Source organism: Eulemur rufifrons, chromosome 8 (assembly GCF_041146395.1).
Source record: "Eulemur rufifrons isolate Redbay chromosome 8, OSU_ERuf_1, whole genome shotgun sequence".
In the NCBI taxonomy this organism is placed as follows: Eukaryota; Metazoa; Chordata; class Mammalia; order Primates; family Lemuridae; genus Eulemur; species Eulemur rufifrons.
In genome coordinates, this window is record NC_090990.1 from 20,852,798 (window position 1) to 20,923,070 (window position 70,273).

General features: G+C 56.3%; 1 protein-coding gene across 1 annotated transcript; it reads right to left on the reverse strand.

Moving 5' to 3' along the window:
• Positions 1-2,414: 2,414 nt before the first annotated feature.
• LAPTM5 (lysosomal protein transmembrane 5) lies at positions 2,415-22,791 on the reverse strand. The gene is made up of 8 exons (XM_069477569.1): positions 22,668-22,791; positions 8,220-8,313; positions 7,433-7,509; positions 6,118-6,246; positions 5,319-5,441; positions 4,925-5,020; positions 4,074-4,166; positions 2,415-2,764 (listed from the first exon to the last, which is right to left on the reverse strand). Exons 1-8 carry the CDS (start codon positions 22,752-22,754, stop codon positions 2,675-2,677), a joined length of 789 nt encoding a protein of 262 aa, XP_069333670.1. The 5' UTR covers positions 22,755-22,791; the 3' UTR covers positions 2,415-2,674.
• Positions 22,792-70,273: the final 47,482 nt, after the last annotated feature.

Consider the following 70,273-nt stretch of genomic DNA (forward strand, 5'->3'; position numbering starts at 1 on the left):
AAAGGCGCTTGGTCTAATCTCTGAGTGCTGTGTGGCTTCAGGAAGGTAACTTGATGTCTCTGGGCCACAATTCCCTCATGTGAATGGGAGCTCACTTTCCATCTCTGTTAGAGTCACACTTGTCAATTGCCTGGGGGTCTAACAAAGAGAAGATAAAATCCTTGGAGAAATCTGCCATCCCCAAGAAAATCCGACAGCACCTCTCAAACCCATCTCCTTCCCTGCTTCCCCACGGGATGACTTCACCAGCCTTCTTACAGGTCCCTGAATTCGGTCTCTTCCCTCCTAAAACCCAAACCTGACCTTGTAATTCCTTTTCCCCAAACTCTCCAGAGACACTTGTCCCAGGATTAGTCCACACTCGTTGGCATGACCTTCAAGGCTCCATGAGGTCTCCTTTGGAACTGGTGGCAGATCCCGACCCAAACTGCCCTCGCTCTCTCCACTGACTTCCCTCAGGCAGGTGTCAGCAGCTCAGCAACCCCAGGGCAGAAAAAGTAAGAGATGGAGAAAGAGAAAGAGAGTTATTAAAGCGTTTGAGTCCTGGATCCAGCCATGCCTGAAGCCAAAAATCCCTGGATGTTTTATTTATGTGAGAGCCAAGTAATATCATGACCACCTTTTATTTTATGATAAACTTGGTTCACTAAAGGTTTCTGTTACTTGCAACCATGTCCTTCCCATAAATGCCCTTCCTCACTGAGGTTAGCCAGGGTGAGCTTGCAGGCAAAGAGCCCTGCTGCGTGCAACGGCTCTTCCTGATCCAGGCCCAGCACCTGGCAGCTTCCTCTGCCCCACCCGCCACCTGCAGCCACGCTGAGCCACTTCCCGCAGCTCCTCCCCCCGCCGCCCTTGCCCAATCTGCTACTGAGGCCTAGAACCTCCTTCCCACCACTTTGCTTACTGCTGCCTCCTACTTCAGACTCAGCTTGGTGACACCTCCTTCAAGAAGGCTTCTCTGGGCCCCAGGCCAAGTCTGAGGTCCTTCAGACTTTCCCTACTGTGGTGTTGGCCATGGGCCACTACAACTGTTTATGGATCTGTCCCCTCCCCAAGACTGCAGGTAATTGGAGGCACGTTGGACCCATGAGGTCATCCCTGGTGCCCAGGGCAGGGCCCAGCTCTCAGTGGGGACTCTCCAAGTGGGTGTAGCTCACACCTGACTTGGGAGACATTGGGGCACTTAGTCATGGGCTGTAACTCATGATCTGAGTCACACTCACGGGCCGAGCTGGGCACGGCCCGTGGGAGCTTCTGGACAGAACCAACAGGTGTGTGTGTGTGTGTGTCCATGCTGGGGGTGACGGGTACAAAAGGCAGGTCCCCGGCCCTCCTCCTACTCCGCATCTCAGGAAACACAACTGCCAGAGAGAAGCTTGTTGCTGCTTTATTGAAACACAAAGCAATTACACAAAGGGGTGTCAGCGCAGTCTCCTGCACAGCCTCTCCCTCTGTGCCCCCCACGGACCCCAGACACCTGCCTCCACGGCCCTGTCCCCGCTTCTGGGTCAGCTCCCTCAGGAAGCCCGGCCACAGGGAAGCAGGCAATAGGGGGTGCTGGGGCCCAACCCTCGTGTCCTCCACCACCACCACGGCCCCAGTCGCAGGGTCTGCGCCCACAGGGGGTTGCCTGTTTTGACTGAAGTAACCTCTGGGTCTAGTGCCACAAACGGATGTGCCTGACTGCAGGCTGAACTGCTGCTTGGCCACAGCTTTGTGCAGACCTGACTCGCCCACGACTGACTGGATGGCAGTCGGTGGCCCGGCCTGCGGAATGCGCTGACAGCTGGTCAGTAAGGTGACGGGACGGAGGTGACCTCGCAGCACCCAGGGCTATGTGACCACAGAGGGACTGATCAGCAAGCATTTGACTGCATTTTGACGACTCCGCAGCCAGACAGTTGTGTGTTTGAAGGGACAGTTTCATGATCGAAACTACTGTCACTTCCTGCAGCTGATTGTGCAATGACAGTTTGACAACCGTTTAACCGAACGTCGATTTGCGTTGACAATTAGCCACTCAGAGGTGCCAAATTGACCAGAGAGGGCAGCCAGTTGTGGGGCTAATTTGAATTAAATGATTTGGGAGCTAACTTGATTGTTTAATTGAATTTTATCACTGTGCTATGTATTGCTATTCTAAATGACTTATGGTTGGCTAATTGATAATTGCTTAAGCAAGCTATTTGAAGAGAATTGATTATAAATATGTATGTGCTTATATATTTAAGGGCTGGCTCATTGATGAGGACAAAATCGCTGCATGAACTCTTACAAACCAATGCAATGGACCAAATTATTTTACTGAACTGACAAGTGAGTGTTTGACTTGTCAGTTGCTCGGTGGAACTGATCAAGTTGATAGTTGTTTAAGAAACTCACTGAATTTAGAATGACCAATCCTCTAAACAAGTGTTTGAGCTGATCGAAGCAGTCCAAGCATCTGTGGACTGAATTTTTGAGAGACCCGAGAAGTGATTCAGCCCTGAAGGGCTGACCCAGTTGTGAGCCTCTCACAGGCCCTGCAGGGGGAGCAGGCCAGCGAGGGAGACACAGCAGATCGTCCTGAAGTCAGCCGGGGGGTCCACCCAGGCCACAGGGGCCACCAAAGCAAAGAAGCGGATTACGAAGCAGCTCCGCCCCTCCCAGCACTAGGGCTGGGGCCTGGCGAGGGTCACACCTCTGAGTATGGGGGCGGCGCTGGGCCCCCCTCTGGAGCCTTGGATGGCAGAGATAGAGCTTCCTCGTAGGACGGCAGGACCACCTGAGAGAGACAGAGATGAGGGCTGAGTATCGTCAAGAAGACCCACAATGCCAACCTGGGGTCAAGGGACCTAAACCCCTACGTCTGGCAAAATGATGATGATGATGATGATGACCAGCATGTCTCGGGTACTTGCTATGTGCTAGACATCGCCTGCCTGAGACAGGTGCGGGATCTGTTCCTGCAGTGGACATGTCACCTGCCTGAGACAGGTGCGGGATCTGTTCCTGCAGTGGACATGCTTGCCTTTGCCCATTCAGCACCTCGAGGTCCCCTTGCTTTGACAACAGTGGGCCATTCTCCTTGTGACAACATGCTCAGTTCATGTGCCTTCAGAAGAACTGGTCCCGTCCCTCAGATCCAGGGGGTGGACATGTAATGGGGCTTGGCCACCCAAAGTAGAATTCCATCCCCCTGGCTATAGTCATTGGTTTAGGGATAAGTGTGTGACCCAAGCTGGTCCAATGAGACATAATCCTACGCCTTTCTTTTCCTGTTGGGGTTACTGAGAAGGTGCAATGTCAGCCTGTGGGGGTTGGCAGCCCTTTTGCCACCAGGAGGGAAGGGCTGTCTGAAAACAAAGCCGGCACTGAGGAAAGCAGAGTGAAGAGATAGGAGAATGAGATCACATCCTGATACCAGGACTCTACCAGGCCTGAGGCAGACCTACGCTGGACTTTGAAGTTCTGTGAGCTAGTAAATTTCTTTTGTTATTTAAGTCAGATTGAGTTGGGTTTCTGCCACTTGCAACCAAAACTCTCCTGCTTAATACAGTTCCACTTTACAGATGAAGAAAGTGAACCACCAATAATTTAAACCAGTTGCATTTTTCCCATCACTTCTCCAGTCAGCTGCTTCTAAGCGCACCCTCTCTGCCTGGAGAGCCTCCTCCCCCTTCCCAGCTATCTCAGATCCATTGACTCTCCAAGATTATGCCAAGTGTCACCTCCTCCAGGAAGCCCTCCCTGGTCCCCCAGATGAGGCCAGGTACTTCCTCTGTGCTCCCTGTCCCTGTGCTTCACTCCAAGTTGCAATCGTATGTCTGTGTCTGGGTTCAGTTTGGACTGTACACTCCCCTAATCTCATATCCCCAGGACTGGATGTGAGATTAACAGAGAGTGAGAGGCAGTAGATACTGAGTGAATGAATGGAATCTAGAATGTCAGAGCTGAAAGGGAGATCATATTTCTTCTGGTCCGACCCTCATCTTACAAGTGGAGAAACTGAGGCCTGGAGAGGGAACGGACCTGACCCGCATGGCACAGGGAGTGAGTGGCAGAGCTGGGATCTGACCCCGGGTCGAGCTCACCTTCTGCAGCACCTTGGAGTTGCTCCTGTCCTCGGCCGAGTTCGTGTACTTCATGAACTTGTAGCATCTCCACACGCACTTGAACATGTAGACCTGGAAAGAGGCCCAGGTCAGACTGTGCTCGCCGGCTGCCTTCCCACCGCCCCATCAGGCCTGGGACAGGTGCCAGCAGGAGCCACAACTCGCTCCAGGGGGCAGCTCCCAGCGGCTGCTAGTGCCTTGACTTCCTACAGTGGCAGGAAGTTCACTCTGCTGGCTGTACCACCACAAACACACTCCAATGTGTCACCGTCTCTCAGATCTGGGACCAGAAGCCGGACCCTATCCTCTGGGCCTGACCACCCCAGAGACAAAGACCACTCCCCTCCCCCCTTCTCATTATCAAACCTCCATTAATATGACCGCAGATCCCAACTATATTTTGGTGCCTGAATCACATGACACGGTAACATGGGTAATGCAAGACTCATTATACCCCTGATACAGGTGAGACCCAAGGCCCAGAGAGAAGTGACCTGCTGAAGACCAACCACGTGGCTGGCAAGGGTGCAGCTGGGATCCAAACCCAGGTCAGTCTGAAACTGATTCCAGACAGAGCAGCTTCCCTCTGGGTTACTCGTCAGGCCCCGACACCGGAACGCAGGTGGTCTTGGAAGATCAACACCCTCTAACGGGCTGTCCCCAAGGATCCCAAGTCAAGTCAGAGGAGCTGGCAGGGGCAGGCTGGAGAAAGGCGCTAATGGCAGGGCAGGGGGCAGTGAAGGACACACATCTCTGCTTTCTAACTGTCTGGGGTGGGTGGGCCTGGGCCACAGCCTGGCCTCGGCCGCTCCTGGGTGGCAGCCACTCACCTTCAGGACAAGGACAGTGATGAAGGCGATGGAAAAGATGATCATCATCTTGATGAACTGGTTATGCGTCATGTTGTCCTGGCTGGGGAGGTAATTCTGCAACAGATGCAGGGGCCACGTCAGCACCACCGGCTGTGAGGGACTCTAACAGCGCCACACGCCCAGGAAAACAAGCCCACTCTGCACGCACACGGGTGCACAGCGTGGCACACCGATGACCTCGGTCAGTGGCCACGACAGCCTCAGGAAGCAGGTGCTACATCAGCCCCATCTGATAGGTGGGCAAACCAACGGCAGCAGACATGGCCGCTGCCTTCCAGACCCCTGTCGGGGGGGCGCCCCCACCCCCAGCCCACGGGCCCCACCGGGGTGTGGCCCCCGGCCCCAGACTCACCATGTGGTTCATGGACTTGAAGTTGAGATAGGTGGGCACTTCCATGTAGGAGCTGCAGAGGGTCAGGATGCTCAGGCAGAAGTCCAGCAGCTGCAGGGTCATCAGGGGGACCTTGGAGGGGCCCTTCAGAGGACCAAGGTGAGGAGGAAGAGTAAAGACCAACAATCAAAGGCCCAGTTCCCGTGGGGCACGAAGTAGGCCCTCGCTTGAGAGGCTGTCTCGGCTGGAGACCTCAGTGCCTCTGTGGTGCCCGTGCACAGAGGGAAGCGGATGCCGGGTGTTCACAGCAAGGGCTGGTGGCCAGGCCGGGACTGGAACCAGGGTCTCCTGACTCCCGGGCCAAGGCGCCTCCACAATACAGCACCTCGGTCTCTTCAAGAACAGTACTCAGGGGACGTGTGAAAAGCAATTTTGGGGGACCACATCCTTGATTGGCAGCAGCCTCACACACGGGGGTGCTTGTCACTGGCTGTAACCATCTTTCTCTTCCTGCCTTCAGCTTGGCTCCAAAGGCGGGAGCAAACTGGGGCTGGGGACCGACAGGGAGCGCCCTCTCCCGTGTGTCCGTGCCACAGGGCCGGCACTCGCTGGGTGCTCACCACGTGCTGAGCCCTCTGCACACATTTCCCTCCCTTAACCCTCCCGAGATGTGCTGACCAGATGTGATTACAGATGCATTTCGCAGAGTAAAAGCTTGGGACGATTTGGAGGGGCTCAGGGACTTGCTGAGCTCCCACCCCCATCAGCCTGAGTCCCTCCCGTCTCCCAGGCCAGGGCAGGGACAGGGCTGGGCACTCACAGGGCGGCTCCGGGAGGCCAGCTTGAGGTAGGCGGGCAGCTCGATGTAGGAGCCCAGCAGGGTGAGCAGGCACAGGAGGAAGTCCATGATTTGCAGGGACAGGAAGGGCAGCAGGTACTTCTCCCGGTTCTGAAAGGCAGGCCCAGCACTGCCAGGGCGTCCTCCGCACGCAGCCAGTGCTCCCCCACCCGGCCAGGTGTCCCCACACGTCCCCTTCCCGCTCTCTGCCGGCTCAGCCCAGGGCGCCCCACGCAGATCCTCAGGCCCTCCTCTGAGTGACACTCTGGGGACAGGGGGAGAGTAAGACCCAGGCCCCTCGTGAGGAAAGCCTTGGTGTTGCAGGAGGCAAAATCACAGAAGCGGTGGTTTGGATGCCTCGCGTGCTTGTCTAAAATCACTCGGGAGGAACAACCCAGGCTGGTCGCAGAGTCGAGGGGCGACCCGCTCCGTTTTCCTGGCTGGCCCCTTTGGGTGTCCACACACGCACCTGGAACCAGCCTGCACAAAGTAACTGCACGCGGGTTCCCAGAGCGGGTGTGCCAGCGAGGGGAGCCGAGGGGGGCATTTCAGGCAGGTGGAGGCATTCCAAACCCGCACCAACTCACTGTCCCACCCTGCTGGGCCTGCAAGTGCCAGGACGCAAGTGTCCGCACACGGAGGACTCTCTTTCTGGATCCTGCTCCCGGGGCTGTGCGGGGAGGCCCTGGCTTCCTGCTCTCTGGGGCTCAGGGACAGGCAGGTTCCTCTTTGGCGGGAGGTTGGGCCACAGCCTGTCTCGACTCTCCCGCCAGCTTGGCCTCAGGCCTAGGAGCCCCTCAATTGTCACACTGGACTGTCCCTGTCTCGCTGAGGGTCGGCCTTCCCCAACCAGACCAGGAGCTCCCCAGGCGCGGGTCCCCTGGGTCCCCACTGCCGCGGGGCCGAGCTGGGTGTCTGTGCTCTGATTGGCTCGGGCCCTCCTCACTGATTCAGGACCCCGTGCTTGCTCCCCTCTCCCCACACCTCGGAACAACACTGTCTCTTCTCTCTGTCACAACCCCCTGCCTCCACCTGCAGTTTGAAACAATGTGGGTCACCAGCTAGTCCTCGCCAAAGTGCCAGCGATCAGCATGGCCCCACACGTGGACCCGTGGTGGCCGTATTTTAACAGGGAACTGAGACCACCAGCCCAGGGAGTCCCGGGGAAACGAGGCTCTCTCTCCACAAGGTAAGCGTGACGGTGTCTGCCATGCGGATGGGGCCTCCCACCCTCCCCGCGCTGCCCACCCGCGCATGTGCGAAGGGACCCCTCCCTGCTCCCTGAGCCAGGCCCCACCTTGACCACGCCGAGCAGCAGGCTCAGGCTGATGACGAAGAGCATGATGATGAGCAGGAAGCTGGAGACCAGGTCGGCTGAAAGGCAAGGGGGAGCCGTGAGGGGCCCAGAAGTGCCCCAGGGACCCCCAGCCGGGCTCCAAGGACCACACTTTGGGAACCCCAGCAGTGGGGACATGAACGTGAACAAGAAAGCCCAGGCCCTGCCCTCGCGCAGCCCTCAGTCTGGAGGGGACACAGAGACAGCGAACCGCACATTTCAGGTAACACGGGATGACGTGACAGGGCGCCATGCTGGGGTCTGCCGTAGCCAGGGTGAGGTCAGGGAAGGCGTCCCCGAGGAGTCGGCCACCAGCCGTGGGAGAGGGTGTTCCAGGCAGGGCCCGGGACAGGGACGGGCGTGGTGTGGGCAGTGTGGCCGAGCGAGGTGTGTAATGGGAAGTCCACGCCGCAGGGAGATGCGGACAGAGGTCACCAGTGGCTGGATCTCACGGTGAGGGGTTTCCATTTGACGTCAGTGTGATGGGCTTAAGCGGAACACTGGGACTGTCACCTTTACAAGCCAGCTGGGTGTCCAAAGCGCTACCCCATCTGCCCTGGAGATGTGGCAGGGCCAGGTGGGACGTTCCCACTTGCAGGTGGAACATCTGAGGCTCCAAGCAAGGGACTTGCCCGAGGTCGACCAGCGGGGAAGCAGGAGGCACCAACCCCAGCCCGGCTACCCCTGGCCAGGGCCCTCCCCGCCCTCCCCCTCCCCCCACAACCCCATCGGCGCCCCCTGGACCTACCCATCCTGAGGTAGCCCATCTTGGAGAACTTGCAAGAAGGCTTGCCGTGGGCCACCTCCACCGAGTGCTCGATGAACAACAAGACGCTCATGATCTGGGGACAGAAGACAGTGTCTGTCACTGGGCCTGCGCAGCTCGTCCCCCAGCCCCCTCCCACCCCATGGTGTGCAGCCGGGGGCCACGGGGTGGGGGTCCTAGAGCAGCTGGGATGCCGGGTCAGGAGGGCGCCCTGGATTGGAGAGTGGCCTTTACAGACAGACGCTCAGCGCATAAGCCTGGGTACCCCTCATCCCAGTCGTGTGACCTTGGGCACAACACTTGACGCCTGCGTGCTTTGGTTTCCCCGTCTGCAAAATGGGGATGGTGCTAGTAGCTCCCTTTGGAGGCTCTGTGAGGGGTCAACGAGACTGTCCCAGGAGAGCACGCAGAGCCACGCCCGGTTCTCAGTAAGTGGCACCTGTTCCTATGGACGGTCAGGCTTGAGGAAGGGGCGAGAGCTGAGGGCTCCTCCTCTGCACCCCCTTTTATAACGACAGGCTCTGGGCATCGCGAGGTCTTAGTCACGGCACCTGAGCGTCGCAGAGCCTCAGGTTCTCAGAATCATCAGCACAGGCTGGGAGAGCCCTGGACGGCATCTGAGCCCTGAATTCCGCAGTGCCCGTCGACCCCGTCCTAACAGCCCCTCGATTGCCCCGTCTTCAAAATGGGGACAATGACATCTGCCTCACAGGGCCGTGGTGGGGCCAGATGCTGGCAGATAGTAAGCACTCTCTCTATGCAAGCTGTTAATATTATTATTACCGTTGTCCCCACTGGACTGCAGGCTCCAGGCAGGGAAAGCCTGTGTCTCTCTTGTTCAGCTGCTCTAGTTCTTGTATTTGTTGAATGAATGAATGAACGGACGAACCTGACACCCTCAGGGGACCCTTGCTAATTATAATGGAGAAGGGGCATCTGACAGGCCTGAGTGTCAGGGTGGCCCCAGCAACAATTAAAGTCCAGCCACCAAACTGCAATTCGAAAGGAACTCGGAGGTCACCTTGTCCATGCGCCCCCACCATCCAGTGCAGGAGTCCTGTGTCACCGCCTCTACTTAAATGCTTCCTGCTGTGGGACCTCACAACCTTCTCTGTGTTCTTTCCTTGCAGCAGGCCCCCCAGCCCTCCCCCAACATACATACACAATTCCCCAAGCACCATCTGCCCACACTGAGAACAAGACCGTCCCCTCCCTTGTACTGGGTGCCCTAACTCTATTAATACGGCCTCAGCTTACACTGCTTTCTAGGCAGCCCTGCACTGGTAACTCATGCTCAGCTGACGGACAACCAGACACCCAACCATCTGTTTCCCCCTTGCTGACTCTGTGGGTTTTTTTAAGTTTAGACACAGGTCTCAACTTGTCTTCCTGCCATGTTGCATCATGTTCGGGGGGGAGGGGTGGAAACAGTCGGAAGACGGATGAGGAACTGGGCCCTGGAGTCAGATGGGGATGGATTTGAATCCAGGTCACTGTGTGGCCTTCACAAGTCAGTTCGCCTCTCTGAGTTTTCTCGTCTGGAAAATGGCAGTCGCTGGGCCAGGCGCGGTGGCTCACGCCTGTAATCCTAGCACTCTGGGAGGCCGAGGTAGGTGGATCGCTCGAGGTCAGGAGTTCGAGACCAGCCTGAGCAAGAGCGAGACCCCGTCTCTACTAAAAATAGAAAGAAGTTATCTGGCCAACTAAAATATATATATAGAAAAAATTAGCCGGGCATGGTGGCGCATGCCTGTAGTCCCAGCTACTCGGGAGGCTGAGGCAGAAGGATCGCTTGAGCCCAGGAGTTTGAGGTTGCTGTGAGCTAAGCTGACACCATGGCACTCACTCTAGCCCGGGCAACAGAGTGAGACTCTGTCTCAAAAAAAAAAAAAACAGAAAGAAAGAAAATGGCAGTCTCTGGATTTAGTGAGGACTAAGCTGTGTTGTATTTGCAAAGCACCAAGCTCGGGCCTGGCAGGGGCGCTTAGCAAACAGAATCTGCTTTGGGCTGGGGAGAGCTTCCAGGGAGCATGTGAGCAGCCTGCTCTAGCTGCCCCTCTCCCTAGCGCAGAGTGAACCAGAAAGGCTTTGTCTCACCAGGAAGGCTCAGAGCAGCTGAGGGGAAGGCAGGTGTGGTGGGGGCTGAGCCTGCAAACACAGGAAACAGCCCTGCCAGAGAAGAGCTGCTTCCTCAGCCCCTGAAGGCCAGAGCCTCAGGGTTTCGCCTCTGATGAGGGAAAGAGAAAGGGGAGGCAGGTGACAGCTCAGTCTAAGACAGAATGGGGTGCCCTGTGAAGTGGTGAGCTCCCCGTCCCTGGGGTTTTGTGAGCAGATCCCAATGAGTCACAGCTGCGCTTAGAAAGGGCATGTGAACATCTACCCGGTGTGGCACAAGAAGACTTTTAAAATCCCGAGAATTCAGAACTGTCTGAGATTTGGAATGAAGCTCAGAATCAGGCAATCCCAACCTCCAGTTGCTAGAAGGGGCCTCCATCCACTTGTTTTATAAATTCCCTCTTCTTGTTTTATAAGTTCAGAGAGGTCAGGTGGCTTGCCCAAGGACACACAGCAAGTTGAGGACAGATGGGAACTGGAGTCCACGTCTCCCAGTGCTGTCCTGGTGCCTTCCCATTCCCCGTGCCCCAAAACACCTCAGAGCCCTGCCAGCCTGAACCCCAGAGGGCTCAGATATTTTGACCATGCACCAGTGTCACTAAAACCTTTTGAACACACTCCTCTATATTTCTTTATTTCTAAATTATATGCATGTGCTACTGTCCTAGTTTATCAGGAACATCTTAAAACACTCCCCCAAAAGGTCCGGAAATTAGTAAAGGATAAAATCGAAAAATTTAGAAATTCTAACATTGTCATCCTGAGACCCTGAGGTCACCTTGGACATTACCCCACTTTGGAGACCCCTGCTAACCCACGGCTCCCCCAGCCCCAGCTCCCTGATCCTGGGCCTAAGCCTTTCTCACCGCCCTGCCCCATGCACAATCCTGCCATTAGCATCCCAACTGCCCCCTCCAGCCACCCCTTCCGAATGGCTGGGGACCCCAGGAAGGGGAAGCCAGGGGCACTGGCACAGCCCAGCTCCGTGCCAGGTGATCCTTCCCACAACCCGGCAAAGGGGCTGTTTTTAATACCTTCACCCCATTTCACAGATGAAGAAAGTGAGGCTCAGAGAGGTCCAGTGCCTTGCCCAAGGCCTCCCAGCTGGTCGTCTGTAGGTCCAGGATTCAAATCCTGGCCAAGTCCCTCCACCACCTGCCCAGCATCTCCCAGCCTCCTGGCCCCGTCTGAGGCCCGCCTGCTTCCCCGCACCCACGTGGGTGCCACGGTGGGGTCAGAGGCACCCCATTTGCTCTCCCCTCCACGGCCTCCTCTCCCTCCCCTCAGCGGGAGCACCAAGCAGCAGCAGGAACCAGAGTATTGCTACTTTTGCAAAAACCACCTGTGCTTAAAAACCAGGCTCGTCCTGCCCCATCGCACCTTCTCAACAACCCTTCAGCAGGGAGAGGAGACATGGTTTTGTCCCCATTTGCCAGATGACAGCCCTGAGGCTCATAGAGGGCAGGGACCAGCCCAATGTCACGGAGTGAGGCAACCTCAGAGCCTGACTGGACCCTCTGTGGGGCCCCAGCCGTCCACGGAAGATACCAGAAGATGCCAGGACCTGACCCAGGAGAAAGGGAGGAGGCTCAGCTCCCAGAGCCCGAGTGGCTCCCTAGGACATGGAATGGAGAGGAACTCACATTTATTGGGCACCTGCTGTGTGCTCAGACCTGTACACACAAGCTTGCATGGCAATCTCCCAAAACCCTGCGAGAGAGGCAACATCTCCCCGTTTCACAGTTGGGGAAATGAGGTTGAGAGGGGAGAACGCACATGTCCTGTGTCACATGGCCCAGCTGGGCAGTGAGCCCTGCTGCCTCGGCTCCTGGGGCCCAGGATCCCTCAGGGCTGGGCTGGCTGCTCTGGGGCTTGGCTCCTGATCTCTCCAGCCGTCCACCCCCCGCCCCAGCAGCCAAGCCCGGACACCCAGCACTCAGGCCTCCTCCACTGCCTCACTGCTGCGTGGCCCTGGCCAGGTCCTGGCTTCTCCCTGGCCTCGGTTTCCCGCTCTGGTCAGTGAGGAGAGTCACCCCCATTTGCGCTTGGGGCCATGGAGGGGGCTGAACACAGGAGGGTCAGGGGAGTGGAACCCCTGCACACTATGGGATTAGGATGTCACCCAGCCGCCCCAGGGCCTGCCCCCTGTCCCCAGAAGGCCCTCACTGCCCCACCCAAGTCCCTAACCGAGAATTGCTGGAAATCCCCGGGAAGCACCTGGCTTACCTACCGCGCACGCTGGGAGAGGCCGGGAAACTCTGAGAGTCTAGATTTCCAGGCCCCCAGCCCTGACCTCCCCCTCGTGCCCCCTGGTTTCCACCTGGACACAACGCTGTCCTCTCCCTGCGCTCTGAGAGCCCGGCTGGGCCATGACAGGCACACGATGCCCAGGCAGGCAGATCCGCTCGCCCCCCTGCCCCGCCGTGACAGCGTCTTTTCACCGTCCATTCTTAATGCTGCGCTGCTGAGGCCGTGAAGTAAGGGCAGGGGTGCTGCGGTCTGACTCAGGGCCCCACCGGGCTCTGTTCCCCAGAGCAAGCCACTAGCCTCTCTGGGCCTCGGCTCCTCATCTGAGGAAAGGGGCAACCGCTGGACCTGCCTCTCAGGGCTGCGGGGGCCAAAGGGCGTGCTGTGTGGCAGCCAGGCCCATGGCGGGGCGTGCTCCACGTGGCGTTCATTCCCACCCAGCAAATGCTCCCTGAGCGCCTCCCGCCTCCGGCCTCTGTCCAGACAAGGCACTGACCCCGGCCTGCAGACATCAGTCTCCGCCGAGACCCCACGGGTGGACAGCCACAACAGAGGACACGTGGAGGCTCTGGGTCCTCGATGAGGGAGAGAGCACCGCAAAGACTCGGGGAGGGGGCGTCACAACAGGAAAGCGCTGAGCGAGGCTCCGGCTCCAAAGGACAACAGAGCAGAGACAAAAGCACCCCAAGAGGAGGGGGCAGCGTGCAGGGAGGCCTGGCAGTGCAGGCGTCTTGCTGGGTGTCCCTCCAGGGGAATGCGGAGGGAGAGCTGATGTCTCTTCCCCCAGAGAGGGGCATTACCAGTAGGGAAGCGAGGCCCAGAGAGAGACCGTGACCGGCCCACAGTCACACAGCAAGACTGCTGCGGAGTCAGACCAGCTCTGTCCCCGAGTCCAGGCCGGCTCAGCCAACCGGTCCCACCTCCCTCCGCCGCCCCACTCCCGTCCCCACCCGGCCCTGCTTTCTTGGTAACAAACACAGTTTCGCCCCGGCACTGGGCAGTGGGCGCAGTGGCCAGAGAGGCAGGGGAGCTTCTGCTTCCTTTCCTGGTGTCTCTGAGGAGCACCCGACAGCTTGAGCTAAGAGAAGGGGGCTGGGGTCGCAGGAGGAGGGAGGCTGGGGAAGGTGGGGCGGTGGGGGAAATGTTGGCATGGCCGGCGATCACAGCGGCGATGCCGGGGCTGCCAAGGTGGCCTGTCATGAGGGGGTTGCTGCTCAGGAGGGACTGCAGCAGGACCACGCCGGGTGGGCGTGGCTGTCACGACGTTGCTGGAGTTGGCGAGGTGGTGACAGTGAGGCTCACGGGTGCCGGTGACAGTGGATGCGGCAGGGGTGCCGGTGGTGGAGGTAGCGCCAGCGGGCACGCTGGGAGGTGGGGATTTGCTGCCACGGCCCTGCAGCAGAGATGCCACTGCTGACACTGATGACATAGATGGGGTGAAGACAGCGGGGACATCCTGAAGGATGGTGACACCAGATCTCCCGATTCGAGGGTTCTAAGACCAGATCCCTCTGCAGGGGAGTGGCCCCACTGTCCCCATCCTTGAGGCTCAGGACACCCCATCCCAGAAGCAGGCAGGGAGAGACCCACTCTCTGTGAGTTTCAGGGGGTGAAAGTCACAGGGAAGGACCCAGCCCGCAGTGAGCACCCTGCTCTGTGCCGGACAGTGCATGGACGCCTTCCCGTCCATCCGTAAGCCACAAGTCGCTTCTCCTAACAACATGCCAGCTCAGGGCTGCCCGGGCCTGGCCTCAGCCCTTCCCCATCAGATAACGCGGTTTGCAAAGTGAGTCTCAAGTGCCACACCCCCCCGCCCTCTCGGGGCCGCTGCACACGGACCACACGCAGGCCACTGTTACTGCTGTTTCCACCCGGTCCCTGAAGCTCAGCCCCTCAACCTCACCTGCCCCCCTGTTTCCCCTGGGGTCCCAGGGTGGTCTGGAAGGAGGATGGCAGAGGGACTCAGATGCGTCAGCGGCCAGAGGAAGCTCCCCTCCCCCACCCTGTGCTTCCAGTCCCTGCTTATCAGGGGGCGGCTGCTGGGGGCCAGACCTCCCAGAGCACTATCTCCCCAGCCACCTCCCCAGCCAGCCCAGATACCACCGGGGTGCCCCCATCCCAGGGCCACACACTCAGTCCCCCCCCCCCCCCCCGCAGGCCCCTGCCTCTGCCTCCCAGAGCCTGGCTTCTCTCTCTACTCTCTGCGCCTGCCCCCCTCCCTCCCTGCACTTCTGCATGATGAACTGTCCCCTTCCCCCCCCCCTCCCGCCGGGGCCCTGGCGCTCATGGACCTGGGGGAGAGCCCACTACAGCCGCCCAACCCTGCGAGACCCTGGCCTGGCCACTTTACTTCTCTGTGCCTTGGTTTCCTCTTCAGCAGAAGAGAGAGAAGAACCCAGCCCCCTCGAGGCGCAGCTGTGAGAACCAAGCGAGGTGATGTGCGTCTACCGCCAGAGATGGCAACCGAGACAGACGGAGCCGCAGAGGCACTTGGGTGTGGACACCAGACTCGGGCCCAGGGCTCGCGGCCACGCTGTCTGTGATAGCCCCCAGCTGGAGACAGCCCAGACGTCCTCCCGCAGGGAAACAGGTGAATACACCGTGCCGGACCCACACGATGACATGCTCTACGGCAGTGGGAAAACTGAGCTCGCTGCCCGCAACCACACGCGCAAAGCTCACAAACATGGTGCTGAGAACAGCTGCCACACACCACAGGACACGTGCTGCAGAGTTTCACCTGTGTGGTCCTAGAGCTACAGGCATGCGTGGACCCACACGCGCGGGTGGAAGTCAGTGGGGGAGGGGGTGACGGGGGGGGGCTCCAGGGGCCTCCGGGTGTGGCCCTGTCCGATTCCGCAGTCTGGGTGGAGGTTACACGGCTGTGTTCACTGTGTACAGGTTCATCCGGACGTTTGCTTACGGTGCCCACACGTTCCTATAGGGCAATTATTCATCCATCAATAAAAGGTCCACAAAAACAAGATCAAATAGAGACTGGCTGGCACCCACTAGATGCCAGGCCCGGTGGGATCATGAAGATGAATCAGGTCCAGCCAAGCCCTGGATGAACGTCCAGGACAGAGGACACGACACATAGGGACCCGGCACACAGGGACCCGGCACACAGGGACCCGGCACACAGGGCTCCGGGGAAGCTCCAGGAGCTCAGGGTCCAACGGTGGTGGCTCAAGGCAGGCTTCTCAGAGCCGTGGGTCCTCAAGATTCAGCCGCAGGGCAGAGGGAAGGGTGCTCCAGGCGGAGGGAACGGCATGAGCGGAGGCAAGTGCGCGTGAGACGCACTCAGGAAACTGCAAGACGCTCCTTCTCTCAGTGGGCTGTGATGTGGGGCCACCCACATGCCAAGCACACAGTAGGCCCCAGAAAGCACACAGGACCCCTGGTTTTACAGGGGTGGGGACTTGGGGACAGAGGAGCGGGGAGAGCACTCCAGGGGAAGGGACAGCTCCTGCCCAGGCCCAGGAAGCACAGCGGTTCAGGTGCGCTTTTTGTGATGTCACCTGCAGCACAGGAAGTGCAATGACTGGAGCCCCAGCAGCCGGCTCCAGCCAGGGCATCCTCAGAGCTCCCCCTGCCCACCCCCCATGCACCCCCACCCCAGCAAGGCCCAGCCGCTGCCCTTCCAGCCCGGCCCCCAGGAGAGAAGACAGGGAAGCAGGGCTCTGCCCGGAGGAGCAAGGCGCTGAGGGTGAAATTCCTGCCCCGTGACCCCCAGCAGCAGAGATATCCTGGCTGGAGAGTAGTCTGTCAACTCTGCCTCCGCGTGCCGCCGTCTGGGGGCTCAGAGCTGGCATCCAGGCTCGGCCAGGGCCCCGACATCCTCCACTTTCTGACTATCTGGGGAAGCACCCTCCACGCCCCAAACTATTCCCAGAACCATCACTTCCCTGCTTATCTGCAGAGCAAAAACCCACAATCCTAAGTATTATTAAGAATTATTCCTATGCATTAATTACGCGCCAGGTCCTCCTCTGAACACTTACGTACAGTCAGCCCTCCCTATCTGCGGGGCCTGCATCCACATATCCCGCCCCGCGATCTGAGGACACAGACCCTGCAGAGACCAAGGGCCACCTGTACACGATCTCCTGTCATCCTCGTCTTGGCCTGAGACGGGTTCTGCTGTCATCGCCGCTCTTCCCCCGTTTCGCAGGTGGAACTGAAATCGAGTCTTCCCACGGGGGCACTGTGTTTCTAAGAACAAGGCTCTGGGCTTCACAGCTGACCCCAGCCCGTCGCTGCCAGGAAGCCCTGCTCCCCCGCCTCACGGCCACCAGGACCCCCGGGCTCTTCTTCTCTGTCCCCCACAGGCTGCGAAGTCGCTGGGCCTCCCTGAGCCTCAGTTTCCTCTTCTGTAAAATGGAAGCCCCGGTGGCAGCTGCCCTTTGGCAGGTGCTCACAAATGGGGTTTTTTTCCTCATTTGACTGGGGAGGAAACTGAGGCTGGAGGAGGGGCGCCTTGCCCTGGGCAGCCTCTGAGCAGAGCGCAGCTGTGCAGCCCCTGGCTCCGCCTCCCGCCTCATGAGGGGGTCTGTGCCCTTTTGCAGGCAGGGTGGGGTCCCCCAGGAGACCAGCGCAGGCCTCACAGTGAGCTCAGCTCGAAGTCCTGGTTCCAGGCTGCTGCTCTAAGCTCAAAATAAAAGCCTCACTTCCTGGGGGCTCGGGCCAGGGTGGTGGTGGAGAAGCCTCGGCCCAGGCCAGGCCCTGCCCCCCAGCCACCCCCTCGATGGGCCGTGGGACCGTTTACAAGCCAGAGGATGGGGCTCACACCCAGAGAGGAAGGGAACAACTCAGGTCTGACTGGGCCCCCCCAAGACCCTGGGGGGGGGCCAAGACTCCTGCCCTGCCTCCTCCCCCCCCACCCCTCCAGGCAGGCAGGGTGCAGCGCTGCGGTGGCAGAGAACAAGGGCTCTGCGTCCAGCCCGGGGTCATCAGGCATGAAGGTGGCAGGTTCTAACAGATTCGCACCAGGGGGTCCCCCCCACCCCCGGCAGTTGGGGTCTATTTTTAGGCCCTAACAGATGAGTCTTCCAGAGGGGAGGGGCCCCTGTGGTCTGCTGCCTCATCCCACCCCGGCACTCGCTGGCCAGCCCCCCACACCCCCAGGGCCACATCAGCTCAACACCTCTACACGGACCACTGGCTCCACTGAACAGATGAGGAAACTGAGGCCCAGACAGCAAAGGCACCTGCTTGCTCAAGGCCACATTGCCAGCGGGTAATGGAGATGGGCCTGTGTTCTTCTCAATCACAAATCACTGTCCCCGAAATGCAACAGAGAAAGGAGCCCCAGGAGTTCCGAAGAGGACAAATCAGGAAGGCTTCCTGGAGGAGGAAGCGTCCCATGAGGTGGACCATGTAGAGAAAATGGGTCATGAAATGCTGGGTGAAGTGAGGGCCTCCCAGACAGACAACATCCCAGCGGTGGGCCAGGTGAGGAATTCACCTGTCCACTCTGCGGCTCATTCCCTGCCCCTGTGTGGGCAGCAGAGGCCTGGAGCAAGTCTGGGGCCCTGCTGGACCCCGTTTTCTCATCTGCAAAGTGAGTGGACGGGCCAAGCAGAGATCCATCCTTTTAGCTACATAGCCTGAAAGAAGCAAGGGACCCAGGCGAGTCTCACCCCTGGGGACCCCTCCTCCCTCCTGCCCGTTCACACCTCATGGCTGTCCCTTTCACCCAGTGTCCCCCGCCTCTAGCATCTCCAAAAGCACCACAGAGTCCGTCCCACCTCCCAGCCTTCCCTCATGCTGCTCCCACCGCCTGGCCCGAGCTCCCAACATGCCCAGGCTGAGTCCTGCTCACCCCTGGGACTCAGGCCTCCTCCAAGAACCTTTCCTGCCTCCCAACCTTCTCCCCAGGGCAGGGCTGAGGCCACTCCTCTGTGCCCCCATAACAGCCAGCCATGTTATCCATTGTCACCGTCCCTGTTGCTCCTTGGCAGACGGGAGCCCCTCGACTGCACCCTGGCCTGGGGCTGGGCACGTAAAGTCATGTTAGAGAACTTGTCTGCATTCAGGTCAGGGCAACAGAGACTCTTTCCTTGAATAATAGAGGCTGCTTCATTTTTTTCCTCCAGTTTAAAAGTAGTACTCTTGAGCAACAAAACAAAGTAGCAGCGATTGTAACCCAAAGTATACAATAAAGATCCATGAGTCTCTGCTGATATAAACAAATAAAACATGTATGTATATAATAAATGGGGAAAACAGACAAATCTATGAGGCGTTCCAAATAGTTTATGTTGCTACTCTGTCCTCAAGGAGGTGCAGCAACTGCCCACTTGTTGCGTTTGGGCTGCGCATGGTGACTTCCTTCCAAAGAGCACCAGGGCAGGGGGTGGATAGTAACCTTCCAAGGGAGACACCCCCGCCGTGCCCAAGGTCCTCGGCAGCAGTGACAAGTCATGTGGCCAGTACGGTCCCCTGATCCGATGTGCTGAGAATGGCCCTTCACCTCTGTGGCCTTCCTCCCAAAAGCACACTCTCCCAGTCTAATCATGAGAAAACCACCCAAAATCCCAGCTGAGGAATATTCGACAAATTGCCTCACTAGCACTCCTCAGAACCGTCAAGGTCACTGATACCAAGGAAAATCTCAGAAACTGTCCCAGCCGAGAGGAACCCAAGGAGGCGCAAAGACGACCGGGAAGGTGGTGTTCGGAGGCTTCCTGGAGCAGAAAACGGAGAGCAGGAGACAGCTCAGGACACACGGACGAAGCTCGGGCATCAGTGAGTAACAGCGGGTCACGTGCACTCACCGGCTGTGGCAAAGGTGCCATCCCAGCCTAAGGTGCTGCCAACAGGGGGGCCAGGCACCGAGTACACAGGAACTCCCTAAACCGTGTCCACAATTTTCCTGTAAATCTAATACTGTGCTGAGGACATGCTCATTGTGCCAGACACGGAATACACAGACAAGTAGAGAAAAACTAGAGCTTTTGCAGTCCTGCAGCCCAGAAACAACCACTATTAGCGTCGGCCCCAGTTCCTCCCTGCCTGGTTTCAACGTATCCTGGTTCTGCACTGTTGAACTCATAGCAGGTGTAAGTTTTTTATCCAGACGATGTGTTTCTCATGGTGGAATTCCAGGCAGCTTGGGGAGTAGAGGTCAGGGAGGGAGATATTTCTGGGCGAAAGTGTCTTCTGGCGGTCCCCACCGCCTGCCATTGACTGTAGGCTGACAACAAGCCAGGACCCAAGAAAGTGAAGAAAGTTCTCTGGCATCCTTATGTGTGTGCAGGTTTGAGTGACCAGAGAATCCGCTAGACGAACGCAGAGAGGAAGGCCCCCCAGCCAGAAGCTGAGGACCCAGCTCCCCGCACTGGGCACGAAGGGGCCCTCCCAAAATAACACCCCCAAAGTGGAGTGTGATTTGGTAAAGCGTGATGCTGTCTCAGGACGGCAAGAGTCCCGATTTAGCCCTCCCCAGAGGGGCCAAGTCCACAAATAGCTCACGCTGTACACAGTCGTCACCCATGGCTAGCTCCAGATGACAGCCAGCATGGCCTATTGGCACATCTGGACCACAGCTTCTCTTTTTCCATCCAGATGTTCGAGATCCTGTCAGCACACCTGCTACCCGACCGACAGGCGACAGGAAAGCCCCCAGACCCTGCCCTTTCTGGGAAGGACAGAGGACCCTCTCCAAGGGGGCAGGAAGATAACCCCCACCCCCTCGGAGTCGGCTGAGGACCACAGCCCAGAGACAGCCGCCTGGGCCAGGCACACGGCTTCCAGGCTGTTCTGCTCTTCTCACACCTGATCTACGACGCCCCATGGTGCCCCGCGACTCACATCATAGGAGCGGTTCTCCGTTGGGAGCAATTGCGCCCCCAGCTGGAGACATCTTTGGTTAGCACCCCTGGCAGGGCAGGGGAGGCAGCGCTACGGCATCTAGCAGGGAGAGGCCAGGGATGCTGCTAAATGTCCTACAATGCACAGTTCAGTCCCCCATGACAAGGAATTATCCAGTCCAAAACATCGATAGTGTGCTATAGGGAAGGTCCAAATTCTTAGCTTGTCGCTCAAAGCCCTTATCACCTTCTCCTCCCCAACTTCCAGGTTGGTCTCCATAGTGTCCCTGTACAAGCCACACACACACACCCCTGTACTCATCTGTTTCTCTTCCCCTTCCATACTGCCCACAACCAAACTGCACCTCCGGCCAATGGCACCACCTACGAGAAGTCTTCCCTGATCACTTGGGCCCGCAGACTCTCCAGCTCTGTGGGCAGGGGCTGGTTGTCACATAACCACTTACAGGTAAGGACCTCAGGAGGCACGAGCAAGAGGCAGCTCAAGAGCCACAGGGTCCAGGTTTGCAGGGCAGCCTCCGGGCCAGACAGCCTGCACGGCACCAGGTCACTGCTGGCCCCTCTGCCCCCAGGCAGTCACTTACAGGACCTGCCTGGACCCTTGGAGGCATCAGAGTTTGAGAGCTCTGAGCCAGTCCACATCCCCTTACCCCTGACTTTATAAAGGGGAAACTGAGGCCCAGAGAGAGTCTTGTCCAAGGCCACACAGCCAGCTAGTGGCAGAGCTGGGGTAAGGACCCGGGGATGCCTCTGGGTACCGCTCTGTCCTTCCAAGACGGTGGCACAGTCTCAGAGCTTGAGGGCCCTAAAGACGGTGCGGGGACAGCCAAGGGGTCATTGGCCTCTCTCAGCTCTGGCGGGAGCCGGGCAGGGCAACCTCTGAGCTTCTCCCAGAACCAGAGTCCTGGGATCGGGCAGCTGGACTCCAAGTGTGCCGACAGCAGGTGCCGTGTCTGACGCACAACTAACAATAAAGCACTCACCTGACACACAGGCACCGACTTGTGTGCTTTGTGGATGTTAACACCCTGCTCCTCACAAAAACCCTATCAGAGAGGTATTATTATTCTCATCCCTGATTTTTTGGATGAGGAAACCAGGGCTCAGAGAGGTTAAGTAAGTTGTCCAAGGCTGCACAGCTAGGAAGCAGGGAAGCCAGGATTTGCATGCAGCAGTCTGGATCCAGGGGCTGTGTGCTAACCGCTGGGCGGCACCGCCCCTCCAAAGGCTGTGCTCTTACCACAGCCCTGCCCACCCTGCCTGCGACAGGAAGCAGCTGCAGCCAGGTCTGAACAGTTTGCAGCAGCCCACTGCAGCGTGTGGAGATAGACTCGCATTGAGGAAGCCCTTCCTGCCTCACAGGAGAACTGTTAACCACAGGCCCTGAGTCACCCTAGGAGGAAGTCGCCTGGGTCTGGAGGAGCTGGGTGTGGCCAGGAGCTGGGCAGTAGCGGTGAGTCTAGACAGGACAGAACAGGGACCTTGACCTTCAGCCTCCCCAGACAGGGGCAGGCTTGGCCCCGGGGGCTGTGAGCTGCCCAGAGCCACACTGTGAGTTACTGGGAGACAACGGCTTCCCTCCTGGGCTGTGCACTCCAGCTCCCAGAGAGAAACTGCGGGGGCCATTGCCTTGAGTCAGGCCAGGCAAGTGGCCCTACTCCCTAGCACAGCTCTCAGGTTTTCCCTGGTGGGGAGAAGGCGGGGGTTCGCAACGGCTGGGCTCCTGCCTCCCCTCTGGAAGCACAAAGGGGAGGTTCCGCTTCTCGTCCCCTGGAGAGGCCCCAGCCCCGTCCAGGCCCATGGGGAGAACCGTGGCTGTGTCTGTGGCCATCCTCACATCCCGGCAACAGTCCCAGCCCACGACGTCCCCACTCCCAGCACTTTCGCATCTGCTGTGGCGTCTGCACACAGATAACCTCACGGCTGCGACTTCGTCCCATTTTACAGAGGCAGAAACTGAGCCTCAGAGCGAATGTTGGTTCCATGAGCTCGGAAGGAGGACTCCTGCTCCCCGCTGCTTGCTCTGGGGCAGCTGCACAGCCACCCCCCCATTTGACAGAGGGGGAAACTGAGGCCCAGAGCAGGAAAGGGATTTGTCAAGGGTCCCACAGAGAGGTGGTAAGCAGCAGTCCTCCCGTCCGAGGGGCTCAGCAGATCAGGGGCCACCGCGCACACAGACACACACACACACGCACACACACGCACGCAGCCCCGGGCCCGCCTGCACACTCACCACATGGTAGATGGCCAGGGCAGTGGTGGCGATGCGGACGTTGAAGCAGCAGCAGGTCTGGCGGATGGTGGCCGCGTGGGGGGCCATGGTGCCACTGTCCCCTCCTCTGAGGCACTGAGGGGGAAGGAGCCTGGGGCCCAGAGCAGATCAGAAAAGGGGAAGCTGCCAGCTGCCCTCCTCACTTCCTTCCTGCCCCCTAGACAGACAGGGGCACGGCCGTCACAGCTGGGGCGGGGCCGCTGCGAGGGGGTGCGGGGGAAGGGCCCCAGCCTGCCTCAGAGAGCCCTGCGCCCTCTGCCACTCCCAGGAGGGGCTTCCTTCTGCCACACCCAGGAGGGGCTTCCTGGAGAGCACGGACCTTCACGCCGTCAGTACGTGCCCGCGCCAGGGCTCAGGCTGGCGGTTTCACACGCTCTGCTTACTGGATGTACCCCACTGCCCCTCGAAGCTGGACTGTGACCAAATCCATTTCCAGACGAGGAACCAGAGGTCCAGAGAGGTCAAGGCACTTGCCTCAAATCACGCAGTCGTTAGTGCTGGTGGTAGGATTCAAACCCAGGTGGCCTGGCTGCAAGAACAGCTGTTGTCTAGTGAGCAGTTCCCACATGTGCTAGCAGGCGCCTCGATTAACTCCTCTCATCCTCACCTCCACCCTTTGAGGCAGGTACTATTACTGTCCCCATTTGACAGGCAGAGAAACTGAGGCACAGAGGGGGAAATGATCTGTCCAAGGTCACACAGCTAGTCAATGAAGGATTGGGGATTTGAAGGGAGGCTGGTTCTAGAAGTCGCCCCCGGAGCTGCTGTTTCTCCTCTAACCTCCGCATCCCCAGCCTCAGGGAGCCACAAGTCCTTCCCGAGCTCTGAGAAGGCGGGCAGGGCTCCAAACCAGGCGGGAGAATAATGACCAAGCAAGCCCGTCAACCATGTGCCAGGCCCTGGGCGCGGCACGACCGATACCCTCAGTCAGATCCCCCGTTGTGGGCCCTGACACTCACACAAAATCAGAGATTTTTTTCCCCTCATTCTTGGGAAAAGCTGGAATTAATAAGCCACAACTATTAAGCAAGCTACCCTGGGATCTTCACTCCCTTCTCAGATGATAAATTAACTATTAAACATATTGCAAGAAAGGAAGGGACTATAAAGCACCTGCAAAATTCCCAGAGACGCCCAGCTTTGTCTGAAGCTGAGCACCCTTGCAACGCCAAGCTTCTAACAGAGAGCAGACAGGACCTGCCACAAAGCCCCGCCCTCCTTGGAGAGCGTGTGTTAGGATTGGACACCTCCGCAGCCCATCATTTCCACCCCCTGGAGAGGTTATAAAAAGTCTCTAAGCTCCTGCCCCTTAGCAGGAGTTGCTCTATTGGACCCACAAAACTTGGCTGCTGGATTTGATCCAACCTTTCTTCGCTTGTCAGTGAGACCAAGGGGACTCTGCCAGTTTGGGGTTCCTGGGGGGCCCAGCCAATCCCTTCTCCACTTCATTTTCAAGCCTGTTTCTTTTTCTTCTTAGGCCTTGCTTTGACCTGACCTCACAGAAAGGTGACATGGTGCGGCGATTAAGAACTTGAGTTCCACAAGCTCATGCCCTGGGTTCAAATCCTGGCACTTTCTGGCTGTGTGGCCAGAGCAAGGAGAGAAGCCCTGCCTTGTCTGAGATCCACAAGGCCAGAGCAGGGGGACTGCAGCTCAGGAGAGCAGGGGCCGCAGGAGACCGAGCCCGTGCCGGGGAGTCCACACTGGGTTGTGCCGGGAAGCCACTTGAAGATTTCCTATCATAGTAAGTGACGGTCATTAATAACATTATGATTTGGCGCAACCAGAGCAAGTGTGCAGCCAGTTTCCAAGGAGAGGGACGAAATGCACTGATGGTGTGAGGGATAATTTTACATGCTCTATGGATGAACGTTTTTTATTTTTATAGTAATAAATTCATTTTAATGTGCATTATAAAAATATACATAACTGGGCCATGAATTCGGTGATTTTCCATTTATGGGAGTAATATAGTCTCATTTTAAAGCAGATACATTTAAATTAAAAAGCAGTAAGTCTATTTAAAGAAAATACTAAGGAAGCCGCAGCCTAGCAGCTTCCTAGGAAGCGCGCGGGTGTGGCAGACAGCCCTGGAGGCGGAGCGTTGGTTTGGGAACCCTGGGGCCTGGGAAATCCCAGCTCCCACCTAGCAGCTGTGTGACCTCAGACCAGGCACTTGGTCTCTCTGAGCTGTTGTTTCCACCTCTGCAAAACGGGGGAGCAGAAGTTGGCCCCGCAGGGCTGCCGTAAAGGTGAAATGAGGTCATGTGGGTGCATCTGTTTGTTTCCTCCCTCCCGGCCCCTTCCTGCTCCTGCATCTCAAGCACACTCAAGCTGCTGGGAGGAGGCCGAGCCGGGCTTCGGCCCCTGGTCTGTACGATCCTGAGTCCTGGGCTGATGACAAGGGCAGCCACTTCAGAGCAAGTGGCATCCGCCCGGCACTGTCTCCTCCCCGAAGCACCGGAGCTCTGATGGCGGCATTTGTTCCTCACGGGGTCACAGGCCTCCAGCACCTGCTGGTCCCTTGGCAGGGGCCTTCCCTGCGGAGGGCTTTCATCCCCGCCAAACTTCCTGAGGAGGGAAGGGCTGTTTTCCCAAAGGCCAGACCCTTTGGCCAAGGCCACTGTGGTAGGCAGAATAACCCCCACTCCCACTCCAAAAAATGTAGCCACGTCCTAATCCCTGGAACCTGTGCATACATTACCTTACGCATGGCAAAGGGGCTTTGCGGGTGTGATGAAATTAAGGGTTTGGAGATGGGGATTATCCGGGCAGGCCCAGTGTAATCAAAACGGTCCCGTAAGTGACCGGGGGAGGCAGGAACATCAGAGTCAGAGAGTGACTGGAAGAAGCAGCCATGAGCCAGGGAATGCAGGCAGCTTCTAGAAACCGGGGAAGGCCAGGGAACAAATTTTCCTCTAGAGGTTCCAAAAGGAACGCAGCCCTGCCAACACCCTGATTTCAGCCCAGCGAGACCCATTTCGGACTTCCGGACTCCAGAACCGTAAGAGACTAAGTGTGTGTTGTTTTAAGCCACAAATGCAGCCAATACAGCGGCTGGACTCAGTAGAGTCCACAGCGGAGCCTGCACCCCCTGCCGCTGGAACCCGAGTCCCCTCCGCGGGGACTGCAGCCCCATCCCCGCCAGTACAGCCCTCGACTTCCTCGCGGTGTGACCCTGCGCAAGCCGTGAACTACTCTGAGCCTCAGTTTCCTCCTGCACAAAGCGGGGACAATGACAACACCCGCTCCTTGTCTGTGAGGAGTAAGAAAATGCACATGCGGGTGGGAACAATGCACCGGCCCCTCGTTTGTACGCTCTGCTCTTTCCCATCACAGAGTATAAGCTGAGAGCGTCTCAGAATCACTCTTCACGCCTCCCTGCCGAGGCTGCAGCCCTTGAAAACTTCTCCGAGTTGACCCCCCAGCTCATCGAGACAAGGGGAGGAAATGTCCCGGCTTCCACATCCAAAGCAGGGCAGACACGAATCTGCTTGGAAAACTGCCCTTGTAAATGTGACTTCTGACAACGCAGCCTTCTAAGGAGCCCTGACTTCAGAGATGATTCCCGTATCCTGGAAAGTCATCTTTCATTCTGGAAAAGTCTGCCATTCTGGTTGCTTGTCCGATTTAATAATGTGTTGTCATGGTATATTAATATTTAAGCGGACGTCTCTGTTTCCTCAAAGGCAGAATTACTCGTGAGCGTCTTTGTTAAGTCAGAAGAACATTATTGGAACTTCCCTCTTCGCCCACATGCCTGGAGGCAAAAATAAAACCCACAGTTCTGTCAGGTTTCATATTTAAACAAAGGGTTTGGGAGTCTCGTGTCCTTTCAGTTAACCCAGATAAAGCACTTAGGAGGGTCTGGGTCGTGGAAAGGACTCCGCAGTGGGAGCTATTTTGATTGCGGTTACTACTGGGATTATTTCCGTAGTTAGTTAAGCCCTCCCTGGGCCAAGCCTCCCCCAGCCCCAGCCGGGAGAGGCCGGTAGCAGGGAGGTGTTGATGCATCTGCTCCTGGCAGACCCAGGAGGCAGTGTCTGCCGCAGATCACACAGCTGGCCCGCAACAGAACCAGAACACGGGCCCTGCTTGGGGACAGTTGCTGGGAGGCAGGCGCCAGCCAAGGGCAGCTCCAGGGATCTCTTCCCCCGAGGGGCTCCTGGGTGCCTTCTGCAGCTCGCCCAGGCTGGAGGTCAGCTTCCTGCCAGACCACCGGTCTGAAGTCCCACCTGGCTGCCCTCCTCGCCTCACTGCTGCTTTTGAGGTTTGGGGTTGGGACCTGCAGGGCCAAGGCCAAAGGCCAGAAAATATGGGAACCGACACAGCACCCCTCCCATGTTCTGTCCCCCAACCCGGCCTGCCCACCAGGGCCTGGGGCCTGCACGTGTGACCACAGGTCCCTCCCCTACTCCCCGGCTCTGTGGAGGGTCAGCCTGGCAAGGACAGGCCCACGGGCCTGGGGCCTGGGGACAGGCAGGCCCTGCAATGACCAGTCGGCCCGTCCAGTGGGCAGGCAGGGAACCCTGACCTGAGGCTGTCTGTCAGGGGTCCCTGGCTGCACCCAGGGGCACAGTGACACCATACACTAGTCTGCCACAGGCTCTCCAAGGCAACGGCACCAGCAGTCAGAAGGGGCAAGGGCTGTCAACACCCTAAAGAGCCATGCCAGTGCCCTGAGGCTGAATGTCAGCTAAGGACATTCCCCAGGGTTGGGTCCAGCATTTTGGACCTCGGGTGCAGCCAGTGCTGTCCCTGGGGAGCAGGACACAGGGGCCCCTCCCGGCTCCGGTCTGCCCTATAGCCTCACTGTGGGCTGTAGGGTGGGAACTGTCACACTGTGTCCAGGGTTGCTGCAAGGACGAGAGGGTAATCCCTGGAAAGGTCGGTCAGTCTCTGGCAGTGGCCCCCTCCTCCCAGCTGTTAACCCCACCCCCATGAAAGAACCTCAGAGATCCAGGCCCCCTAAGAAGTTGGCGGCTAAAACAGCACACCTGCCATTAACATCACAGCAAGAATTACCCCATTAGGGTATTTCCCCCAAATAGGGGCTTTTTATTTTAAAAAATAAAACAACAACCACCGCCAAACAAAAAAGTGATAGGCCCTGCTGAGGGCCAAGTCTAGGGCCAGGCCCTAGGAGACATTTAAAAAAAAAAAAAAAAAAAAAAAAAACAAGGCAGAGAACTACTATTTATGATTTCGCCAAGGTGCTAAGAAACCTGCAGTTTTCCTGATTTGAAAGGGACAGACTTCATAAACACATGCATTCTACCCATTGTCCTAATGCCCTTTGTCCTGCCGGAAATGCAGGTGCAATGTCTGGAGGCACAGCAGCCATTTGGGGAGCATGAGGACAAAAGCCTTACCCTAAGGCTACTGGAGGAGGGGACAGAAAGAGCCCAGGTCTCTGAGGCATCTTGCAGCCTCCCTATGCTCCTGAACCTCCTTCCTCTGGACATCTCAGAGTGTGAGGAAAAGAAACCCTGCCCAGGCCTCTGACTCCATCTGTTCAACGAGGGGCTTGGAGGTGCTCGGGACACGTCAGCGTATAGGCCAGACAAGGTCCCTGCTCTCACGAGTGAATGTGCCGGTGGCAGAGGCAGCACACAAGGACACACGCAGACAAGATCATCCCAGCAAGTGCTAATTCTCTGTCGCTTGGCTCGGCCACCTCCCTAGCCTGGCTTCTGGTCTTGACTGGAGCACAGACTTGCTGGGGGGCTTGGGATGGCCACTCCCCACCCCAACCATGGTCCTCCTGTCTGTAACATCAGGGAAGGGTCCAAGTCCCTGCTCTCGGAGGCCTGGCTCCCCTCTCAGCCCGGCCCCGGGGCCAGGCAGGTCACTCTGAGCAGCTGCGCCCAGCGGCTGGGCCCTCTCCAGCCTGCCTGGGCTGTTGCTGCCCCCAGATTCCTGCGCTGGGTAAACAGCTGGGCAGCCCGGCCAGCCAGCCAGGCCTCCTGACTGCAGCACTGTCAGGGCCGCCGATAAATCTCGAGCCAGTGTTGAAAGAGCCATCCAGCCGACTGCAGGCTGAGCCCACTTGTGAGCCAGGCCTCTGCTGCTGGGCACAGGGCAGGTTGGGAGGCCAGGATATGAGGGGCCACCCTACTACGGTCCTAGGGACACCGTCCCTGCTCTGGGGACCCCAGCTGCTGCTAGCCCCTGCCCAGGTCAGCCACAGAGCCTCAGCCCCCCTGCGTGGCACACATGCACGTGTGAACACACACAAGCACAGACACACACGCACCCCCTTGTACTCTACACATCTCAGACTGGCCCCTCTGAGCACGGACCCTCCGGTGTCCCCGTTGCCCAGCCGGAGCCACAGCATCAGCCTCCTCTCTCCTCACCTTCACTGCCCCTCCCCTCCGTCACCGAGCCCTGTGGGCTCTGCTTCCTTGTCACCTCCCATGTCTTTCTGTCTTTCTCCGTCCGCACCACCCAGATCCAGCCACCACCACCTCCCCTGGACTCAGTGTGGAGCGGGGCGGGGGGCAAAGGGAGAGGGAGGCCCTGGGCTGAGCAGGCTCCAGGGGCTGCTGCCTGGCCCACCCTGCTCCTCCCAGCAGGGACAGGGTCCTTCGGCCCAGAGGCTCGGAGGGCTGGGATCCGCTGTCAGAGCCGGGCCCCAGGGCCTCCGTCCTCTAAAGAGTAGGTGGTCTGGGCCACCAATTCAGAAAATACAGATATACAATTGAAACCTTTGACAAATGAGACGCAACCAGACAGGTATGTCTCCCACTAAGAGGTCACACTGCCCTGCAAGACACCTGGAGTCCCCCGCTGGCACTCGGGTGGTGCACCTGTTACAGCGCTCATGTGGAGACCCTGCAGCTCCGCACACACGGGCCTTATTGTCAAGGGCACCTGGTTCCGTTCCAGTGGCCTCCTCCAGGGGGACAGCGTGTGGAGCTCATCTGGCAGGTGACTGCATCGTTCACTTACTCATTTAACATCACGTATTTATGTGAGTGCCCACTAAGTGCCAGGCACTGTGCTAGGCCCTGGGAGTGAACAAGGCAAGGCCCTAAGCCAGACACGGTGGCATGTGCCTGTAGACTCACGTCCTCGGGAGGCTGAGGCAGGAGGATCACTAGAAACCAGGAGTTCAAGTCCAGCCTGGGCAATGTGGCAAGACACCCCCCTCCCCCGCCCCCCGCCGCACCCTCATTTCTGAAAAACAGACAAAAACCAGGCCCTGCCTGCAGGTACCGCCACCCGCACGGGGTGCCCACCGGATCCCAGCCCCACCCGCAGAAGTGGAGGAAAGGCCCCCTCTCACTCCCTGCCCGGTCAGGGCTCCCTCGGGGCTGGGCGAGGCTGGGGCCACAGGTGGCAGACCCAGTGACTCCTACCAAAACCGAGCTGGGGAGGCGGAGGCCAGGAACAGTCACAACACTAGTGATAGCGTCACAGGTCGGGTGGCAATACCAGCTCTTAGTAAAAGGCATACTGGAGATGACACTAGTGGGCTAAAAATAATAACCTCACTAGAGAGGTACCAGGTGGCGGGGAAATCCGCAGGCCCTGGCGAGCTGTGTGACCAAGGGCCAGTCTCGCCACCTCTCTGGGGCCCTGGTTTTCTCAACTGTAAAATGCAGGTAACAGTAGGTCGGCCCTTCTTGCAGAATTACTGTGAAGATCAAGATAACCATGAGGAAGTTGAACTAGATGGGTGGCCTCTGAGTGTCCCCATCCCTCCCCCAGCTTGTCACCCTCCCCTCTGCCTACTATACTTCCTAAAGGCTGATTCAGAACCAGCCCTGCCTAGCTCAAGAGTTCTCAGTGGCTCCCTACGTCCCGCAGGGTCCATTCTTTCACCGTTAGACAACCGAGCCTGGGGTTATTCCCGCTAATCAGGAGGGAAGCCAAGGCCTTCTCTGCGGCACAGCCCACAGGCAGCCCCTCTCCCAGGTGCCACAGAGCGGGCAGCCTGGAGGCCCAGGGCCCCCACACATACACTCGCCACCCACCAGGGCTGCCTTGGCCAAGAGGGCTTGGGGTACAAGGCCTGAGGATGTCACTGGTGCACCGGCCCCAGCCCCACCCCACTCCCCCCAACCCCTGGCACTGGAGGGAAACGAGGGGGCGTTTGTGGTTGGAGAAGCTATCTGATGTTGACACTTTCCACCCACCCGCCAGCTGCTTTGCTAAGCAACCAGCCTTGTGCTCCTGCCTGGGGAGGGGAGGGCGGGGAGCTGGGCCCTGCCCCAGAGGGAGGTCCCAGGGGTGGTAGTGACGGTGTCCAGGGAGACTGAGGGGGCAGCGGGGCAGCACACCCCGAGGGCTGGCCTTCCACACGCATCGTCTCATCCCGCCCTGTGGATGAGGTGCTGTTCTGCCCCCATTTCACAGACTAAGAAACTGAGGATTGCAGCAGAGAATCGGTTCACTGGACGTATGTTTAGGATTGGGGCTCCGGCATGAAAGCCTGTGAATGTTCCAGCAAACCACCTGACCTCTTGACGCTGCTCAGGACTGAGAATGCCGAGATATGTACAGGTGTAGGTCGCTGCCTCCTCTGCCTCCTGTCCAGCCCCGCAGGGACGCCCGGTCAGCCCATGAGCTCTTCTCTCTGTGGGGAAAGTAAGATCCTTGGTGCCCCCTTCTGAAAATTGATTTTTGAATAGATAACAAATGCACATGGTACAAAATTAAAAACATACAAAAAGATATACAATGAAAAATAAGTATCCATCCGGCCCCCAACAGCTACCCTGTTATTCTACCCTGGGGCAAAGAGCTACCTGTTTTGAGGCGTTTCTGTCCAGAGATTCATTTGCATATACAGCGTGTTCACATACCTACCCTTATCACAAAGGGTGGCCCACCTTATACATGTTACAAACTATGTGCTTTCCACTTAATGTGTTTGGGAATTGTGCCACGCCATTACATAAAGAATGTGCCCATTTCTTTCTTACAGCTGCATAGAACTCCTTTGAGTGGCTACTCCTAATTAAATAAGCTTTAACCGAGGAACATTAGATTGTTTCCAACCTTTTGCAGTTGCAAACACGATAGCAATAAACACCATTGTATATGCATCGTTTTCACATGTGTGTGTATGGTACATGAGTAAGTTAGATTCCCAAGTGTTATTACAAGGCTAACGGTACCAGAATTACAATTTTGATCAATACTGGCAAATTGCTCTTCATAGAGGTTGTACCAATTTATACTCCACCGGCAATGTAAGAGCGACGGTTTCCCATATCTTCGCTAACACCGTGAGTGTTGACACTATGATGGGTGAAGAATGGTTTGCATTGCCGTTCAATTCTTTTATAAGTAGTGTTAAGAATATTTTTATATTTAAGTATCATTTGTATTTTCTTTTCTAGAAACTGCCAGATCCTTTGCCCATTTTTTTCCTGGTTTTTGGTCTATGTCTTATTGATTCAAAGATGTTCTTTATATATTTATAAAGATATATTTTTTATATATATATATCTTTATAAATATATATATATTTAAAGAAATTCACCTTTTTCCTGTAAATAAGTTGCAAGAATCTTTTAACTTACTTCTAGGTTTTTTCATCATTATTTAAAGGCACTTGAATTTGTTGATAGTTTCATTTACAGTATCTGTTAAAGTGTCTGATTATAAAAACATTCCTCCATGTCTTTTAAATACTTTTATGCTGCTATCTTTGTATCATTCCCTCTTCGGAGTTACTTGTATGTCCTGGTTTGTGCAATTTTCAGGTCCTGACACGCTGTCTCTTCATCCTGTGCATGTGTCAGTCTGAAGTAGAGGCTCCCATAGGCAGGGCTGGAGCTGGCACAGAGTGAGGGTCCCTAAGTGTTTGCTTGTCCACTGGAGTGACCTGGGCCTCTGCCCTGGGTTACTGGAAGGGAAGGGGTGTAGCTCTCACGGCCAGGTGTTGTGCTGGGAAAAGCACCAAACTGGAAGTCAGCTCTGTGTTACTTGCTTTGTGTCCAGACTTACTCTCTGTGCCTCAGTTTACCCCTTTGTATTAATAAAATAAGAGAGCCTTCCCTTATGAACTTCAGAATGAGAAGTACAGATGCTCACTAATGCCCCTGCCTGCCCATCCAACTCCCTCCCACTGTGGAGCTGTTTATTCCTTCAGTCTGGAGGTTGGAGTTCAGCCTGGACTTGGGCAAGCAGGGAAGGCTTCCAGGAGAAGGTGGGCCTCCAATTTGGCCCTGACGTGCTGAGACCTGAATTTCTGATCCAGTCTGGGAACCAAGGATGAGAGGAAGGGAGTGTATTGAGCAGTTGTTCTGTTCCATACTCTCTTACCTTCCCTGCTTTAATCCTCACAACAGCCCAGTGATCCAGCAAGACTAGATTAATCCCATTTTACAGATGAGAAAACCAAGGCTTTGAGAGATTGAGCAACTTGCCCAGGATCCCACAGCCTAGATCCTAAGGCTGGGATTCAAACGCTGGCCTGGGATGAGCAGATGCCAGTTCTCAGCTTCTTCGAGGGCTGGAAGGGGCTGGGGGGCTGGAAGGGGCTGGGGAGGCTGGGTCAGGGCAGGGACAACGGTCAGTGGTTAGTGACCCTCCTTCGTGGTAGGAGGGAGGGTGGGGGAAGCAGCTGGAGTGGGAAGATAGGAGGCCCAGGCAAAAGGGCCCACAGATAAGGCAGGAGGTGGCAGGAGAGGGTGCGCACACCCCCAGCTGACGCCGTGCAGCTCCCGGCCTGGCTGGCCCCACTCCCTGCTTCTCAAGGCCGCGTCTCACGGCTGAGCCTCACAGCCCCCACCAGGACGCTTCCCTGGGTCCGCACGCTGCAGCCCCAGCCAGGCCCCCCTCTCTACCCGGGTCAGGTGCGGGAGACGGTGTGACAAGGTGAGACACAGCGGGTCTGTCCTCTGCCTCATGCCAGCTGCAGGTGAGAGCAATCCACAGGGTTGCAGGCGCTCAGGGCTTCCCGGGACCACACAGTCCTTTCTTCTTGTTGCCGCTTTACTTTGAGTGCCTTCGTGCAAAGCTCGTGCTCTCCACCTCTCCGCAGACCCCACCTCTCCCTATTGTCCCGCAACTGGTTGCATCGCGCATTTACCTTCTTTACCTGGCCCCTAAAGAATTTTGATCTTGAGGACCTGAATTAGTCAGGCAGATACACTGAAGGTCAAAGTTTGAAGTTTGCAAGGAGAGAGGACCTTTGAGATAAACGGGCGCAGGGCCCACCGCAGAACCAGAGCGAAACAGGACTAGAACTCAGGATCCGACTCCCCGTCCGGTGCTCACTGACCGGCCTTCTGCCACCCCCTAGAAGCCATGGGGAGAAGAGCAGAAACACCTGAAAGAAAAGAATGGAGAACACAGAAGAGTGTCTTTCTGATGGCCACCACGCACATTGTGACCCAAGGCAAGTCCCCGCCACCTCGGGGCCTCAGTTTCCCTACCCACACAGAAGGCTGAACCAACGACAAGTGCTCTTGTAAGCGCCTGAGTCCACCTCTCCCTCCCAGAGGCGGCGGGGGACAAGCCACGCGTTCCTCGGGCCTGTTCCACACGAGCTAATATTGACCCAGGGCTGTTGCCCTTGGCCGTGTGCAGGGGCTGTGTTTGCTCTGGCAGGACCCCAGCCTCGCCCGGGCCCCTCTGGGCCTCAGCTGTGCCGGCCAGGTCAGGGCGTGCCCCTCGTAGACTGAGGGGCAAGGCAGAAGCCACAGAGACTCAGGGCGCTCTCCCGTGCCTCCTTCACTTTCAAGCTTCTGGTGTGTCTTAAAAAAATAAGAACTGCCCAACCACAGTTATGAAATTTCTGGTCTTTTTTTAATGTGGTGTTTCATAAATAAACTCTTTTAACGCCCATGCAACATGCACGCACGCACACATACACACACACACAGACGATGCAATAGCTGTGTTCAGCCTCACTTGGAAATCAGATGGAAAGCCGAAAATTTGCCCCCACCTTGGAGAAAGGCTGACCCCAGGGTTGGGACAGGGAGGAACACGACAAGCCTCTTTTTATGCAAGAAAGTAAGGAAGTACTCCAAGAATGATGGGGACACCTCTGGGGACAAGGAAGCAGCAGGAAGGGGCTCCTGCTGGCCCCTTTTGAGCCTCAGGATAAATAATGATAGTGACATATGACCACCCAGTGAAAAAGACAGGAAACCGTCAGCTCATACTGCTGTGAATAAATGAGCAAGTGACGGAAGTGTGGGGAGGATGGGCTGTTCACACTGTCTCAGTGCACCTCCCCACGAACCTTTTTCTTACCAAGGGAACAGAGCGACGTGACAGCGGAGAAGCCTGCAGGCTGGACCCCACCAAGGGATCCAAGTGGACCTCACCAGTGACGGGCCAGTCAGACCACAAGGCACCTCGAGGAAGCAGCAGGGGGACCAGCGTGGCCCTGCGACTGTCCCGCCAAAGGTACTCGGCCCAAATCCAGCCAGGAGGACACAGAGCCCAGGAGAGGAGCCGCCTACAAAACAACCGGCCTGGGCTCCCCAACGGAGCGAAGGGCATGAAAGTTAGGGAGCAGTGAGCGATTGTTCCAGGCTGCAGAGACAGGACAACTCCATGCAGGGACATTCCTGGGACAACAGGGGGGCCCAGGATGCAGTTTGAGGACGGGCGTGGTGATGTGGCAACGTCGGCGTTGTCATTTCCAGGTGGCACTGTGTTTGTGTGGGAGAACACCCTTGCGAGCAGGCAAGGGGCACTCGAGTGTTCAGGGGACAGAGAGCTGTGGCAGCAACTTATTCACCAATGGTCACAGAAAAATAGTTTTTCCTACTGTACTTGCAACTTCCCTATATATTTGAGATTGTTAAAAAATAAGAGAGAGGAGGGGGTTTCAGGAATCTAAGGCCAGAGCCACGATGCTCAGACAACAGGCACGGAGGAGGGGCTGCCTGGACGAGGCTCCCCCAGCCCTCGGCTCTCAAAGCGCCCGCAAAGGAGATGAGAGATGGGCGTCCCGAGGGGACAGGGCCCTGCCTGGGGCTTTCATTCAAGAAACTTCTACTAGATATACTTAAAAATGTACATTATTTTGTAAAAATCTAACCACTACGTACTTTCAGAAAATGAAAACTATTTGTTAATTTAAAGTTAACTAACCTTTGAATGACTTTGTCGTGTCTGCCTTTCGTTGGAAAACATCTGAGTATTTGGTCGCAGCGTGGAGGGCCGCAGTTTCAGCTGATCCTCTAGATGGGGAGCAGTCCTTTGTGACCTAAGGGCGTCCTGATTCGGGTTAGGTAGGAGAGTGTAGCGTCACAGCAGTAAGTGGTTGAAAGGAAGAAAGCATTTTTTCAGGCATGTTGCCAAAGATGTGGGCATTCTACTGCATTTTTCCATATTTCAGCTGGATCTTTCTTAGCATCAAACAATGACTTTAAAATGTCATCTACTGAGAGCTCAACCAATTCCATCCGTAGTTCTTTAGGTGCCTTGGTGATACCAACTAGGTGAGGCTGACACGCTAATTTGAGTGTGATGTCATGATACTCAAAGTCAGTGAAGCTTTCATTGTATTCTCCAGTTAATAAGTCTGTAACAGCTGTGTATTCCTCCAATGATTCCCATATATCATCCTGCTCATCAGTGACCTTTGCTACCTGGGGAAAACGTTCATCTGAAATTTCCTTCTGAAGAAGTGTCTTGAAAGCACATAGCTTTTTTTGAAATGCTTGAATTTTTTGCCACGTATCATTACATAGACTTAGTTTTACCTTGCAAAGAAATATTCAATTCATTTTGATTTGACATGATATCACACAGAAATGCTGCATTCCTACAGAAATCTTCTTTCGGTAATACACATTGCTAATTCTGTTCTTCATAAAATTTAACTATCTGTTCTCGCAGAGATAAAATTTTGGCTAACACCTGTCCCTGTGATAGCCAACGCACTTTAGAATGATATGGCAAATCCACACTGAATACTGCATCTTTCAACTTTAGCATGTTAAGAAACTGACCATGCCGTGTTGCATTTGCAAGAATATAGTTAACAAAACTTATAACTTGTTGCAAAATGTCGCTTAAAATAGTAGCTTTAGCACAGAGATTTTGCTGATGCAAGGTACAATGAAAAGAAATGAGAACATGTGGATCTGTTAATAACTTTTTTATCTGTACATAAAACCTTGCATGTTTTCCTGTGATGGAAGGTGCACTGTCTGTACATACACTCACTACATTTACTAAATTCAGTCCAACTTCACAACATTTATCTTGAAAATTATTGGAGATATCTATTCCCCATGTTCTGTTCTAAAGAGTGCCCAAAGCGAGTAACTCTTCATAGCAAAAAAAAATCTTCTGTAATGACCCATATGAAGTATAGAACCTGTGCCGAGTCAGTAGTATCAGTTGATTCATCCAAAGCCATTGAATACTATATATTTTCCTTTTGAAGTATTGCATGAAGCTGTTCTGTTAAGTTGAAGGCTAATTCATGCTGCAGATCGGCTATGGTTCTCCTTGAAAGAGGCAGTTGTTTGTACTTTGAAATATTATCAGGGTCTAAGCATCCTACAACTTCGACAATACATTCTTTCACAATTTCCACAACCCAGAATGGCTTCCCTTTTCCCCGAGTATATAAGCTACTTTATAAGTTGCTTCAGTGGCATTATTTCCAGGTCTTATTGCTTCTTGAAATAATTGTCTTTGCTTTTGCTTTTCATCTTTTAATTTCTGTGATACAACCTTTTGCACCTCTCCCTCTAATTTAAAATATTTGTGGTCCTTATGAGTGTTCTAATGCTGGTGAGCATTGAATTTCTTTAATGTTAATATTGCAGTATCACAAAGCAAGAAAATCATCTTATCTTTAGCACAAACAAGATAATACTGCAACTCCAATCCTCATTAAAAAATCTATTTTCTTCCTTCAGCGTTCTCTTGGTCTTCTTTGACAAGACGGGCTGTTCAGCAGATAGAATTAAAAAATACTGTCGAGCTGTGCAACTATTCACAAATTCCACTTCAAACAGAAACACAGCGCACTGTTGTCAAAAGCTGATAACAGATTTGGGTCCTCAGCCCCCATAAACGCTCACCAACCAGCCTCGTGCGGTTGCGGCGCCAGTCAGGTGGGGGAAGTTAGCAGTAAATCATGAGCGTAGCAGCCGTCAATTTAGCCCTATGGCTTCCTAATGTTCTAATTGTGCCATCTGGGAGGATTATTTCATTGAAACTTATTCTATTTTTTGGTTTTTTTAAATACATTCATTTTAAAAATTAAATAAAAGTATAAAAGATGAACAAAAATGTATTAATGAAAATAAAAAGATCTGTTCTGGAAAATTTGGATTCTGTCCAAAGGCCACATTAAGGACCTAGAAGGCCACATGTGGCCTCCAGGCTGCAGGTCCCCACCCCTCTGTACTATAGAACATTTGGAAGCTCACGTGGTGAACCAAAGAAACCCTCCCCACCCTTGAGACCAGGTAGATTCTGGGGGTTTGGGAGGAGGGACGCAAGGAGCGATGGAGAAAGCTGGGTGCTGGGGGTCCCCACGCCCCCCCAGAGGTGAAAGTTCTCCCACACGCGGGGAAAGGCCAGACGTGGTGAAGCAGGGCCAGGACACGGCCCTTCCCGTGGGCCTGACGCAGCAGCCAGAGCCTCCCGTGGCGAGGCACGGGGCTGCCCGGTGGGTGCCAGGCACCTGGGCGGGGCAGAGAGCTCTCCCCTCAGAGGGCAGGTGCAGCCAAATGCCTTGCCTGCACCGACGGTGGCACAGACAGGGACCACTGTGGCCCCAGGGGGCTGGTGGCTCTGAAGGTACGTTGTGGTCAGGTACAGAGGGCTCCGCAGTGCCAGGACTAGATGGGGACATGGACATCACATGGGAAGCCAGAGGTGCCAACGCAAAGGGTCCAGTGTGCCCCACCCAGCAAAGCCTCAGCACCCCCTCCACCCCCAGACCTCAGGCAAGCCTTGGTCAGGGGCCAGCCGCGCCACAGTGACTCGATGCCAAAGCTTCTGCCACTCTGAAACAGGAACTAAGGTCAGTGCGGAGGTGGGAGGAAGGCAGCTTTCTGCACACACCTGAGCTTGCGGATCGAGACTCTCCCTGAGCGTGGTGGGAAGGAGGCTCGCCCGGCGTGCGGGACAGGCTCCCGCTGGCTTAACTCTGCTGTCAGGGCTCCTGGGGGCCTCCGGGGAAGCGTGGGAACTGACAAACACTACAGATCAGCAGTCGTCATGTTTGGGGTTGGTCGGTTTGTTCTTTCAGAGAGCCTGCTTCCTGGCACACCCGCAACAGAATCTACCCCGCGGGGCTGCCGTGGACAGTCATTGAGAGTGTGGAGGGTGCTCGGGACCGTGCCTGGCACGGAATAGGTGCCCGATGACTGGTGGCAGCTGCCCCTGCTGTCGTCCTCAGAGCCTCGTCCTTCCCCTCTCACTGCCGGGGCGGGGGGATCTCTCAGCCCTGTGAGTTGCCAAGGCTGTCCTGCATGAGGGACCCACCGTGCCCTGAGAAAGCCTTGTCTCCAGGATGCTGCATTTGCTAGAAGATTCTAACAAACCCAGGCCTGCCCCTAGGGGGACAGCTGGACCTTCTCTGGCCCTCCCAGGCCAGCCGGGAACACCAGTCTCTGGGGAGGACCACAGAGAGCCGGCAGCTGGGTAGGAGCCTCTGGCTGGGGCGACAAAGCAGTGGGAAGGGGACAGGAGCCCTGGGCCCCTGGACACTCAGCCGTAGCCAGCCGTGAAGGGGCTGAAGCTCTGCTGAGTGGGAAAGTGACGGACCTGTTTGCCCCGTCCGTGGGCTCGTGCCTGTGGTCAGCTGACAGGAAAATGGTTTCTTTCTGTACCGCATGTCCTGTCCCAAGCTACAGAGAGGCCTCACAGAGAGGGGACGCTGACTTGTTGATGTTTATTTTATTTTTATTTTTATTTTTCTTCGGTTCAGGATGCCCCTGCCTGGCCCAGAGACCACGTTGCCATTAATAGGTCGGGACACTTTACGATCCTGTGCCTGCTCCACTCAGCCTAGGACGGGGGGGATCCGGGGCATCTGCTGAGTTCCGGCCACTGAGCAGCCGCAGAGCCCGGCAGGGCCGTAAACGAGGCTGGGTGGGGGTTTCAGGCCTGCACCCTGGGCTAGTTTATTTGCACAAGGGCAGGGAGCACTGGCCAGAGTGTCTCAAAATAACTCCCACGGCCAGCGCTGGGAGCAGATCCTTCCATGGAAAATTTAAATTAATTCACGGCTGCGAGGTCCAGGCCCCCAGATGGCCCACCCAGAGTCACCTGATCGCCGGGGCCCTAAAGAAGCCCAGGGAAGCTATGCGCCTGTCTCTGGGCTGTCTCAGGTAGCCCGAGGTCACGCTACACCCAGAGAAGGGTGATCCATTGCCTCATGCACCTGGGGACACGGAGGCCGAGCGTGCACCTCCTCGTGCGAGGACACAGGCAGGTGGCAGCCAGAGTGCGGAGCCACCAGGCCATCCCGCCCTGAATCGGCGCCTGAGCCACGGGTGGCTGAAAGGGCACAACGAGGAGAGCAAGGGACGGGGGGAGGCAGCGGGGGAGGGAGGGGTGTGGGATGGGTGAGCACGGAATGCTCCACATCCCTGGTCCTCCCTGGCCCCGTCCATGCCCCGAGGCCGCCACTGAGAGCAGGCCCAGGCACCCGACCCCGCTCAGCACCTGCTTGTGCAGCATGGGGCGGGGGCCGTGCTGGAGAGGGTCTGGGCCCTGGGAATTTTCTTGTCCCCAAACTCCTCAGGGAGGAGAGCCTGGGGCCTCTGGGAGAGCTCAGGCTCCCAGCCCAGCCCCACAGGCCCACAGGTGCTCCCAGCCCTGCTCCACAAGTGCTCCCAGCCCTGCTCCACAGGTGCTCCCAGCCCTGCTCCACAGGTGCTCCCAGCCTCGCCCCACAGGTGTTCATGGTCACGGCCATCGCCACCCAGCTCTGGTCCACCACGTGCAGCTTCTCGTTTAATGCTCCAAAATCCCCGAGGAACATACTAGTGTTGTCCCCACTTTACAGATGAGGGGACTCAGGTGCAGAGGTCAAGCAACTTGCCCAAGGTCACACGGCTGTTCCCTGGACGATCCAGGGGCTCAGCCCAGGTTGCCTGACACCAGAGTTGTCACCAAATGCTTCCATTTCCAGACAGCCATGATCAAGTCACTGAATTGCCCTGAGCTTTGGTCTCTTCCCGGCCACAGTGACTCCTTCCGTGGGGAGGTGGAGAGGAGGTGATGAATTAACGCCCGTCGGGACCTGGCTGGTGCTCGACCCGCAGTGGGCCACCCTGCCCTTTCCCGGCCAGGCAGCAGACTGGCCCCCAAGCCCCCACCTTCTTAACCTTCCGCAGGGCCCCTGGCACCCAGGACAAGGCCCCCCACCCCTCTGGCCCAGCAGGGCAGCAGAGCAGGAAAAGTGGGGCCACCCCAGGGCCCGGATAAGGGCAGGGCCAGGGCAGATGCGGGAACACAGGTCCACTTCATCCTCCTGCTCAGCCAGCTGGATCCTCCCTGTCCCTGGGGACCCACTGGGGACTTGGGGTTTTCATGCATCTGATTAGCATAAATTAGCAGCTGTCAGCAGGAGGGAGGAATGCAGCATTCCAGAGGCCCGGCCTTGTTTTTGGAAACCTTATCGAGTTCTGCTGAGGGCTCGCCTTGTTCACCGGCTGCCGGATGGCGGACCGGTGTTTGTGTACCCAGCAGAGGCCACCCCAGCCCCTGGTGAGCCCAGGGCCCCCAGGCCCCCAGCCCCGCTCCAAGGATAACACAGAGCGAAAGAGCATGGTGGTGCTCGGGAGGGACGCAGGGCCAGGCTCCCACTCTCCTCCCACCCCACACCCCTCATCGGGGCTCCCTCCACACTGAGGGCCCTCTGTCCAGGGTGGGGGGTGACGGGCTGAATGGCCACTTCCAGTTTCCCCAGCAGGGGAGCAGGGGTCGTCCGGAGCTTCCCAGGCTGGGGCCACGTCCACAGAGACTTACCAGCTGGGCAGCACCAGCCCAGTTCTTTGGGAATCAAGCTGATCTGCCCTGATTCTCCAAGGAAAGCGAAGAGGAACGTCCGTCTATTCCGCAAGGCCTACTCATGCCAAGCCCCGGGTTGGGTGACTTCCCATGGGTGGTAGAAGGGACAGGGGTTTTATCTGCCGAACAGCCTTCTCTCCCACTTCTGACAACTCCACAGCCTTCCTCCAGGTGAATGAAGAGCAGGAGCTCTCAAACCAGACTGGGTTCAAATCCCAGCCCCTCCACTCACCAGCGGTGTGCCTGTCTGCCTCACTGCCTCACCTGTAACATGGGATCCTGCTTGTGGGAACTGGATGAATTGGGCCCTGAACGTGCTTAGCGCAGCACTGGCCCGGGTGAGTGATGTGTCGGCTGTTACTAAGTGTTGCCCTGACCTGGAGGTTCTGCTAAGGCTGCTACTCAATCACAGGACCCCACTTCCAGCCACTTCCAACTAGAGCACGTGACCTAGATCCAGCCAATTGGAATGTCTCATCCCTAATTGACCACAAGGATTGGCCCAGAAATAGACGAGCCTGGCCAATCAGACTCTTTCCCTGGGATTTTATATTTGGATGTCATTAAAGAAACTCTCCCTTTCCCCGGGATGGCTAAGCTGAAAAGATGTAAGCCCAGTGCTGTCTGTGGTCCTGCCCTCCTGTCCTTACCTGCCACATGGAGGAAGCCTGTCTGCAGTAGACGGTGAGGCCACCACCCAAAAACAAGCGGAGCCCAGAAATATCAATATGCAGACTGAGAAAGCAAGAGAAGCAGAGATGCCAGAGTGAATCACTGGTAGAGAAGGCTACATCCCATCATTTCCGTCCCTGAGACCAGCTGGGACTTCCCCTACTGTGAGCCAGGACTTTCCCTCTCATTGTTAAAATCCTGAATACTCCTAGGTTTATTATCTCTACTGTACATATGAGAAAACTGAAGCCCCAGGGGATGGAGTGATCTGCCCATGGGGGCAGAGCTAGTAGGTAGTGGAGCCAAAGGCAGGAGCCGGGCCTCGGAATGGAGGAGGCAGGGAGGGAGGCAGGCAAGTCTGTCCCCTCGTCTCCCCGTCCCTCCTTGGACTGCACAGTAGCCCTTTGCTTGGATGGCCGCCTGGAAGGAGAGAGAGAATCCGGGTTCGAACTCCAGCTCTGCCATTTTCTGGCTGTGTGAGATTTGAGCAACTCTCTTCTCTTCTCTGAACCCATTTTCCTCATCTGTAAAATGGGAGTAATATTCCTTATTTCACTATCTTGGCGTAAAACAAAATGTCACATTGGAAGCACCCAGTGCATAATTAGCACCCAATAAATGTTTGCTTTTCCATTCCCCAAAATAGAGGATCATTCATCTCAGCCCTCCAGAAGCCCGGATGCCTGACTTGAAGGGCCTTCCTAGAGCGTGCTCTCAATGCATCCTCAAGGCAGCAATGGCAATCCCCATTCTAGAGATGGGGAGACGAGGCTCGGAGAGGTTCGGAAACATGCCCTAAGGTCACGCAGCTTGCTGACGAGGCTTCTCAAACTTCTATCAAGTGGTCCTGAGTCCCTGCCTCAGGGTTCTTTGCAGTCAGCCCAGCTTAGACTCTGGGTCCTTGGTCATGGGCTCCCCCTGCTGGCCATGTGGAGAACTCCATCCAGGCAGCGGATGAATCCCAAGGAAGGTACGTAGGCAGGGCAGAAGCCTAGCGCTCAGACTGCGTGTGACTTAGGGCAAGTGATACTACCTCTCTGAGCCTCATTGCTAAATGGGGATAATCATAATGTCATAAATGAAATAATGCCGCAAGGTGCCGGCACAGTGCCCAGACCAGTGTGGGTTCTCACACGCGAGTGTGCATCAGAATCAGCCAGAGGGTTGGGTAAAATCGTCTGCCAGGCCCCCGCCCCAGCGTCCCTAATTCAGTCAGTCCTTGGTGGAGAGGTGAGCGTGTGCATTTCTAACAAGCTCCCAGATAATGCTGAGGTTGCTGGGAGGAAGAGGAAAAATAAATGATAGTTTTTAAAAAGACCAAAAAGTGAGGCTGGGTGTGGTCGCTCACGCCTATAATCCTAGCACTCTGGGAGGCCAAGGCCAGAATTGCTTGAGGTCAGGAGTCTGAGACCACCCTGAGTAAGAGCGAGACCCCCTCTCTACTGAAAATAGAAAAATTAGCCGGGCATGGTGGCTCACGCCCATTGTCCCAGCTACAGGTGAGGCTGAGGCAGGAGGATCACTTGAGCCCAGGAGTTTGAGGTTACTGTGAGCTAGGCTGACACCATGGCACTCTACGCAGGGTGATAGAGCAAGACTCTGTCTCAAAAAAAAGACCAAAAAGCACAAGAAAAGATGCTCGACATCACTAATCATTGGGGAAATGCAAATAAAAAACACGATAGGATACCACTTCACACCCCTTAGGATAGCTATTATATAAAAAAAAAAAAAAAAGACAAAATAACAAGTGTTGGTGAAAATGTGGAAAAATCAGAACCCTTGTACGTTGCTGTCCGGAATGTAAAACGGTAGAGCCACTGTGGAATACAGTTTGGCAGTTCCTCAAAAATTAGACATAGAGCACCATCTACTCAGCAGTTCCACTTCTGGGTTCCCACCCAAAAGAACTGAAATCAGGAACTGGAACAGATATTTGGTCGACCTCCACGTTCACAGCAGCATTACTCACAATAACCCAAGACGGAAGCCACCAAAGTGACAACCGTCGAAGGCTGACTGTGCAAACAAAATGTGGAACATCCATACAATGGGATATTATTCAGCCTAAAACCAGGGGAAATCCTGACACATGCTACAACATGGATGAACCTTGAACACAACAAGCTAAGTGAAATCAGCCAGACGCTAAAGGACAAATACTGCATGATCCTACGTATAGAAGGTACCTAGAGCAGCCAAACTCGCAGAAACAGAAAGCAGAATGCTGGTTGCCAGGTGCCGGGGAGAGGGAAGAAACAGGAGATGTTGTCTCCTGGGTACAGAGTGTGAGTCTGGGAAGATGAAAAAGTTCTGGAGATGGTGGTGGCGATGGTTGCCCAACAGTGTGAATGTATAACGCCACTGAACTGTACGCTAAGGAGGGTTAAAATGGTAAAATGTATGTTATATGTACATGCTATAGTTTGAAGATCTGTCCCCTCCAAAACTCCTGGTGAAATTTCATCGCCAGTGCGGCAGTGTTGAGAGTGGGGTCTTTAAGAGGTCATGATGCCTCTGCCCTCACGCATGTGGTAACTCATTCAAGGATCAGTGGATTAACGGGTTAATGGGTGGTCATGGGCGCGGGACTGGTGGCTTTATAAGGAGCGGAAGAGAGACCTGAGCTTGCACCCAGCCCCTGGCCATGTGATAATCTCTCGGGACTCTGCAGAGAGTCCCCAACGACAAGAAGGCTCTCACCAGATGTGGCTCCTTGACCTTGGACTCTCGGCCTCCATACCTGTAAGAAATAAATTCCTTTTCTTTATAAATTACCCGATTTCAGGTATCATGTTATAAGCAACATAAAACAAACTAATATATTATCACAATTTTTAAAAATAAATAAATAAAAGAGCCTTCGAGTGAATACCTGAAGGATGGACATTCGTCCAAAGAAAGGGAAGGTGTTCCAGACAGGGGAGCAGTGTGAGGTCAGCATGGGAGGCCAGAGTCCCTGGGGTGTCCCAGGAATAGGCCTGACACAGCTGAGAGGTCAGCAGTGACCGATCCGGGGGTGACAATACGGGGAGGATGCCGCCCACCCCGCGGAGACAAGGTACTTCATCAACTCACCAGAGGGGTGATCTGCAAAACGAGGGGCGGGGGGGGAAACCTCAGCCAGAGCCTTAGTTTCTCTGAGAAACGGATGTTGGTTGCAGGTTTACATTTGGGGCCGTAAAGCTTCCCAGGAACTATAGCAACCCTGCCTCCACCCAAAAAGGAAAGAAAACTGCTTCCCCTGTGCCCCCCGCCGCCTGCCCCAGCCCGGCAGAGAGACCTTGGCGACTGGGGCCCGGACAGAGCAGTGCTCCGAAGTAGCCACCAGAGGGCGCACGGCACCCGCCACCCAGCCTGGCGCCCGCTCTGGACAGAGGGAGGGACAGAAGGGCGGCGACTGTCCTGGGCCCGGGGGTTCCAAGGTTGTCGGGTTGAAAGCTGCCCTGGGCGCAGGACACCCCGAGTCATGGATTCACAGCCACAGAGAGGCCTAGTTGGAGGGGGCTTAGGATGGGGACCTTTCTACAGAGGTGACGCCCAGGGAGTGGAAGTCCCAAGCCCAGGGTCACACGCAGGTGAGGGCACAGCAGGGACGGGAACCCTGGAAACCTACATCCCCAGCACACCCACACCCACACCTGCTCCTTCTCTCCAGGCCCCCAGGGAGCGTGGCGGAAACTGGGGGAGGGGCTACAGCATCCACCCCGGCCCCTGCTCTCCCTGGATGCTGAGTCGCAGGGAAACTCAGGCACAGAGAGACGAAGAGGCAGAGGTTTCCTGCATCCCTCCTGAGCAGGTCAGGCCCCCAGGTGTGTCCCAGGGAGCCCCCTGTGCCCCTCCAGGAGGCAGGTTTGGGGGCAGCAGCTGTGACCAGCCAGGCAGGCCAGGCCACTGTGGTCGATGGCTCAAAGCCCAGCAGGGAGCCATTGATCGGTGGAGACTGCGGTGGTGGGGAGGGTGCTGGGGTCAACCCTTGTGGGCCCTTGGGGGCCCGTGGAGGGCAGACTCCGATGGGTCCCCGGGGCCTCCTCTGGAGCAGCTGGGGCCTGAGCAGGGGGTGTCCGGGAGCTCCCCAGCCTCTGCAGGGCCCCCCTGCCCTTGGTCCCCTCCCTCTTCAGGTCGGGGCTGAAAGCAGCACCTCCTCTCTGTGCAACAAGAGCCGTCAGGGGGCCTCAGCCTTCTACGAATCCATCTGAAGGAAATCGTCAGAAGCAGGTAGAGACGGTCACTGAGGCACTTTGGTGTGTAATTTTATTTAATCCTCAGAACAACCCTGTGGCGTAGATTATGCTTAGTTCATCCCCGTTTTGCAGCTGGGGAGCCTGAAGTCAGGACAAGGACAGTGGGCTCCTTGGCAGCAGCACCCCAGAAACACCCCCTACCCCGCAGCGTCCCAGCACTCAGCTGCTACAGCCCGGGCACACTGACCCTGTCTCACTGAGTCCTCCTGGCCCCCTGCCAGGCAAGTAGGTTGAAGTCCCACTTTACAGATGGGCAAAATGAGGCCCAGAGAACAAGTCATCCTGCTGCTCCAACTCTCTTAGCTTCTGGTCACTGCCCAGACCTTGCGTGGAAGAGGCACGTAAACGGGGGGCACTGATCATGCGGAGAGATCCCAACAGCCAGGCAGGGACACGGACCACACCCCCCAACACCTTTCCCAGCCCTCCCTCCAGTGCCTTCCTCAACTCTAGGGGCTGGGGCTAATGTTACATCTTCCTAAGGGAAGCCAGGGGCAACTTCTGTACAAGGCGATGTGAGTGGGAGTCTGCTAGAAAGGTCTTCGCTTCCCAAACAGAAAGACAAAGCCTCCGGAGGAGCAGACCGTGGACCCTTCCACCGCCCGTCTGCCTGGAGTGCGGACGTGCGTGCTGGAGCTGCAGCAGCGCTTTGGAAACGGGAGGCCAAACCACGAGTCAGAGACAGCGGAGTGGGCAGAGTCTGGTCTCCGGCCAAGCGACTGACCCGCTGCCCCAGCCTAGACTTCCCATCACGGAAGAACAACAGGCCCCCGGTTCTCTGATTGCTGGACTGATTTCCCTGCTGGTTGCCGCCTACCTGGATTTGCGTCCCATCTGATGCAGAGCAGCCCTGAGGCAGGGGTAAGAAAACAGCCATAATATGTTAGCCTAGGATTAGATTAGGAGCTGCATGACCTTGAGCAAGGGGTTTTGTTGTTGGAGTCTCCATGTCCTCATCCTGAACAGCACAAGTGTGCCTACTGCATAGGGCTGTTGGAGGGTCCGATCAGCGCAGGACCAAGCACATACATAAAGGTGCTGGTCCTAATCACCCAGGGAACTCCTTCATATCCAAAGGAGTGAATCCCTAATAGTGGAAGTCAGCTGTTGCTAGGTTACTAGGAAGGAGGGGAAGGCAGGCCCTGCCCTGATCCTCCCCCTTGGGAAAGGATATTTGGAAATGAGGTCTGATGGGGAAAATTGAACTGCGAGCCCTGAGCCCCCAGACCTTGGACTCCCCTCCCCTTTCATCAAGCGCAAAGCTCAGCAGGCTCAGGGAACTGGCCACCCGCAGGCGAGCTGCTTCTCAGTCAGGGCGGCTGCACACACGGGGGGCATGGGAAGGACCCCACACACTCCAGCCTTCCAAGTCTCTCCTCCTTCCCCCACCGCAGGGCCGGGCATTCCACTATTAGGGATTCACTCCTTGGGATAAGAAGGCTTGAAGAGCTCCCTGGGTGACCGGGGCCGGCACCCTGATGGAGAGCCATGGCTTTGTGGAACGCTGCTGTGGCCGCTGTTGGGCTGTAAGTGCCTGGGAACATGTCACCCCCTGAGTCACCCCCAGCTCTGGCCCTGGGAGCAGGGAAGGGGAAGGGAAGGCGCTCACGCCTGGAGGACGTGCCCGCACCAGACCCTGCGCTCAGCACGGGCACCCCTCACCTGTCCACTCAGCACGACGGTCCCATGGTCCTGCCGAGGGGGTTACCGTCCTCGAGAAGAGAAAATGATCCTCAGAGGAGGTAAGGGACTGGCCCAGAGTCACACAGCAAGTGACATCGCAGATCCAGGACTCAAACCCAGGCCTGTCCACGCCACCGCTGGCTCTGGCTCTGACTAGGACAATTGTCTCCCCTCTCAGGACTTCTGTGAAACGTGGCAGTCAAAAGACGACCTTGCAGGACCCCACCAAGTCAGACACCGGCGCACAGCAGGGAGCTTAGGAGACTGCCCGGGACCACCCCAGCCCACCCTCACCCGTGACCTTGGGCCGGTTACTTAACCCTGCTGGGCCTTTGTTTGCTCATCTGTAAAATGGAGCCAATGGAGTCTCCCCTTCGCAGGGGACTGGATGTGTCTGCACCCAGTGAGCGCTGCGTCATCACAGGCCCCGTGGAGTGGGGGCAGGAAGGGCGGGGGCCTGGGGACAGCGGAGCAGTGAGGCAGAGGAAGGACGCGCTGTCCACCCAGCAGCAGCGCATCAACCATGTGATGGTGGCACAGGTCTGGGAGCCAGCGCTCCTGCTCTTTGGCCCTCGGGCAGTCCCAGGAACCCCTGGACAGACAAATCCCAGCTGGTGACGTCCTGGCCTCTCAGAGAAGCCCTTTGTCTGCTGAGTATCAGAGGCCACTTCCGGCCCCACTAGGACCTGATCAAACTGCAGCCAGACCCAGGACAAAGGACCCTCACACCGGCCAGAGGGGCCCCAGGAGGTGCCCACCGTCCCCCAGCTTCCTGACCGGGGGCTGAGGGGGGCCCACGCAGCCTGGCTGAGATCAGAGGCGCTGGGGTGGGGGGCAGCAGGAAGGGACCCAGCGGGGTGCTCAGAATAAAAGACTCCCGAAGTGCCCCTTTCAGGAGCCAGAGGGCATTTTTATTAAATACATAAGTGCTCAAAGTCTTCTAGTAGCTTCCGTCAGTCAGCCTCCAGGCAGGCTCAACCCCGGCCTGTGCCCTCCCTCGACAGAGCCCCTGGCAGCCCACCTCCTCCCCCACCCTCTGCTTGTTCTCCAGACACACCAAGCCCCGCCCTCCCTTGGGGACGTTGCCCCATCTGTCCCCTCTGCCTGGAGAACTTTCCTCCGAGATGTCCACGTCCCTGGCTCTCTCCTTGCACTGGGGCTTTGCTCAGAGATGCTCACTGACCCCTGACCCCTCCGCCACTCTCCCCGACCCCTCCCCTCCCTCTCCCTCTCCCACGAGGCTTTCATCACCACTGCTCGAGTCAAGGTCACCGATGACCTGCTGTTGCTGGGTCCAACGGCCAAGTCCCTGTCCTGGGTTTAGGTGACCGGTCAGCACCCTTTGACTCAGGGCTGTGTCTGTCTCCTCTTGGCCTGTGGGCAGCTTCTCTCTGGCTCCCCGGCCAGTGCCCCTGTGCTCTCTGACCTCCGGCTCAGCCTCTGGCCCTGTCCTGCCCTTGCTCCCTCCCTGCGGGACGCAGACCCTAGCTTTCCGCACCTTGTCTCCCAGACCCATACCTCCAGCCCTCACCTGTCCCCAGAACCCCGGACCCCTGTGTCCACCCTCATTTCCAGGGGTCCACATGCTCAGTGACAGGCACCACCTCCAAGGCCACGTGCCCAAACCTGCTCCCCAGCTCTGCGGGCGGTGACCCCTTCACTCAGCCTCCACCCTGTCCCTCTGACACCCCGTCATCAGCAGATCCAGAAACTGACCACTTCCACCACTCCCATCATGACCAGCCTGGATTTTTGCCAGAGCCCCCCAACCTCCATCCCTGTCCCCTTCAAAACGCTCCTGTGGCCGCTCACCCAGGGTAAAAGGCCAGCGAGTGGCCTGCACGGCCCTCACAGCCGCCCCTCCCCGGCCTCTGCCGTGACCCCTCCGACCTCCATCCCTGCCCCTCCCCCTGCCCCCCACTCCGGCCACAGGGGGTCTCCTCTCCGCTTCTCCCACGGTCCAGCCTCTCTCCCAGCTCGGGGCCTTTGCACGTGCTGGTCCCTCTGCCCGGGCCACCCTTCTCAGACGTGCACGGCGCCCTCCCTCACCTCCTTCACCTCTCCGTTAAAATGTCACTGGGTCAGAGGAACCCTCCCTGGCCACCCACACGCCCCCAAAAAGTGCCCCCATCAGCACTCCCCACCTCCTCCCCTGATTAACTTCAGCCATAGCACTAATCACCGGGACATCCTCTGCCCTGCCTGCCACCCCCACAAGGGTGACAAGGGTGAAGCTCCGTGGGAACAGGGAGCACACCTGCTTTGTTCAATGCCAGCACCTAGAACTGTGCCTGGCGCATAGTAGGGCCCCAGAAACGTCGGCTGAGTCAGTGAATGAACGAGCCTGAGCCGGGTGCGGAGGGCTGAGTGGGAGCTCGCGGCCAGGGGCAGGAGAGGCGTTCCGGGCAGTGGGAACAGCACGCACAAGGCTGAGGCACGAAGGACGCGTGTGCCGGCCGGGGGAGGCAGGGAGTGGTGTGTACAGAGGGTCTGGGTGTAGGGCTGGGAGTCGGGCAAGGAGCCTGCTTTTGAAGGGAATTTGTTCGCTCATTCCTTCGTTCAAAATGTTTTAAGCCCTGTGAGGAGCATGGCCCTCTGCCCATCTAAAGGGATGGAACTTAATCCCAAAGGTACTGGGGAGCCATTGAGAGATCCAGAGCAGGGGCAGCACATATCACTTCCAGTGACAGGATGAAACCCCAGGGTGCCCCGGGTCCTCCCCTGGACCCCAGGGGCCCTGCTGTGCCACGGACTTCACTCCAGGGCAGCCTTTTGGAGGTCTGGGGAGAGCGTGTCCTCTGAGGCTTCTCCTGGAGAGTCTGCAGAGCCACCGAGTCTCCACAAAAGCCACCCTGTCCGTCTGTGACCCTCCCAGTGCGTGAGTCCCACAGCCCAGAGCGGATGTAAACCTCCCGAGCTGGGGGAACCGAGAATCCAACCCTCTCATTTTCCAGATGGGGCCACCGAGGCCCACCAGAGACAAAGGACTCACTCAAGGCACACTGTGCAAGGTCACACTGTGTAACAGTCACAACTCTTTTGTTTACAAGTGACGAGCACCCAATTCAGATCGATATTTCTTTAGAAAGGAGAAGGGATTTGGCTCACGGAACTAGGATGTTGAAGAGTGAACTTCAGGTACAGTTGGATCCAGGCTCGACCTGGGACACATGCCACCCCTCGGACGATCCTTAGCCATAGGGCTGCAGAACTGTCAGCAGCCGGGTCTGGGTGTAACAGGTCTACCCCGGAGTGGGGGGCAGTGTCAGCCCCACGTGATACCCCAGGAAGGAGAAAGGGGCAGGGTTTTCCCAAAGGAAAATCAGAATTTGGGTCCAAGAAAAGGGGAAAAGGAAGCAGATGTCCCCACACCCAGGAAGTCAGGGACAGAAGCCGGAGCAGAACCTCACCGCCTGACTCCTGGCCACCGGCCATCCCGCTGCCCCAAACAGCTTCAGGAGGATCCACCAGACGTCAGCAGGGAGGACGGACTGGGGGGAGCTGGAGGGGGGGCCCCGTGAGAGGCCGTCCAGGGAGGTGGTAGTGAGCCCCTAGACAGAAGCCGATCAATCTCCCCACCCACGCTCGCTTGCCCACCTCAGCATTTTGCTGCGGGAAACACCCGTCACGGCTTCAAGATGAATAGCACACCAACACCGTTATTAATGCAGTTTTAAGTGGTGTTTAGAATCCACTTCATTTTAAATAAAATGACACAGATCTTTCCTGACTTGTGTAGTCCCTCGAGGCCTGGCACAACACAGCTGCTGCCTAAGCAGGGTGACATCTGGGCATTCCCCCAGCAAGTCGCCTAGGCCAGGCTCCCAGGGTCGTGACAAATGGCAAGAGAACTCACCCCCAGTGAGAGAGACCTAATGCTGGCGAGGGCGGTGGACGGAGAACTGCATCTGCCACCTGTGCTAGCGTCAGGGCCATTTCTCTGCACAGTCACTTAACAGGGTACTGTTATTGCCAAAGAGGTCCACGCTCTCTGGTCCACTCATCCCGCCGCTGGGAAGACCTCTTAAAGCCGTACCTGGAGATGTGAGAAAAGCTCTGAGTGCCGAGGATGTTCATCGTGCCATTGTTCATAGCAGAGAGAAGTTGAAAGTCACCTAAGCGTCCCACCAGAAGGGGAATGGTTATGCAGACTAAGGCAGGCCCACTCCGTGGGATGTTCCGGGTCTGTCCAAAAAGGTTGCCTACAGCATGATTATCTGAAGATCATTTGACTGGACAAAGCAGAAACTTAAGGAAGCTCGAATCAAAAGGAGGATGATTTTAAGCATCAGAGGAATTTCCTAGGGTTCATCGGCCAGAAGCACAACTGAGACACACAAAACCTGCCGGGTGCTCGGGTTCCAGACGGGGCGACCGAGGCCCACCAAAGACAAAGGACTTACTCAAGGTCACGCTGAGTATCCGTCACAACTCTTTCGTTTACAAGTGATAATTCAGACTGACTTCTTTTAAAAAGGAGGAAGGAGTTGGCTCACGTAACTAGGAAGTTGAAGCGTGAACTTCAGGTACAGTTGGATCCAGGCTCAACTTGGGACACACGCCACCCCTCGGACAATCCTTGGCCATAGGTCCGCAGAACTGTCAGCGGCCAAGTCTGAGTGTGATATCCGTCTCCCCTGACCCCACCAAGCCTCTCATCCCTGCTTCTCTCTGGCTGCAGTGTCCCCGCTGCAGACCAGTAGGAGTTTACCTGCTACTCCAGCTCAGCCCCGCAGCTATTGGAGTCAATCTTCTCTTCCTGTTGAAAGAAAATGAGAGAGGGAGGAAGGGAGAACGGGAGGGAGGGAGAAAGGGAAGGAGGAAAGAAGAAGGGAGGAAGCAGGGAGGAGAAAGAGGAAAAGGAGAAAAGAGGAAGAAAAAGAGAATTCCTGGAAGGGATAGTTTAATTGGCTCAGCTTTGGTCAGGCGACGCTGCCGGTCCAGTCCGCTGTGCTGGCCCCAGAAGGCTACCCACAGGCCATTGGGCTTCTGTTCTGGTGGTTTTGGGTGAGGTAAGGCAGGAGGAAATGGCTGATATCAAAGATACCAGTACATAATCACAGGGTGTATTAGTCACCTATTGCCGCGTAACAAGTTATCTTTACAGCAGCATTTATTATCACACACGGTTTCTGAGAGTGAGGAGCTGGAGAGAGGTTCATCTCGGTGATTCTGATGCAGGGTTGCTCACAAGGTGGCAGTCAGAATGTCAAGAGGGCTTTAGTCTTCTGAAGGCTTGACGGGGCTGGGGAGCCACGTTCCAAACTCGCCCGCAGAGCTGCTGGCAGCCGGGCTCGGTTTCTTGTTGGCCATTGGCTGGAGGCTCAGTCTCACCACACGGGTGTCCCCATAGGGTGGTTCATGACGGGACAGCTGGCCTTTCCCAGGGCAAATGATTTGAGAGAAAAAAACAGCCAAGACTGAAGCTGCGGTGTCTTTCATGAACTAATCTCAGAAGTGACAGCCCATCAGTTCTCCCATATTTCATGGGTCACACAGACCAACCCTGGTACAGTGTCGGAAGGGATCCCACGCCGGCATGAAAACCAGGAGGAGGGACCATGGGGAGCCACTTCCGAGGCTGACACACGTGGAAAACACTCATTCTATAAAATGGTTTCAAGGCAGGCACGGTGGCTCACACCTGTAATCCTAGCACTTTGGGAGGCTGAGGCAGGAAGATTGCTTCAGGCCAGGAGTTCAAGACCAGCCTGAGCAACATAGCAAGACCCTATCTTTATGGAAAAAAAATTTTTTAAATAAGCCGGACATGGTGGCACATGCCTGTAGTCCTAGCTACTCCGGAGGCTGAGGCAGGAGGATGACTTGAGCCCAGGAGACAGAGGCTACAGTGAGCTGTGATGATGCCACTGCACTTCAGCCTGGCCAACAGAGTGACCCTGTCTCTAAAAAAAATAATAATAAAAGTATAAAGGCTTCAAAAGTGTATGCACTATACCTATTTTTTAAATAAAAGACTCAAGTCGAATCAACACAATCCCCCGGGAAAGGCTTCTTTCAAAAGAAATTGCCTTGGCTACTTCTGCTGGGTAACAGAGGAGCTGACGGGGCCAAATGTGAGATTTGCACGTATGCAGTATGTGGGTTGAGTGATACCAGCACCCAGGTGTCCGTGTGCAAGCCCCAGGTCACAGACGGCGGCAGGGCTGGGGTCAGACGCACGTGAGCGGTGTCCGGCAGACTGGAGCAGGCACCTGCCGGATGTCAGGCAGGACTCAGGGGCCGGGAAGAAAGCCTGCGCGAGAGAAAGCAGAGAGAGGGGTGGCGAGGGAGCCTCGGCAGATGGGGCCCGGATGGAGGGGGTCTTGGTTCTGGATACATCTCAACATCTGATTCCAGGACAAGCTGCAGCCCAGACACCTCAGCAGCAGCAACAACCCCGGGACAGCAGGCTGAGCGTGAGCAGGGAGAGCTGTCTTATAAGGTGGTCCAAGACGCTCCGCCACCAGGGGACCCCACCCTCAAGATGCGTCCTTCCTCTTGTTTACCAGCAAACAGTGGCCCCCTTGCAGGGTCAGGGGACTGGGAACGTGGGGTGGTGCACGCAGGACCCGGCCAGGGCAAGGCGCTGATGGGGACGTGGAAGGCGGGCCTAATCCAAACCCACATTTCCACCGGCCGCTCCATCTCCCCCCACCCAGCACGGTGGGCTCACCCCTCCACAAGGAAACTCACTCCGTGGCTGCACAGGGCTGGCTGGCAGAAAGTTCTTTCTGAAACTGCAGACAAAACCTGTCTTCCTGTGGGGCCTCTGCTTGGCTCTAGCTCTGCCCTCTGATGCTTCGTAAAACAGCACCCACTGCCCCGAGGGGCCAGGGGTCGTCCTCGTCATTGTCAGACCGGCTCTTCCTGGCACGTGGCAGACCATCAGAAAGCAGGGGGTCCCCAAACTACAGCAGGAGCCCTACCGAATGGCACTCCAGGCCCCTGAGGATAGGAAGAATTAAAGAGACCGGCCACGCCAAGCGTTGGCGAGGATGTGGAGTGACAGGAGCTCACCGTGGCGGGGACATGGAACCACCTTGGACAACAGTCTTTGCACCCCGCCCTTCCACTGCCCGGCATTTGCCCAAGAGAAATGGAAGTTGATGTCCACAAAAAGACATGCACACCAGAATGTTCTGGCACCTTTATTTGCAACAGTCAAAAACTGGAAACAACACAAATGTCCACCCACGAGTGAATGGAAAAATACACTGTGGTCTGTCCATACAGTAGTAGGGACTCGGCCATAAAAGGACCAGGACAATAGGGAGAAATCCCAGAAAAGATTACACTGAGTGAAGGAAGCTAGTCCACATACTGTATGATTGCGTTTCTAGAAACTGCTAGAAAAGGAAGAGTGATCTAAGGGAACAGAAAAGAGACCCGCGCTTACCTGGGAATGCGGGTGGAGGGAGGGATGGGTCGCTAAGGGGCGTAAGAAACCTCTTGCAGGTGCTGGAATGTCGGATTCGCTGATGGTGACGGCACCTTCGCAGGTGTGCACGGCTGTCGGGGCTCACCAGGCTGTAGGCTTTAAATGGATCACGTTGCACATGTCGTACATGTCAAATATGTACGACGTATTTTAGGTTGTTTCTAGAAACGCCAACACGCAATCCCTTAACTGAAGGATACAGCAAACCGTGGCCAAGCCGCGGGCCGTTTGGAACGAACGCATGGACGGGCCTGAGCTCCAGTGACCGAGCGCGGCTCCTCAGCAGGTTTCGACCTCGCTGACCGACGACTCTGGAGCCTTCCTTCAACGCTTGCCAAAGGTCATGCAGCAAGGCAGTGGCAGAGCCAGGACTTCAGCCCACGTCTCCTGGTTCACAGGCCAGACCTCCTTCCCCACAGCGGGAGAAGAAATAGAAACCAGCACTTGTGGAGTGCTTCGAGGTTCTCCAAGCCGCTTGACATCTGTAATCTCATTTCCTGGGTTAATCCCATTTAACACAGTCGAGGGTGTAATGGATGAGATGGGGCTGGGAGAACTACAGCTTGTTCCCGTACGGCAGGCGTCCATTCCGATGGCTCACGGCCCGGGCCAGGCCAACTGCTAAGTATCTTGAATAACCCTCCTGGGTTAAGCATTCTGCACTTTGGAGTCAGACAGATCTGGGCCGAAATCCAGTCACTACCACTGACTAGTGGAAGACCTTGAGCAAACCATTTAACCTCTCTGAGCCTCAGTTTTCTCCTCCATAAAATGGGGGCAACAGCAGTAACCTCCTTACACTGCTGCTGGGAGGACTGAATGAGACAACAGCATCTGGTGCATAACAAACACTCTAAGCTAAGCGTGGCAGCTGTCATGAGCACAGTTATTACTATTCATCCTCATAATACTCTTATGAAGTAGGTCCTAGTATGTCCCCATTTGACAGATAAAGAAACTGAGGCTCTAAGAGGCTAGATAATTTGCCCAAGATTATATACCAAATAAATGGCAGAGCCAGGATTTGACCTCAAGTCCCCTGTACAACTGCAGAGCCAGCTCTCACTCCGTGGCACCACGCTGCTTCCTGCTTGGGCAGTGACAGGTGCAGCAGGGAGTCTAAGACGGGAAGGCACGATCACAGCCCCCTCAGAGCCTGCTCCGTTGCAATTAGAGCCGAAGGAAGCCAAGGTCTGGCCAGGTAAGTGTGGCCGAGGTCCAATCCTGAGTCTCCTCTCTGGACCTTGGGCTCCGCCACTTTGAAAATCAGGACAGCGGCCGGGCGCGGTGGCTCACACCTGTAATCCTAGCACTCTGGGAGACCAAGGCAGGCGGATCGTTTGAGCTCAGGAGTTCGAGACCAGCCTGAGCAAGAGCGAGACCCCGTCTCTACTAAAAAAGTAGAAAGAAATTAGCTGGACAACTAAAAATATATAGAAAAAATTAGCCGGGCCTGGTGGTGCATGCCTGTAGTCCCAGCTACTCGGGAGGCTGAGGCAGGAAGATCGCTTGAGCCCAGGAGTTTGAGGTTGCTGTGAACTAGGCTGATGCCACGGCACTCTAGCCTGGGCAACAGAGTGAGACTCTATCTCAGGAAAAAAAAAAGAAAATGAAAACCAGGACAGCACAGAGGACGGAGACCTTGAGCAGGGTAGGCTCCCCACTCCAGCAAGTCCTGGAGGATGACCAGGCCTGCTTTTCCACCAAGGTCCAATCAACACAGTCACCAGGGTCTGTCTTCAAAACTGCAATAGGGTCAGGGCGTGTGACCCTAGGCAGGTCCCCACTAACTGAGACCCCCACACCCAGCCATGAGCTAAGGGAGTTGGACAAGATCAACTGGAAAGTCCTGTTCAGCTTGGACTGTCTTAGTGTCCAAGGTGCTGGGAATGCCTGGGATGCAGGTGACCCAACTGCAGGTGGGACTGGGTCTTTGGAGGGACAAAGCAAGTAGCCCAAGGACAGCCCACTGGAGTGAGGTCCTGGCCCCAGCCAGGGTCCCTACCCATCCAAACGGGCAGCCTGGAGGAAGAAAAGAACACGGCTTTGGAGACAGCAGACCCGGATTCAAATCCTGCCGTGCTACTCACTAGCTCTGGGAGCCAGGGCATCTCACTGCCTGTCTCTGGGCCTCAGTCAACTCATCCATAGAATGGGGACAATCCCACTAGCTTTATAGGGTGTGTGGCACTTAAATAAAGTCCTTTCTCTAAAGCACCTGTAAATAATAAATGGTGGCTACTTTAATCACTAATTCCCTCCTTCACTATCAGAAGTGGCATTCATGCAGCTTTCCCAGGGGTCTGAGGCCCCAAATTCCAGGGACATCCACTTGGAATTTCTTCTAAATATCAGACCACACTCTTTCTGCTGCTGCTGCTGCTGCTTGAATTCACAGAAGCCATGAACATCTGCAGCAGGGTCAAGATCAAAACTCAAGGAGAACTTAAGTCCTGATGCCTGAGATAGAGGCTAGAGCAGTGGTCACTTTGGGGGCATCAGCTGGCAGGGCCACCAGGGAGCCCCTGGACCCAGGTGATGGTCACACAGTTGTATACATATGCAAAAATCTAAGATACACATCTAAGGTTTGCAACTTTACTGTTTGTAAATTATACCATAATTTCCTTAAAAACCCTCAAGCTTCCCCAAATGTCCAGGCACACATGTGGGCACATCCACGAACACACATGTACGCCGTGCACTCCCTGGCAACGCCTGCCCAGACAACAGTGGCCCCAGGCATGTGCCCCGCAGTGGACAGTGCAGCCCCCCGTGTGGACACAGCCGACGCGCCTTCCTGGGCAAACTCGCCCTCACACGCGGTGACCCTCTCAGAGCCACGTGCCCATCTGAGCACATGCACACGCGGTCCTGGAGGCACCCAGGGCCTCAGCTTGCAGCAGAGTTGCTGGAGAGACACGGAAAGTTGACAGCCGCGTGGCTGACACGGGCACTGGCCAGCGCCCCGTCAGGAATTCCAAAGGCAGGGGACATTTCCTCACGTCTGTGGCTGGGCTGTCGGAGGAAGCCACGGCCTTGGCGCTGTTTCAGCAGCTTCCTCATCAGCCCGGCAGGTCTCCGGCACAGCCCGAGGCACCGGGGCATCTGGGGAGGGGAGAACTCAGAGTCTCAGGAGCATCAGGGGCTCCTGCCTGGCTCACACTCTTTCCGGGCCTAGACTGTGCCAGATCAACCATGGGCCAGTGGCACGTGAGTCCCCAGGAGGTCAGGATGGGGGACAGGAGGCCAGGGTCATCATGGCAGGAAGGGATAACATTTACACAAACACGCTTTAGAGCGGGAGAGCCCCGAGCCCCGCTTTGTCCTCCAGCAAGGCCATGTATTAGCTGTGTGACCCTGGACAAGTTACTTAACCTCTCTGGGCCCCAGTTGCCCCCACCCCCAGCAAATGGAGACGATAATATTATCTGGAAGGATGATATTACATGATGGGTAAGGAGGTGGGCAGAGAATCAAGTGACATCACATATGCCCCTGGACATAGTATTAATAAGCACGCAACAGTATGAGTCATTTTTATCAAAGGCCCAAGCCCAGGAAGTGGCCTCTGATATCGGGTGTCCCATGCATTGCAAAGTAACAGCCCACGAAGCCCAAATGCAGCCCACAAATGGGCTTTGTCTGGTCCACACTGTATCTTTCTTTCTTTCTTTTTTAATTGTTGCCAACATTTAAAAATCAGATTTCACATTTAAAAATCCAAATTTTCTGCTTCTCTTGAAAAGTTCAAAGATTTGGCAACACTGGGCCAGCCTTCCCCACCCCCTGCCCACCCCTGGCAACCACCAGCCAGAGCTGAGTGGCCGCTGCCCAGCTCAGCCCAGCCCCCGCCAGGCCCAACCGCCTTCCCGCATCCCCGCCTGGTCCCACGCCTTCACCGTGCACATGGAGGAGCAGGTGAAGGGAGGGGGCAGGGACCCCCTGCGGTCACAGCAAGTCAGCACGGAGCTGGGTCATCGGATTCCCAGTCCTTCCTGAGCACCGGTGAGATTCCAAAGAAGGAAACTGGCCATGCCCCCGAAGCTCCTGCATCTACAGCCCTTGCCGGGGAGTCAAGGTCATCACTGGCGTGGGACTCCCTCCTCTGAGCCTCAGTGTCCTCGTCTGTGAAATGGAATAATCACAGTCCCTCCATCACAGGGCGGGGGTGAGGATAAGTTTGAGTTAACAGCTGTAGAGATCTCAGAGCAGCGCCCGGCGCAGTCATTGCGTGGTAACACCCGCCGCCAGCCTCTGTTCCCAACCACTCCTGGCAGCGCGATGCGTGCGCAGGACCTCGCTGTGTCCTCACAACCGGCCAGGATCTCATTCTACTTAGCTCCATCTCACAGATGAGGACACTGAGGCCCAGAGTGGGGGGAGTGAGACTCACATGGCCACTGATAGAGCCAGGATTTGGGATTCCAGCCCAAGTGCAAGCCAGGACTGTCTGGCTCCAAACACCATGACCAGAAGCCTCCGCCCAGTGCGCACACGAGTACTGAGGACCCACTGTGTGCTGGACACTGTGGCAGACACCAGGGATATGGCAGGGAACACAGCTGACAAGGTCCCCAGCCTGAAGGGGCTCCCACCTGAGAGATGGGGGCGGGTGACAAACAATCAACACAGGCCCCCAGGGTCTGGCAGTAGCAGCCCCGGAGGGTCCTGGGAAGTGGCCGGAGGGAGGCACGGCAGGTGCTTGGAGAGAGCAGTCCCGGAGGCTGCCCCAGGGAGGTGGCATTAGACAGGGACCTGCAGGCTGAGAAGGGACCAGCCATGCAACAACTAGGCAAAGCCTCGGATGCAGGAGAGCCCCTGCAAAGGCTCCCAGCTGGAAGGAGCCCGGTGTTTCCAGGCACGGCAGGAAGGCCAGCGTGGCCGGAGCTGAGTGAGGACAGAGGCCAGAGGAGTCAGAGAGGGATGCGGGGCACGACTGCCAAACCCCAGAGCACACAGTTTAAAAATTATAGTACTCTCCACCGTTCACCAGGGCACGAGGTGACGCCACACTGAGCCCTCGCCCCACAGCACCTCATCCACCCTCCCCAGGCAGCCGTGAGCCACAGCACATGGTCCCTGCTTGTCAGTGGAGGGCCCTGAGGCTCAGAGAGGCAGATACTTGCCTGAGGCCACCCTACCAGGAAAGGTGGGTGCAGGCCTGGAACTGCCACCTGCGCTCTAAGCCGGGCTAAGCCAGGCTCTCCCCACCCACCATCCACCGGGGAACAGACCGCAGACCCACTGGCCTTGGTGTGATCAGAGCAGGATCACAGCGCCATTTCCCAGCCCAGACAGGCCTCTTCAGAGGCAGCAAGGCTCTTATGGCTCCTGTCCCAGGTAAAGCCAGGCTTCCAGCTCACGGGCACGGACACACACGGCACACGCAGGTGGATGCCTGTGCATGCCCGCACACGCACACGCACACTCATACGTTCTGTCCTCCCAGCCAGGAGGATGGAAGGGGAGGCGGCAAGAGAGCAGGCAGGAGGAAACAGCGCTGTCCACAGGGAGCAGCTCCTGCGGTCTCCCCACACTCCTCATCTCATCGAGGGGTGCGACCCATCACCTAGGCTGGAGGCTTGGGCAGCACCTCATTTAGCACCTCTCCCACGCTCCCCACTTCTGGTCTCCATTCTGAGCCCACGCCAGCTCCGGCATCTGTCCCTGTCTCCTGCCTGGGAGGAATCTTTCCTGCTTTCACGTCTCCTCACTCACCACCAGCTTATGCTGGAGAACCAAGGGCAAGTCGGGGTGGCAACCCCTGGGGACTTGGGGGTGGGGAAACTGGTTGAAAGGAAGATCAGAGCACTACTGGGGTGATGTCACCAGCTCAGGACACCTGCTGATGGACGAGGACATCACCCTCCAGACACACACACACACACACACACACACACAGCTCCCGTTCATGGCTATCAGTGCTGCTGCTCCAAGACAAAACAGGAAATCCCACAACTGAGCCAGCCAGATGGGGCAAGGGGCTGAGAATCTGAAACCTCCTCTACTCTCTGCGATCACCCTCCTCTGTCCCCACTTCTGCAAGCTGGGGCTCAGCTGCCAGGACCCTCCCTGGGCACCACCCCACCCCAGGCGCTGACAGAGCCCAGACTTGGATTCAGGGCTCCAAATTCCTGCCCTGTGCAAGCTTCCTGCCCCACACGGGGCCTCACGTTCCCATCAATAAGTCGGAGGTGGCTGATCTCTGAGAGTCCTCCCCATTGAGATGCTCCAGCTCCATCTTTTATGGACATCTGGTTCCCAAAGCCCCAGCAGCTGGGAGTCTGCAAAGCCGAAGGTGCAGTCTGCAGAGATGCCAGCAGGGGGCGTCCGTGCTGCGTTTGCGGGAAGTCCCACCAGGGGATGGGGTTTAGGAGGACGCTGCAAACGTGGAGTCTTCCCTTGTGCCCGTTTCGCACGGTTCCACCGCCTCGCCTCCGTGCCTTTGCACCTGCAGTGCCCCTGGGGGGCTGCAAAACTCGCCTCCGGGGAAGCTCTCCTGCCCCTCTCCTCTGGGCCACCAGAGAGGGGAGACAGAGAGAGAGAGAGAGAGAGAGAGCCACAGTGCCCGCTGCAGGTCTGTCCCCAAGCAGGGAGTTACAAGCAACTACATAGTGGTTCCCCAAAAACAAATAATTTGACATAGAAAACCAATGGGGAGGAAAGTCCTTTTTAAAAAATAAAACATTCGCTGAGGTCTAAGGGCTAACCAAATGCCTTTGGACTAGGCGATATTACTCCCATTTTACAGAGGGGGAAACTGAGGCTTAAAGAGAGCAGGTACATTGTTCAAAGTCACCCAGAAAATATGTGGGAGAAGCGGGGTTCTGACTCCAGTCTGTTTCGCTCTTCCTTCTGCTACTACCCAGGCCCCAGCTCTGAGCCAGGCACCCCCTGGGCTCCCAGCACAGCCCTCTGGGTGATCCCCAGAAGGAGACGAATGCAGACAGGTCCCAAACGGACTGGCAGCCCTAGTCCTCGTTTTTCCTTAATTCTATCCTAACTCCCGACCTAACTCAAATTCTAGCCTGACTCTGACTCTACTAATAAAAGCTAATACGTACAAAGTGCTGACTATGTGCCAGGTACTTTGAATGCAACTTACATGCTCCTCAACAAAACCTCATAGGAGGCACATTATTATCCCCATTTTACAGAGGAGGAAAGTGAGATTCTAAGAGGTTAAATCATTGGCGAATGTCACACAGCTAATCGGTAGCAGAGGCAGGATTCAAACCCAGGACTGTCCACTTCCAAAGCCCAAGCTCTTGTCCGTGACTTACACACATTCTCCCCCGTCTTCCAGCAGGCACTCCAGACACCTGTCCTGGCCCAGCCTGAGCCCGACTCTCATCCCAGAAATGTGCCCCTGCTCAGCCCCTGACAAGGGAGTCGAGGCCACAACCCCAGGCTCTGGACGGGACAGGCAGCTTTGGTGAAATGAAAAGGGGCCGTCTCCCCTCCCCAGAAGCATAGGAGTCCCTAGACCCTTGTCCTAACCTGGGCTCTGAACCACACAGATCCTGCCTCTGCAACCAACTCTCTCTGGGCTTGGGAGAGTCCTTTAATAGCTCTGAGCCTCAGTTTCCTCATCTGTGAAATGAGATACAGGCTGAGTATCCTTATACAAAATGCTTGAGACCACAAGTGTTTCAGATTTTGAGTTTTTTCAGATTTTGGAATATTTGCATTATTACCGGTAAAGCATCACTAATCCCAAAATCCAAAATCCAGATTGTTCCAGTGAGCATTTCTTTTCAGCATCATGTCAGCTCTCAAAAAGTATCAGATTGCTTTAGATTTTCCGATTAGGGATACTCAACCTATCATAGTATCGGGGTCCCAGGGCTTGGGGGCCTCCTGGCACACTCAGGGGCTCGCCCCATGCTGGTTCCCTTCCCTTAAACCTCCTAATCTAGAGGCTTGGCCATGGGATGCTTCCCGTTCATTCATTCTTTCATTCATTCAGCAAACCTCTGCACAGCTGCTCTGCGCTGGGCCCTGAGCCTGGAAGAAGGGGGCGGCAGAGAGGGCCAGTCAAGACGCTCACTGCAGAGGGACCAGCTGTGCCGCTTAAGTGCTATGTGACCTCAGGCAAGTCATTTCACCTGTCTGTGCTTCCATTTATCATCGTAAAATAGGGATAAATGTGGCGTCTGCCTCCAGGCTTGTTGGGAGAGCTGAAAATCAGGCAGGTGAAGTCTTAGCACAGTACCTAGCACTTACTAAGAGCTCAGTGGTGGCAGCTATTTGGATATTATCGAAGCATTTCCGAAGTCAGAGGGGGAGAGGGGACAGCTGATCAAATAATTGACGTACAATGGGATCACTGCTAATACCAGGGCTAACAAGGCCCTGGGGGTACACGGAGAAGGAGTAACACCGCCTGCCTTGGGAAATCAGGGAAGGCTGCCCGGAGGGGGTGCCGTTTGAAGGCTAAGTAGGATTTCACCATGAGGATGAGAGAGGAAGGGCATTCCTGGCATGGGGGAACAAAAGTTACAGAAGTTCAGATACTCTTGGAGGCACAAGGAGACACTCACGGGTTGTGTCTGGGGAAGTTTGGGGACACAGAGCTGGAAAGGTTGGGGGGAGATCATGGTGAACTGCCTGTTGGCCCGTCTGGGGATTGGGACCCTCTCCTGGGGCAAAAAGGAGCAGGAGAGAGGCAAGATCCGTTCGCCTTTGGCAAAGACGGTCCGGGTGGCGGAGTCTGGGGGAATGGCACAGGACGGACAGGAGGCAAAGACTGAGGCTGCGCCTGAGGTGAGACCCAGGGGATGAAGGAGGGGACAGTATTCGGACTAAGCCCCCAAGACCCCTGCCAGGAAGCAGGGGCGGAGGCAGGGTAGGGTGGGGCAGTGGGCAACCATGGCCCCAGTCAGCCAGGACCAGAGCCCCAGAGCCGAGGCTGGCGGTGGGGAGGGGGCTGCCCGCACACTGAGTCACTCAGCTTATTGGATTTCTGAGAAATTGTTCCCCTCCCCCTCGCCTCTGCCGCCAAGGCCACTCCATTAAAGCCGCGTCGTCGGTCAGCCCGGGAGCAAGAACCCAGGTACCCAGTAGCAATTGGCTAGACACCGAGGGGAGAGGTTCACGACCCTGGGACTTCTCTGCGTCACCCTGGGAAGGGCTGCTCAGGGCTGACCACACAGGGAGAGAGGAGGGGAAGTGGTTAGGGAGTGAGGACACCGGAGCCGGCCAGCCTGCCTCAGATCCCAACTCTACCTTTAACGGCTGTGTGACCTCAGGCCACTTCCTTAACCTCTCTGTGCCTCCAAAGGGGATCACTGTAGCACCTACGTGGGACAGAGGGTTGTTCTGAAGATTATTAAGTGAAACCTGTCGAGGGCTGGGCATGCTGCAGTGGGAGGTGGGTGCTACTGTTAGTGTTAAGGGTGGGGTTACCTAGTGCCCTCGAACCCTAACTCAACCCCCAGCCTTCAAAGGCTCCCCAAGATAAAATCCAAGCTCCTTCCTTGGCATCAAGGCTGTTCACATGGGCCCCTGTTCCCCTCTCCAGCCTCTTCCGCCAGCCCGCCCTGCTCCTACCACTCTGAACTTCCTGCAGTCCTTGGTGCCATCGTGATGTCCCCACCTCACACCTCTCCCTGGCCTGCTCCTTCGCCAGGGGTGCCCTCACCTGGTCCCCTCGTCTCTCCGATAAATCCCTCCTGTTTCTACGCTGGGCGTCAGCTAAGGCAGCCTGTCCTCCGGTTGGGGATGCATTCCTGCCCCTCCACCCCATCGGGAGCGACCCCTCCCCCAGTCTCCCACGCAGGCACTGGGCTAACATTTGCCATCTGTGGTCCATGTTTGCTCCTTCACAAGACTAGGGACCCCCTAAAGGTGGGGGTTGTGTCCACATTCCCGGGCCCAACGCATCTGCAGGCATCGGCTTACGTCGGGAGACTGAATGAGCACATAGGCACACACGAGCCGGGCCCCGTGCCAAGTGCTGTGCACGAGGCTCCTCATTCCGTCCTCACAGCTGCCCCAGGAAGCAGAGGGTACCGCAATGCCCACCTTACAGATGAGGAAGTTGAGGCTCAATGGTGCTTACCTGCCAAAGGCCACACAGGCAAGAAGCAGAGATGAGAACTCAGGGCCAAGCCCATAGCCGCTGCCGCCCTGCCTCACTCCAGCCCAGGTGGGCCTTGGCCTCACCTGCCTCTCCCTGAAACCCTGCCCAGCTCTGGCGCTGACGAAACATGCCGACTCTCATTCTCTCCTCTGCTGGGAGAAGCCACGTGGCACCGGAGAGACTTGATTTCCAACCTCGGCTGCCCTGTTTCTGGCTATGGGACCCCGAGCTGGTTATGAGCAAACCCTCTAAGCCTAGGTTTCCGCAGTGGGAAGGGAGAGGAATGGCCAAGGGGTTATTGTGCCCGGGGTTGTTGGAGAATTAAGTCGGGTGCGCAGGGCAGGTAGCAGGTGCTGGCTCCCCAGAGGGGAGCTGATGTTTTATTACTGATCTGCATGATCGTCAAAGATGGACATTGCCCCCATTTTACAGACGAGGACACTGAGACTCCAAAAGCAGAAAGGACCTGGCCGAGGTCGCACAGGTAGTGACAGAGCAGGACTCAGCATCACACCTAGTACCTTCCCCCAAAGGACTCTCAAACTAGCCCTCAAGGGGCCCGTCCAAGTAACAGTAGCCAGCATTTATCGAGCACTTCCTGTGCGCCTGTTCTAAGCACTTGGACCAACGCGTTTAATTTCACAACCACCCTAATGCGGGTGCTGTGATTATCCCCAGTTTACAGAGGGGAAACTGAGGCACGCAGCGCTTAAGCTTCAAGCCACACAGCTGGCGAGAGTCTGGATCAGAACGCGGGCAGGCGGGTGTCTTAGGTGCAGGTTGGCGCTGAGATCGGGTTATGGGTAAATAACCCGCCCTGTCCCCGCCCGCAGTGCGGGACACCGACGCCCCTCGCTGAGGTTAAGCGGCGCTTAGCGGGTCCCCGGGGCTGCCCCCGGCGCGCCCCGGAAGCCGCGGCCGCGCATCTCATTAGTGCCTTGGCCGCGGCCTCGGGCCCTTCCCGGAGCCTCTCGGTCTTCGCCCCGCTCAAATATCACCTCCCGCGGGAGCGTCTTCATTCCTTCCTCCCCTCGCCGGGCTCGGCGGCGCCGGGCTCCGTGCCAGGCCCTGCCCGGCCCGAAGACGCGGCCCGGCGCGCCCGGGAGGCCGCTCGGTAAACAGACAATTACCACGCGCGCTGCGCCCTCCAGTAATAAGATTAATGAAAATAATAGCTCACATTCGCGCCTCGCCTCCAACAGTCGCTGCTGAGAGAGCTTTACATAAATTAACTCCTGCGTTCCCCTCCCCCTACACAACCGTCTGAGGACGTGCTCCGCCGTCAGTAGGGGAAACTGAGGCCGGAGGTCATGCCCTACTAAATGGCGTGGGGCGGGGGTACATTTCCAGAGTCCTCCGTGCTGGAGGAGAGCAGCTGTCATTTATGGAGCACCTACCTGCGTTTCAAACCTTGCCACCCGCACTGAGTGTCAAAGTTAAATCCTACTTTTTGCCTATTAAATCAGGAGGTGGATATAACAAGGATATTGCCATTCATCTTCGCAGGAGGTGGGGCAGGGGGAGCCCGGGCTTTGAATCTGGAGGTAAACTTGATACCAAAGCCTTGTGTTTGCCTCCAGAGAGGTGCCTCCCAGCGGGAGGTCTCTGCCGGGAGGCCATGCGCTCACAAACAGGCAAGTATCAGCAGAGGCTCCCCTAGAAGAAGTGCTATTTGGTGATATCTGGACTGGGTCTTGAAGGACGACTAGGAGTTGGGGTGGGGGGTGCAACAGCAGGTATAAAGGTCAGAAGTCCCGAGGACAAGTCCTGATGATCCCTTTTAATGGCAGGGTGACTTCTGCCAAGTCTCTCTACCTCTCTGAGCCTCAGTTTCTTCATCTGCAGAGTGGAAACAGTGGTCCTGAGGTTGTCAAGACTGAGTGAGGTCACGGAAGTAAAAGTGCTTGGTCAGCTGGCGCTGGGGGAAGAAGGACGGTACCTGGAGCGCTCACCACCCACCGCCTGGATGGCGTATTAGCTCCTTGTGGAAATGACTCTTCTCCGCTCATGAAAAAAGAGATAAACGGTATCTTTGTTCTACCAGTGCGGACACTAAGGCCCCGTGACCCAGTGAGGCCAAAGAACTTGCCCAAGATCACACAGCAGAAACTGGGAGAGTCAGGAGTTGAGCCAAGATCACCTGACTGCAAAGACCAGCACTGTGTCCCTGTGTCAGCTCTCCCGGCCACCCACCCCAGTGGGTGGCTCCATCACGATTAACCTTCTCCCGGCCGTAGCCCACTGAGGCAGTGTTCTGTTTCGCGTCCACATAAGTAACGTGCCACTGAGCATCCATGTGCGCGACCCTTTTCCACAGTTTCCATTATTTCCCTGGGACAGGTCCTCAAATAAGCTTACTGGTTCCAGAGATAAGAACATTTTCATGGCTTTTGATAAATATTTTCCATTTGCTTCCAAAAGGGTTACCAATTTGCAGTTCCACCTGCAACATCTAAGAGAAATGTTTCCACTGGCTTCTCCCCAGTTATTTTTTTCTAATCCCCCAAATGCCTAGGATGAAAAATGGTGTCACATAGTTGTGTTGGCATTTTTTTTTTTAACTAATGAAGTAGAGTTTTTAAGGGCTGGGAACTTAATAGGGCCTGTGTTAGAAGTCACAGGGCCTGGGAGAGAGACTGGGGTAGATGTGAGGGCGCCCGGACTAGATAAGGCATGGCCAGGAGGACTGGCAGGGGGTTCAGGAGCTTGGGGACAAGGCTCTTGCACTTGCTCTTTTCTCCTCCCAGCGCACTCTTCCCTGGCTCCTCACGAGCTGGCGGCTCCTTCTCCTCCGGCTCTCAGCTCCGACAGCTCCTGAGGGAGGCCCTCCCTGGCCCCCACCATGGCACGGCCTGCCGCTGTCCGCTGTCCTGGTCTCGCCCAGAGTAATTCTCCTTGCAGCCCTCAGCATGCCTGAAGCACTTATTCATTCATTTCCTGGCCCGTTTCTGCCTCTGCCTCCAGAATGTGAGCCCCTTGAGAACAGGGATCTTCATCTTCTAATGTATGGCCAGTGCCTGGAACATGCTGCTCGTTAATTAATTGTTTCCACTTGTGGGTCATCTCATCCCCCGGCAGTGCTACTCCTGCCTGCATCACATTGCCCAGAAGCACAGCCGGCCCCTTTTCAGCATCCCCTAAATCTGCCCAAGTCATTTGTGTACATAACTGACGTTCATGAAGTTTAGGGCAACGAGATTTTTTTTTTTTTTTTGAGACAGGGTCTCGCTCTGTTGCCCAGGCTGGAGTGCAGTGGCTTGATCATAGCTCACTGCAGCCTTGAAATCCTGAACTCGAATGATTCTCCCACCACAGCCTCCCAAGTAGCTAGGACTACAGGTGTGTACCACCATGTCCGGCTAATTTTTTTTCATTATTTTTTGTATTGACGAGGGTCTTGCTGTGTTGCTCAAGCTGGTCTCAAACTCCTGGCCTCAAATGATCCTCCTGCCATGGCTTCCCAAAGTGCTGGGATTACAGGTATGAGCCACCGCACCCGGCCAATGAGAAGTCTTTACGCCACCATGCTGTTCAGCCCCACTGCCCCTCAGAACTCTGCTTCCCTGGGGACAGGGCTCCCCTTCCTTAGGACTGTGCCTCCGAGTTCAACTCCCCTCATTCTGTTAAAACAATCTTGCTTTCCTCTCTGACCAGCCTTTGGAGACCCACTAATATCTCTGCTCAACAAAAGCCACCCACTCCAGATCCCCTGTGGAGCTCAGGAAGACTGGCAGAGGCCTTGGAATGTCCATTGTCCCCTTCTACCTCCCCCACTGGGCTCTGCACCGCAAAGGAAGTTGTCTAGAATTTTATCTCCCCAAGACATGAATTGCCACCCCATCACCTGCCTTAGAAGTGGAGCGGGAAGTGGAACAGACTGTTTTGGTTTTTAGTAATAATTTTTTTTCTCTCTCTTCTCAAACCATGTTGGTCTACAATAATCACCACACAATAGTACTTCTCTCTTGGAGCCTCCCAGGAGCCCCTTGGGTGCACGGGAGCTGTCTCTCCCTATTCAAATAGCAGGGCCACCTTCCTCCCTGCAGCTCCCCTGTGGGCAAGGCCCTGGTAACCCGCTGAAAGCCACCAGTGAGGCTCTGCTGCCAACTCCACCGAGATCACCAGCTGGCACTTCCTTGGCTGAGCCTGAGTTACAGTGACGGCCTCGGAGTCCCCCAGGAGAGGAGTTCTGTTGGGTCCAAATGAGTGTCCATGTACTGAGAGAGAAATTACTGTTACCTTTGAAAAAAAACAAAACAGCTTGATCTAAATGAATGGTTAAAACTGCAAGGCAAAATAAAGAAGTGATTTGGTGCTAATGAGTATTGATTACAGAGAGGAAATTGGTTAATTGAGTGAGTTGGTAAGTTGGTTGCCAAGGTAACCTCTCACTTGGAATAAAGTCATCACTACGGTGGGCACAAACGGGGTCTGGATAGGGACAGGAGGTGCAGCAGAATCTTCCTTGTTT

Coding starts and splice junctions, on each gene's coding strand:
- LAPTM5 (XM_069477569.1), bottom strand. CDS start 22,754: ATGGCCCCCCACGCGGCCACCATCCGCCAGACCTGCTGCTGCTTCAAC. Junction 6,247..7,432: donor TGCTGCTCGGCGTGGTCAAG/GTGGGGCCTGGC, acceptor CCTGCCTTTCAG/AACCGGGAGAAGTACCTGCT. Junction 5,442..6,117: donor TGGCCTCCCGGAGCCGCCCT/GTGAGTGCCCAG, acceptor GGTCCTCTGAAG/GGCCCCTCCAAGGTCCCCCT.